The 72,089-nt window shown below is 38.4% G+C and overlaps 1 long non-coding RNA gene and 2 pseudogenes across 1 annotated transcript; 1 reads left to right on the plus strand and 2 right to left on the minus strand.

Moving 5' to 3' along the window:
• Window positions 1–7,501: 7,501 nt before the first annotated feature.
• Window positions 7,502–10,391, minus strand: LOC141578493 (uncharacterized). Its single transcript, XR_012508878.1, has 2 exons — window positions 10,005–10,391; window positions 7,502–8,180 (listed from the first exon to the last, which is right to left on the minus strand). It is a non-coding gene; the product is annotated as an uncharacterized LOC141578493 (long non-coding RNA).
• A 13,322-nt stretch (window positions 10,392–23,713) lies between these two features.
• Window positions 23,714–26,131, minus strand: LOC141578283 (diphosphoinositol polyphosphate phosphohydrolase 2 pseudogene; annotated as a pseudogene).
• Window positions 26,130–47,447, plus strand: LOC141578284 (actin-related protein 3B-like; annotated as a pseudogene).
• The last annotated feature ends 24,642 nt before the right edge of the window (window positions 47,448–72,089 follow it).

The following is a 72,089-nucleotide window of genomic DNA, read 5'->3' on the forward strand; positions in this document are numbered from 1 at the left end:
ACAAACATGTGGACCACAAGATACCAAGGATCCTGGGCTGCTGGAGGGTCTGGATGAGGCCTCCCTGGGCCAAGTCTGATGGCAGGAGATAAAATTGGAGAGGCAATAAGATATTCTTTTCTGATATAAATTTAAAACTCTCAAAAAAAAACACTCATGACATTTTCTTTTATTGTACCATATGTCTCCCCCCTTATAACTGTTAACCTAAGATATGAAATTTTTTTAGTGATATGTACTAATGATTTCCTAGAAAGGCATTATAATATATTCAGTCTAGAAACCCATTAGAATTGCTCTTTTAAGATTTATAGTCATGACTTTTTACTGTATGATTTTTCATGATTTTAGAAATGTGTCTAAATTTTCCAAATTGTGAAAATAGCTTGATTTCCAGTTATTCTTTTCCTTCCTATTTTTATCTGAATGTGAAGCTATCATCTGAACAATGAAGCTGTCTGATCCCTCACAGCCAAAATGAAAGAGACCCTTAGAAAAGTAGTCCTTCCCTGAGAAAGCAAGAATATGCAGCTTCACTTATAAGGGAAACTAGAACATCTTAAATTTACCAACCTCACAAATAATACAGGGATGTGATATTGGAATGAATGGCTAGAAGTAATTATAAAACTTTCATCCTTACAACCCTAACAGGTTTACTCCCATTTAGAAATCTCCAGTGCATGAGAAATCAAATATGTCAATTTATGAACATTTAATTCCTTATCATTAAGAGAATATGCTTCACGTTTCATTGTAATTTACTAAGTTCTTTCTGAAACTGCATTTCATGTTCTCCTTACACCTATCTGTGAGATAAAGTGAGCAAATGCTTTAATTCCAATTTTGTACATATGGAAATCAAAACAGAGAGAAAGGAAATAATTTTCTCCAATTTCTTGAAACCAGTCAGTGACCAAATTGGGTTTCAAATCTAAGTCTTCATTTTTCAAACACTTAATGGCCTAAATAAATAATTGGATCTGAAGGGCTGTAAAGTTAACCCAAGCAACAATAGATTTTCTCTAAGAAGCTTAATTTTCATGGGAAAATTATTGCACACATGTGGGTAGATAATATCATCCAATGTAGCTCAAAGAAGCGAAAGGATAGGTCAAAAGATAAAACATTTAGAGATGATAAATAATCATCATCCAAGAATACTGTAAGTATCTTCTTAGCTATATAAGCAAACATAAAATTGGAGAGTTGAAATTATTTAAGATTAGAAGTAGAATAAGAATCAGATGGCTTTTTTCAGGTCCTCAACATCAATTATATCTTTTTCTTTGTGATTAGTTAAAAGGAAACTATTTCTTCCCATTCAACTTCTGAAAGGAGAGTTAGGCAGTCTTTGCCTTTGACTCATAGTAGCTGGTAAAGATGAGGTGCTCAATAAACATTTCTCAAAAATATAGTATTACAGAATGTATTTAGTGCTCTTCATTTTTAAAATTCTTGTTTATTCTTGTCTCCAAAACAGACAGACAGTTTAAAAGTAATAAAAAAAAAAAAGAGTCATTGTTTTGGAATATAATGTATGTTTTAGCTGTGGTGTGTGCAATTAGCAGAGCAACGCTCCCCATTCTCTCTTGACTCATGAATCACAGCTGAGCCCAACACATGGCATCATCAAGTGACACACATACAAATTTTCATAAAATATAGTAATACATTTCTCACATAAATTATATTTATTGGCTATTCGTCAAGTCACAGGTTCTTTCCCTGAGTTTTCACAATGATTCAGGACTTAGGACAGTTTGGTTTTGGCAGCTGTTCTCATAATTGCCTGATTGTCAGTCATTAAATTTGCCCTGTTTTTTTAATAACCTATGGGTTCACACACACTTGGTGTAACAATGATTAAGCCTACACTTATTCAATTATCACTTTTTTATTGTAAAATATTTCTAAATAATTTTGAAAAGAAATTCACTTAACTCATGCAACATCTGTTAATGAGGGAATCAGATCACCAGTATTGTCTTTTTGGTTTTATTTTTGTTTGCTTGTTTTTGTTTTGCCAATGACCAGCACCAAGAGGTTGTTGGCTTTATTTTATTTTTTTAAATTAAAGTATAGTTGATTTACAATGTTGTGTTAATTTCAGCTGTACAGCATAGTGATTTAGTATATATATATTATTTTTCAGACTCCTTCCCATTATTGGTTATTACAAGAGATTGAATATAGTTCCCTGTGCTATACCTTGTGCGTCTGTTGATCCCAGACTCCTAATTTATCCCTCCACTGCCTTTTCCCCTTTTGTAACCATAGTTTGTTTTCTATGTCTGTAAGTCTGGTTTAGTTTTGTAAATATGTCCATTTGTATCATTTTTAGATTCAGCATGTAAGTAATATGATATTTGATTTTCTCTGACTTCAGATAATATGATAATCTCTAGATCCAAAAATAATTAATAAAAACCATTCTTAGTTTCTAATCAATTCTCTCATTTGGTGGACTCAACACTTGTAGATTTTAACTTTAAACTTTTAACTCTTCCCAAGGAACCCTACAAGTTCATAGCATGTAATATTTTGTATCTTAGTTATAGTGAAATTTAGATTCACAATTTCTCTTGCTGGGATGAAGAAAAATGTTTTTGAACTATAATAAATTCACATGACCATCTCATATAAGAATATCAGTGCTTTTTCTGGTTCTTAATTCCTTGTCAATGCATAAAACTCGAGAGGAGTGCTATGAATAATATTTCCTAAGGAACAAAAACATTGTTTTTAAATTTTAAAACATTGAGTGAGAGAGAAAACTTCTGCCAGAAGTGAAAAGTTTTGCTATGTAGATATTTTCCCATGACATATCAAAATATAGTGACTTAAAATCACATCTACCTGTTATTTTTTGCAAGGTTTTGACTCAGTTTGGAGGTCTTGCTAATCTGAATTGAGTTGGACTGACATTGCTGAAGGTTCTTTCTCCTGTATAATAAACTTATCAGTCAGTAGTGAACTGACCAGACTTGGCTGGCTTCAGCTGGGGTGACTTAACCCAGCTTGATGGGGTCTCTTAGCTGCCAGGAAGCTAGTCTCAGCTCATTCTCAGGTTGATGGTGAGGATTCAAGAGAGAGTAGGTCATGTCATGAACAGGACAATCAAAAGTGCACTCTTCTATCTTCAATTAATTTTCAGCTTATATCACAATTGTTAACATTGCTTTGACCAGAGCTTGCAACGTAGAAAAGTCCATTGTCAAAGGGAAGAGCAGAAAATTACAAAGTAAATAACAGGATTTAGAAAAGAATTAATGAGACCATGAATGAAATTAGCCTACCACAAAAGGTGATTCACTTGTTAATAACACTGTTGAAGACCTGTCTTCTAAGACAGGGACTGATTCTCCATTGAAGGGTGAAGACAGTAGTAGTAGTAGTAGTAGTACTACTACTACTACTACTACTACTACTAATAATAATAATTAATAATAATAATAATAATAAATAATAATTAGAACAGATATAGCAAAGCAGAAACAGACTCACAGATACAGAGAATGGACTGTTGGTTGTCAGGAGAGAGGGGTGTGGGGTGGGGCAAAGCTATTATAGAGGATTATGGAATACAAGCTACTATGCATAAAACAAGATACAAAAAGACCTAATGGATAGCACAAGGAAAATAGTCACTATTTTATAATAGCTTTGTATGCAGTATAATGTATAAAAATATAAAATTTCCATGCTGTACACCAGAACTAATATATTGTAAGTCAAAAATACTTCAGTTTAAAATAAAAGAACTTAGTGAATGAAATGAGGGTCATTTGGTTTTTTACTATAAAATAATTACCATACAATAATTACTAGCTTCCTGATGGCATTTATAATGACTATAACTTTCAGTTAGAGGCAAACTAGGAACCTCTAAGAAGTCAAAGAAAACACATATTTTGCATGATTGACAAGTCTTTCCTTCCAAAATACACTCATACTTCAATTTAAAAAAAAAATCTTTATTGAGAGCCTGGAAATACCGTTATGTTCAATTCAGAGTCCTTGCAGTTGAATTGGCAATTGAAATATAAAGAAATCCATGTGCCAATAGAGCTAAATACATGAATTCTATGGAGTGCTACATAATCAAAAACTAAACTTTGCCACATATATGCTTTACTCTAAAAGTCTTTATTGAAATATATAAATGATAAGACAAGTGCATAAAACTTAACTTTAAAGCTTGATGAGATTTCACAAATTGAAAACACTGACATAACCAGCTCTGGGATGCTTTTGAATGTTTTCTCTGTGTTGTCTCTTTCTTTCCCCTTATTATTGGCAAATACTTAGAATAGCAAGTGCGTGTAGTGCAAAATTTGTGGTTCAAACTAGACCAGATAGCTGACCATGTTTTTTTTTTCCAGATGCATTTTTCTTGAGAGACATTAAACTGTAATATACTTGTTATCAGTGCATTGCCTCTCTGCTGCAAACCACCCTTAAATGACTGCTCTGAAATAATATATTTGGACCCTGTAGATGTTTCTCCTGTGGCAGATGGCATGCTTTGTTAGTAGAGAGTACCAGAGAGACACTAGAGTAAGAAAGGGGTTTCTCTTCCAAGTCTGCTGTGTTTTCCTAGGCAGGCTCCTGCACCATGTCAACTTCCAAGCTCAGCAGAGGGCATAGCTCCTCCAGTCCCTTGACTCCAGAAGTACATGACTTATAAGCAGCTCAGGATATTCCTGGGGGGTAGATTTCTCCACCAACTCCACAGTGGCTTCTTAGTGGGGATTTTCCAGCAGGGTACCTCCTATTAAAAATTTCTTCCTGTACTCCCTGGGAGGCTTGTGGCCTCGGTGAACTTCTCCACTCTCTCATGAGCCATAGATATACACACCCTCTAAAAAGAGGTCTGGGTGTTCTCCACACTTCAGGAAATGAGTCTCTCCCTGTGGTTCATGATCTTATCTCTAGGAGATCTGGTTGTTATTTTATCTGTTATTTCTAGATTTTCTATAGGACCCTTTACATTCTAGTAGATGTTTCCCTGTTATAGTTAATACTTTTAATTAAAATGTCCACATTCAAGGTACCACATGGTTCCTGCCTCTGGATTAGTGCTTGACTGATGTGCTTGCTTTCTTCAGGGTCCCAGAGCTCTTCTGATTCAAGACATGATTCACAGTAGTAAAGTTGGGTGCATTTTGCATAGTATTATTTGTCTGTTGAATCTATGAAATTTAAAATATCTGTCAATGAATATTAAGCTCAACTTAGTAGAATATTAAAATCAAACTGAGATATTGGAAAGGTAATTATTGAAATTACATTGAAAGAAAGAAGCAAATGTTATTGAAAAGCAAATCAAAAGGGAGTGGGAAGGAATAAATTGGGAGTTTGAGATTTGCTGACACTACTATGTATAAGATAGATAAACAACAAGCTTATACTCTTTAGCACAGGGAACTATGTTCAATATTTTTCAGTGACCTGTAATAAAGAATATGAAAAGGGATATATGTATGTATATGTCTGATTGAAATATTATGCTGTACACCAGAAATTGATACATTGTAAACTGAATATACTTATATTAAAAAAAAATCAGAAATGTATATTATTTGAGTACAAATACCGAGACATATTTTGTTTTATCATTTGAATATATAATAGCATCAGAATATAATTTTAAATTGTCTTTATTAGTTATTTATATATGTTCATACAGTTAATTAATTGATTCATTGATTTGTACACTATATATGACTGGGTGATCCAACTTCTAGCCAGGAAAAGCATACTTTACACGGGATTACTGACCTTGTTACCTCCCTTCTCTGATTTCTCTTAACCCTTTGGCGGATCATTCACTCCTCTAAATTATACATCATTTTTTTAGGCATGTTGATAAATTTATTCTGGTTCCACCTGGTCTCAAACACCTGGGAGACACCCCATTTCCTAAAGATGATCATGTAATTTTCTCTGACAGAGTTTAATGCTTCCCTTCATCTTTGGCCTTTAGCAGTATGAATTTATTTCTAGGTTGTTTTTTAATTCATTATTTGTTGAAAATTCTTGACCATTCATTTTGCAATTTTTTCCCTCATTCTTTTACTTTCTTTTTCCTTCTGGGACTTCAATTAAATATATTTCAGACTGATTGGCCTACATCTCTTGGATACTCTGTTCTTTTAAATTTAAATTATTAAAATTTTCCAAAAATTTCCTCTTCTGTTTTCATTTGAGTAATGTCTGTTGACATATATTCAAGTCCACCAAGGCTTTCCTTGAATATGTCAGGCCTACTGATGAGCCTGTCAAAGACATTCTTCATTCCCTTTGCTGGGCATGTGTTTAAATTTATTCCTAGCCTGCTCTTTGACATTTTCTTATTGTTTCCATTTCTCTGCTGAAATGACCCATCTATTCATGAATGTCTTCAAGTCTTTTCACTGGAGCGTGTGATGTATTAATCATAGTGATTTTATATTCCCTGTCTGATTTTCATTCTGTTATTTGATTTATCTTTCAACAGTGGATTCTTTTTTCTTTCCATTTCATAGGTCTCATAACTTTTAGTTGAAATCTACATATTCCATGTAGGGGGTCAGAAGCCTAAGTAAATAATGTTTAAGGCTGGAAATAGGCACGCCTCTTTTCCTGCTAGGCTTTCATTGAGGAGCTGAGCTGTGTTTCTGTTTTGCTGGTAGTTTCAATTACCTGCCATGCATGGCCAACCTCAGGTTCCTTCAGTGTCACCTTGTGGTTAGGGCGGGAGCTAGACTGATAGACTATCTGAGTTTTATTCTGGAATGTGCTTGGTCCACCTTCAGTTGTAGATGTTCCCTGTGACCCTGCATCTTGGTCCCTGTGTGCTCTTATCCCTCTGCTGGGGGTTGGTCTGCTGTTGCTTGTTTCTTGGTCTTGGTTACTCCAGGTGGTGAGGAACAAAGAGGCTTTCCACATTTTCCTCATTTAGCATCAGTCTTAGGTAGCTCACGTGTCTCTGAGCCAAGTTTCCTTGGTGATCCTGCCCTGTCCTCCATGGTAAAAAGAAATCTTTAATTTTCTGAAACTAGGAGGATGTCTGCCTGTCTCCATTAACCAAACTCTGAGTTTTCCACCCCCTGAAAGTGACAGGATTTACTGCCCTTTATTTTCAGCATCTTAAGACATTATTCCACTGGGGAAAGCATCCAGGTAAGAATTGTTTTCTCCCTCAGCAGTGCCATCCCAGGGCAACAGGAACACACCAAATGTGGGAGGCTTTCTCCACTCTTTCCTGCCCCCAGGCTTTTTCACAAGCAAACAGTGAGGTCCATGGAGAAGGGGCTGTGACCATCTGTGCTCCCAGGACTCCATACTCTCCCAACTGGGAGTGCTCAGCTTTGAGCAGTTCATTAAGGAGTTAGTTGATACTTTTGTATCTGTTTGCATAGCCACCTTGTCTCCCTCTGTTACCCTAAAAGGGGGAAGGAAAAGGCCCCAGTTCTTGACTTACTCAAAAGATAAGAATTCACAAGGGAGATGAAAGCATTGTGCAGTGAAAGATTTTATTAGGAAAGGTGAAGTACCCCTCCAAGAACAGGAGGCAGGCTGATCCAAGTGCAGACAGCAATGGTCTTTGCTCCTTCCTCTTGTACCCTCACTTAGAGGTGGTCTTTTGATTGATTGATGGCTCTTGCCCCTGGAGTGCTCAGTCATGTTTGTCCCCTTTTGTGAATGCCCTTATCCATGATAAACACAGAAAAACCCATGGAGGGGCCAGAACCTCAATGCTAATTATATTACAATGAGAACTGGGTCATGTCCGGTTAGGTCCTTGTCACTACCATGAAGTTCCAGCCTTTTAGTTCTAACTGGTTTCTTGCTGGCACTCACTTAAAAGAAGTAAATCCCCTTTATGCTGGAGGCAGGCATGCCACCATCATCCAGACCATCCTCTCTCTCCTCCACCTGTCTGCCTGGTACCCCCACTTATCTAACTACCTAACACTTCCAGTGCTCTGGGACAGGTGAGGGATTGCCAGTGTCTTGTCTGTCTGGAGGCTCATGCCAGCGTTCCTCAAATTTTACCCTGATGGTAGCCGTTCAAAGTCAGCACTCTGATGGGATCAGCAGCAGTGTGATTTTGCAGATTTCCCAGCTTCTTCTTATGGTTTGATAAGTATGACACTCTTTCCATGTGTCTATCCTTAGATGGAATCAGGTCTCTGTAATACATGTGATTAAATCACTAATTATTCATGGTTACCAAGATTCCAGGTATTTTTGGTTATTATGTTATTAATATTTCATGATGAAACCAAAATAAAGTTGTGTTCTCCTTTGAAATATGCCAAAATATAGCTTAAAATCTAAATGTTTTATTTTTATTCCATTAAATTAAAAAATACAGTTCCTGTCTATTTAAAGCAATAAGAAAGAGATGTGGGATTTTCTATGTATACTTAGGGGAACCTATGTACTTTGAAATATGTGACAATTTTTATTGAATTTTTTATACGTATTGCACACATGAGGGTATCTATAAGCTACATACGACTTAAAGTAAAATAATACTCTGATAAATGTAGAATTAATAATCATTTAAAAATATACAATGGCAAAGACACTTGAAGCCCTTGGAGGCTCCTCCCCACTAAATTCTCCTTTTTCTCTAGAGGTAACTCCTACCATGAGTCCTATGTTAACCAGTTCTTTGCTAGTCTTTGTATTTTTACTGTAAATGTATATATCTGTATAACATGCCATTTATTTTTGCCTGTTTGGAATTTTACATAAATTAAGCCATACCTCATACATGTATGACAGAGTCTGGAGTTCCATCTGTGTTAATATCTATGTCTATAAGTGTGGACTTTCAGAACAGGGATTCAAGAGCCAGAAGGCCTTGTTTTGAATATTATATCATTAACTTAACAGCCTTCATATAGAAGTTCCTTAATTTTCCTGTCCTGTTTCTTTGTGTGTAAAGCATATTGTCATATTAATTAAACAAATTAATGCAGTCGATTCATATAGCTAACTAATACAGCTCAAGGCTATATGACCCTTTAACTTTTAAAGCCCCTCCATTTTGAAGCGGCTCTATTTAAGAAATAGAAGACAAATTATAAATAACTATCAGTCACAAAATAAAATATTAATTACAATAAGAAAAAAATCACAATTATAAATATATTTCTAAATGTAACAAAAATAACTGACCATATAAACACATTCTAGGACTGTTTTCAGGTCCCTGGAACGGTTTGTACAAATGAGGTGCTCGGAAACAAATTCCATCAGCTTCATGGCAAGTCTGACTCCGCATATGTAAAACACTTTGAATAATAGTTCTTTAAAAGTGACTGATATTTTTACGTATTTTCATTATGCATGTTAATAGAAATTTTTTACAGTATTGTTTCCTTAAGTGAAATAAAATTAATCTAACTAATTACATGTACCATCAAATAATATTTTCACATAGAATTTTCATACTTTTGGTTTTAGTTTTCTTTTGTTGTTGTTCTCAAAGTTTATTGTTGCAGGGATTAAAAAGAAATTGAAACTAATGCTGTTATTCACTCGTGCAGTTAAATACCTTCAGGCACATATGAGACACGGAGTGAAAATTTGAAGCTTATCTTTCTGCAGTCAGGGGTTGGGGACGAGGGAGGGAAGCACGCTCCAGTTCCGGGGGAGGGGGCTGTTTGCGAGTGTATGCGGTGCGCGGTCCAGATCCGGGGATGCCCGCGGGCAGCGGGGTTCCCGAGGGGCGATCACGTCTCCCAGGTGCCCCCCTGGGGCTCTAGATCCCGCGCGCTTGGCACGACCAGCAGCGCTCCAGCCCCTCCCGCTCCAATTCGGACTCGCGGTTGGGGGGCAGAGGACGCACATCTGTCCCGCTGGAGACCTTTTCTCTCTCTGACTTGGACACCAAGCTGGGCCCAGTCAGCCCAAAGTCCCAGCTCCGGGAGCCAGTCTCTGACCCCGGATACTCGCCGGCCCTGCACTGAGGCCTGCGTGCCAGGACCTGACCCCCAACCTACCTGGAGAGGTTCTACCCGGGGCCAGGGCTGGCCACGCGGGCAGTCCCCTCTTCCACACCAGGCCTTGACGCTGGATGTCCCCCCTCCGCGTGTCCCGCCGCCCCTGCCCATGTCCGAATCCCGGCTGGGCGACTTTCTGGGCGTCGCAGCCACGTTAGGGACAGGGGTGCGCATCGCTGAACGTTGGCGCCCGCGCCGAGCTTACGTTGGATCGGGAGCGGCGGCACAGGCTCGGGCGCAGCCACGCCGCCTGTGCCCGCGGCGCGGGGCGCTCCGGTCTCGTCCTGGAGTTACTTTCTCTCTCGGTCCCAACCCTGCCAGCACCCCCCGGCCTGGACCCAGCTCCGCGCGGCCCCTCCCCTCCCCTTACCGCCTCCTCGCCCTGCTCTCCGGCTGTCCTCCCGCCGCTCCCACCCCCTGTCCTCCCTCCCCTCTCTCCAGCGGCCTTCCCCGATGGCCTGCGAGAAAACCAGCCCCCACCCCAGCCGGTAGCTGGCGCCCCACGGCGGCCAGCCCAGGCGCGAAGGGCAGCGGTCCGGCTCCCAGTCACCCAGCGCGGCGCGCGCGAGCGGGAGCGCGCGGCCACTCCTGGCTTGGGGCTCAGCTGCGCCGCCTGGTGATAGCTTTTCTACCAGATAACGCATTTGCTTCACTTTTTGTTTGCTACCAATTTGAAATAAGAATTTTAATTCTTGTACATTTCGTTTTCTGCTGTGTTTCTTTGAATTGATACATGAAATTTTTTTTACTTTAGGAAAGAAAGTTGTTAAGAGTAATGTATCTATCAAATTCAATTTATATATTTAATTTATATTTCACTGTGCTATTTATTGATGAAAGATTAAATATCTAAGTAAATAGGCCAGTAAGAAATTGCCATAATTTTTAGAAAATCACATAAATTTTTAGATAATAGTATTTCTGTGACCTTCAATAATTAGAAGCTTGCCTAAATTACTTTTATTGCTATTTTATAAACATATATTTTGCGCACATTAAAAGCTAGGAAAATAGTTTTCACAATATTACAAAGTAAAAAGCATACTGACATAATCAAACTTAGAAAGGAAACGACTTTAATGTCACTGTATATGAAAGCAATGCATGTTACATAGAAAACTGCATTTAAAGTGTACTAATATGTGGAGACCATGTAATTTAGAACCGTGAGTACAAACTAATATGAAATGGGAAAATAAACTTAAATTTACAATTGACCACATTGTAACAGACAGAATTTATCTTTTACATCGTAACAAACGCCTAGGGTTAAATACAGGTCTGAAATTCAGCTGCTGGAGTCCGGTGTAATCACACCTGATGTTCACTGCCTTGTACATTCTGACTGAAAAGTGCTCATCACCTACAGGTTGTCAAACCTTGTGATTATTATTCTCACACAATATATTACAGTCAATTAGCACTAGCCATACAATTTTCAAAATTTTAGAAATGTACTACAAATTTTCTCCCCCCCACCAGTTCCCTTCTGTGCTGTCTTGAAAATAAAATTAGCAATCAACTCAGTATAATACATTATTTTAGGTATTTCCTATTGACTTTCCAGATATTAGCACCCTGAGGCAACTGTTTAATAGTGTTGAGGCCTATAAAGATTTAATCACTGAGAAAATATTTATGGAGTGTCTATTAGCAGCAAGACTATAGAGACGTAATAAGGGTTCTGAATAAGTCAAGATTTTGTCCCTGAATATAAGAAGTGTCGGTTCTAAGGCCATAGCTCTCCCTGGTGACTAAACATCACAATCACACATTTGACTTCATCTGTTTAAGATTGGGAGAATGCTGAGAAAATCAAAGAGTAAAAGATCAGAAATGCTGAATCAGGATGGAGGTAAAGAGTAGAACTGATGTATCTGTGTTAAAGAAAAACTCAACAGATGATTTTGGTGTTTCGCTAAATTAGTGGAGAATTGGGAAAGAGGAAGATGGGTTAGTAATTGTGATATCAGAAGAGCAGGTCAGTTCTAGAGTCTGACTGGTTGGATGCCAATCTTAGACCATTGCTTTGACTTATGTCTTATTCTGCTAGGCTGCTGTGACAAAATCCTACCACATTAGTGACATAAACAACAAAAATGTCTTTCTCACAGATCTGAGGCTAAGTCCAAGATCAAGGTATGAGCACGTTAATGTCCTGGGTGAGGGCCTCACCTTATGGCTCATAGCCAGTATTCTCCTGTGTTCTCAAATGATGGAATGGGAGAGAGATCTCTGTGGGGTCTCTTTTCTAAGGGCACTGACCCATTCCTGGGGGCTTCACCCTCACAACCTAATCACCTCCCACAGGCACCAGGATTTCAACAGATGAACTGTGGGGTGGGGCACACATTCAGCCCATAGCGGTCGATGACCCCCAAACTTAATTTAACATAAGTATATTTCAGTTTTCTTGTATATAACATGGGGCTAATAGTAGTGAATTTTAAAAAGATAGTTTAAAGGATGAAGTTTAATTATTTATTTAAATTCTTAATCACAGTGCCTGACATATTTAAGTGATCAATAAATATTTATCGAGTTTTACTTTAAATGTAGTGAAAAGATCCATGCTTTATTCAAAGTGGGGAGGCAATATTAAAATATGACTTATTCAGAAATGCTGTCTGGAATGGTGATTGTAAAGTTGAGTCTGGAAGATTCTGCTTCCACTTAGAAGAAAGAGAAAAAAACATGGAAAGATATATAAGTTAGAAGTGATCACACAATATTCTGATTGAGACAATATCTAAATTAAAGGGATTTCCTGTTGCAGAATGACACAGATAGCAAATTAAGATACTTTAATAAACATTCTCAAGGTTATATTCTTGGATAATTTTCACTTCACTGAGTGAAGGGATCTTGATTATAGCAGATAGCGAAGGGCTGTGCTTTCTAGATAGCCATATAGGAAAACGGTGGAAAACTTGTTTATTTCAGGTTTTAAGGGTTATTATTAAAAGATTATTTGAAAATAGACTTTAAAAACATGTATGCAGTTTGGGATAAAAGAATATATAAATGTAATTACAAATATCAGGTATACTTTGTGTTTGGATGATCGTTTCCAGTTATTCTCATCCAGCAAAGGGGCTCATCTTTGTTCTGATGTGGTCCCCTGAGCTGTTCTGCTTGTGAAAAAGCTTTCTCATACTTGCATCCCTGTGTGCTTGTCTATCTTACACACACTGGTTATCTTACTGTTACACTTCAGGTCATCGAGAATTCTTTTTGGCTTGTGAGATTTTTCAAAATATTTTTAACTTGAATCATCCTGAATTGGTATCTGCAGAAGTTTGACCTCTTCCTTATGATACCCGGCCATGTGTCCACTACCTGTCTTGGTGTTAACTGGAGGGATGGCTCTGGCCTTTCTGTTTGGAATCTCTGTTCTACTGCCTAAGTGCTCGCCCAGGAACCCTGTTTTTCATGATAGCCTACGGTGGTGTTGGGGGTGTTATCACACAGTAGTGTTACACGGTTATGTCTTTGTTAGGGTCTAAGCCCCAGATCTTCTCCCATTGTCCAGGTCATGAGGCTTTTCCTGTAAGTCCACAAAAGCTCCCCCTGGGAGCTGCAGAAACATGATATGCATAATCTTCTATAATATGACATTGAGAAATTTTATTTTGTTTGATAGTTATTAAGAATGTATTCTTCTTGAGCTAAATAATACGGAAGCCAGAACACACAGGATGTTTCCCTTTCTCTTCAGCCCCTCCTCCTCTTCACCCTCTCTTTGACTTTCTTGATGGAGAGAATATTTTCATCATTCGAGACCTAGATTCAACAGCCCCATAATAATTTTTTTCCTTGATTGCCATCAATCTGTGTCTATCAGTTGGAGGGAAGCCATTTTTAACAGAAATGCACATGTTGTGAATACAGGTAAATTCAGAAACACAATAGAGAAGATTTTTGGAGCCATGCTTTGTGGATATTGCTAAGTCCCTGAATACTACAATATTTTAAAGATACAGGGATAAAAATAACAGATGAGGGAAAGTTTTCTTAAACAAATGATGCTGACACAATTAGTTAAAGTTTAGAAAAAGAAGTAAAGATGGATACTTAATTCCTTAAAATAAATTTGAAAGGAAATGTTAAAAGGTTTGATGGAATTGTTACAACAATAAGGGAATGAGTGAAATGTATTGGGAAATGTATTAAATTAGAATGAAAAAGGGTTTTCTAATCATAAAGTTGACATAAAGAATGAAAAAAATCCCAATCAAAAATGTTCTACACAAAAATTAAAAGATGAGGAATACATTAAAAGTAAAATTGAAGAACAAACATGAAAAATAGTAAATTCAATACTTAAAAACTGGAAAAGATAATAAACAATTCTTAGAGGGTACATCCTAATCATTACCAAATATATGAACAAAAACCTTTAAATAACACCTATATTAAGAGATACTGAAAATGTGCAAATCACAGCTTAAGAAGACAGGTGCACCATCCCCTCCTGGTCATCCTCATTCTCTGCTGCTGAGACAGTGAAGACACCACTTTTGACTCTAGTTTACAGGCTGTTGTTTCCTGACCTCAGGAGATCTGTCAACTTTTCTCCCCTTTACCCATTCATTTCCACTGTATTTCTAGCCTCTTGTCTTCAGCCCTATCAGGATATTTGACCTCCTTTGATTTGGGCATTTTTCTCTCTGCTTGCTTCTTTGTTCTCCTTTCCTGTCTTTATTCCTATTTCAGTTCATGATTGACAAGGTCAGCAGTGTGTGTAGGGGCTTAAAGCCCGGCCTCTGGAGGAAACCTACTGGTGTCTGAGCCTAGCTCTGCTAACTAGGGGCCAAGTGAATCTAAGAAGATGACTTGACTTCTCAGTATCCCCCACTCTAAAATGGGAGGATTGTAGTAGTCTCTTGTCATTGGTTTGTTATAAGATCAAATATGTCAATATGTATGGATTACTTAGATTAAGTATCTGGCATATAATAGCTGCTATGTAAGTAGGATTCAAATTCACTGATGATCTGTTTTTTCATTTTGCATACATAGTTTGGGTTATTATATTTCAAGCTTACAGTGTTTTGTAATTCAGTGTTTCTTCTTTAGAGAAACATATTGATCATTCTTTCTAGATTTCTAATTTTTTAAAATTCATAAAGATTCCATTAGCCAAAGTGATATATGGCTTTATTTTAATAAACTTAATTTTTCATTTTTATGGACTCCATACATAATTTATTTTTAATAACAACTTTATTGAAATATAATTCTCATATGATAAAATTAACCCCCATAAATGTGCAATTTAGTGGTTCCTAGTATATTCCCAACATTATTCAGTCATGAAAGCTATTAAACTTTAGAATAATAGGATTCCATAGCTATTAGTGGTTATTTCTAGCACCCCACCCCCTCAGCTCCTGGTAAGACTAACATATTTTCTGTCTCAATAGATTAGGCCATTCTGGTCGTTTTCATATAAACTGACCCCTACAATTGGAGGCTGTTTTCATTATCATAATGTTTTCAAGGTTCATTTATATTGTAGTATATATCAGTACTCTATTCCTTTTAATTGGTAAAAAAAAATTCTATTGTATATAGGTATTCAATTTTGCTTTTGCCCATTCATCAACTGATAGCTTTTTGAGTTGTTTTCACTTTTGGTTACTATAAACATTCGTGTATAGTGTGTGTGTAGACATATGTCTTTATTCTTTTGGATATATGCCTAGGAATGCAATTGTTACACACAGAATAACTCTTTGTTTACATTTTGAGGAACTATCAAGCTGTTATTTAGAGTGGGTACACCATTTAATATTCACACCAGCAAAGCTGAAGGTTCCAACTTTTCCACATCCTTCCAAAAGTTGTTATTGCCCTTTTTTTTTTCATTTTAGCCATCCTAGCAGGTGTGAAGTTGTATCTCATAGTGATTTTTATTTTCATTTCCCTAATGACTAATGAGGCTGGACATTTTTTACTGTACTTATTTTTTATGTGCTCTCTGTAAATTTTGTTTGAACAATATCTATTAAAATCATCCAAGATGTACTGCAGATAATGGTTATCGTGTCTCTTTTCATGCCAATACTTTTTTTTTTTTTTTTTTTGCCTTGGGGCACTTGCTAGAACTTGGGAGTAGCAGGCACTTTTGTATTTCTGACTTAAAAAATAATGATTTTAGTGTTTCACTGGTGATTACTATAGGTTTTTGTAGAAATGCTTTTTCAGGTTAATACAGTGCCTTTGCATTCCTAGTTTACCAAGAGGTTTTTTTAAAAAAAAATTTATTATGAATAGATGTTGACATTTAAGGCTTTTTGTATATCGGCAAAGATGATTATATAGCTTTTATAATTAAGCTCCTAACACGGTGAGTTACATTGATACATTTTCAAATATTGAACAGTCTTTTATTTCATTCTTGAGGTAAACCCTAATTGGTTATGAAATATCAAGTACATGCTAAATTGTATTTGCATATATTTGGCATTTTTGTATCAATATTCAAAAGTGAGATAATTTTCCTTTCTTGTACTAGTTTAATCCAGTTTGTATATCAGAATTTTACTGGCTTTGTAAAATTAATTTTTTAGCTTTCTTTTTCTATTCTTTGAAACAGTTTATATAAGATAGGAATTATTTATTCTGTAAAGGTTTAGTAAAATATATGACATTATTTTGGGAAACATATTGGATATTTTTATTTTAAAAATTACTATTGTCAACTGCTGTAGCAGGTGTTCTTAAGATCCAGAATTTATATCTAAATCTTTAGATGAAATCTTCCTTAGATACATGGTCCCTAATAATCTTCCTTAGATTGCCCTCAGATGACTTTTTAGCACTTGGAGAATAGCATGTCTTTTCTGGTTACACACATTCTATTTAAAAAAAAAAATCTTCAAAATGTTTACATTGTTCTTTATTGAGTTTAATCTCATTAGTTTTGATTCATCATTACAGCTAACTGAGGTGTTTTAATTTTTAATTTGTTTAAATCATTTAAAACTATTTTTTGTCTTTAAAATATTTTATTTTGAAACAACTTTAGAGCCACAGGGAGTTGTAAAGAGAGTTTAGAAAGTTCTATTTACTCTTCTTTCTGTTTCCTCCAAAGGTTACATCTTACACAACTATAGTACAACATCATAACCAAAGGTTTGACATTGGTACAATGTAAGTGCAGTTCTCCGTTATTTCATCCCATGTGTGGATTTCTGTAATCACCACTACAGTCAAGATACAGAACTGTCTCATAATCGCAAAGATCTTTCCTACGCTATTTCTTTATAATTACACACTCCCCCTCCCCTCCACCATTCCTGACCTCTGACAACCACTCATCTGTTTCCATCTCTCTAATTTTGTTATTTTGAGGATTCTTGGTATATACTAGATATGAGTCCTTTGTCAGATGTGTGTAATTTCTCCTATCACATAGCTTGCCTTTTCACCTTCTTCCCAGGGTCATTTGCTGAGCAAAAGTTTTAACTTTTGATGAATTGTCTTCTTGATTCATTGATTTTTCTCTATTTTTTGTTTTGCATTTCATTAATTTCCTCTTTTTATTTCCTTTCATTTGCTTGCTTTGGGTTTACTTTTATCTTCTTCTAGGTTATTAAGGTGAGAACATAGATTATTGATTTGAGACTTTTTCTCTTTTCTAAAATTTTTCCTTTTGGCACTGCTTTAGTTATGTTCCACAAATTTTAATATTTTGTATTTTCTATTTTCATCCTGTTCATATAGTTTTTAGTTTCCCTGAGCCTTCCTCTTTGATCCATAGATTATTTAGAACCATGTTGTTTAGTTTCCAAGTGTTTGGGGGTATTTTCTCATTACCCATCTCTTGCTGATTTCTGGTTTAATTCCATTATAGTCAGAAAGCATTGTCTGTATGGTTTCAGTTCTTTTAAATTTTTGAGGTTTGTATTATGATCAGTATTAAGTTTACTTTGGTCCCCTGTGCACTTGAAAACAATGTGCGTTCTGCTCCTGCTGGGCGGAGTACTCTCTTCGTGTTGGTTAGACCCTGCAGGTTGATAGTATTGTTGAGTCCTGTATCCTTGCTGAGTTCCCCTCTACTTGTGCCATCAGTTGCTGAGAGAAGGGATTGAAGTCTGCAGCTGTAACTGTGCACTCTTCTACTTCTCCTTTCGGTTTTTGCTTCATGTATCGTGCAGCACACTTCTTTGGTACATGCACATTTAGAATTGCTATGTCTTCTTGATGGATTGACTTTTGATCATTATTTAGTATCCCTCTCTGTTAGTGGTAATTTTCTTTGCTATAAATTTTACTTTTTCTGATAGCAATGTGTCCACTCATACTTTCTTTGATTAATGTTTATGTGGAATATCTTTTTTCATCTGTCTAGTTTTAACCTACATATAGGCATACCTTGGAGATGTGGTGGTTTTGGTTCCAGACCACTGTAATAAAGCAAATATCACAAAAAAAGCCAGTCATATGAAATTTTGGTTTCCCAGTCCATTTGAAAGTTATGTGTATACTGTGCTGTAGTCTGTTAAGTGTGCAATAGCATTATGTCTAAAACAACAATGTATGTACCTTAATTTAAAAATATTTTATTGCTAAAAAATGCTAACCATCACCTGAGCCTTCAGTGAGTCATGGTAGTTACATCAAAGATCTCTGATCACAGATCTCCATAAACAAATTAATAATAATAAAGCAGCTTGAAGTGGTGTGAGAATTACCAAATGGTGACACAGAGACACAAAGTGAGCAAATGCTGTTGGAAAAGTGATGCTGATAGACTTGCTTGATTCTGAATTGCCACTAACCTTCAATTTGTAAAACTCAATAAACTGAAGTGTAGTAAAACAAGTATGTTTGTATACTGTTAAATTGAAGTGTTTCTTATAGACAACATAGAGCTCAGTCATTTTTTTTTTTAAATTGACTGTTATTTAACTGGTGTGTTTAGACCACTTAGATTTATTGTGGTTATTGATTGGTCCTTTTTCTGTTTGTTCTGCTTTTCACTTCTCTGTTTTGCTTTACGTGACTTCTTGTGGATTACCTGAAAATGTTTTAGAACTTAATTTTGACTTATCTGTGGTGTTTTTGAGTGCTTCTCTTTGTGTATCATTTTTTTTTTAAATTGAAGTTGAGTCAGTTTACAATGTTGTGTCAGTTTCTGGTGTACAGCATAGTAGTTCAGTCATACAGATTTATTCATTTTCATATTCTTTTTCATTATAGGCTACTACAAGATATTGAATATAGTTCCCTGTGCTACAGCTTTTTGTGTATCTTTTTAAGTGGTTACTGTAACCATTACATCATATACACATAACTTTTCTTAGTCTGCTGGTGTCAACACTTACCAGTTTGTTATGATAGTCTTGTATGTTTCCTCTTCACACACTGAGAAGTGCATCAGCACTATAATTATTGCTTCAACTACCAAACAAAATTTAGCAAACACAAAGGAGTAAGAAAGTGTAATTCTCCATATTTGTACTATTTTTATTGTTCTTTCTTCCTTCCTGATGTTCCAGGATTCCTTCTTTTATCATTTTCTCTTTGTTTTGTCCATTCTTTTAGAGTAGATATGTTGGTTGACAAATTCTGTTAGTTTTGTTCATCTGAGAATGCCTTATTTTGCTATTTAAAAAGTTTTTTTTTATTAACACAACATTGTAAGCTGACTATACTTCAGTTAAAAATACATACTTAAAGTAAAAACATTTTCTTTTATTGAAGTACAGTCCATCTACAATGTTGTTACTTTCTGGTGTACCACAGAGTGATTCAACTTTATATATATAGGCCATTATGAGGTACTGAATTCCCATGCTGTACAGGAGGACCTTGTTGTTTATCTATTTTATAGATAATATTTAGTTGATTTGCTCTTCATTTTTGAAGGATATTTTTGCTGAATATAGAATTCTGAGTGGGCAGTTCTCTCAACACTTGAAAAATGTAACTTCCTTTTGGGCTCCCTGATTTCTGATGAGAAATTTGCTGGAGGCATTCAGAATTTTTTCTTTGGTCTTTAGTTTTTAAGTGTTTAACTATAATATGTCAGAGTGGATTTCTTTGGGTTAAGATCCTGTTTGGAATTTGTTCAGTCTTAAATATTTAGGTTTGATTATTTATTTATATTTATTTATTTATTTATTCATTCATTCATTCATGACAAATTTGGCAAAATTTTAGCCATTATTTCTTTGAATACTTTTCTAGCCCTACTGCTTTATCCTCTCTGGGACTCAGAATGCATAAATGTCATATTCATTGATATTGCGCCCATCTGTCCCTGAGGCCCTGTTCATTTTTCAGTCTATTTTCTCTTTGTTTTTCAGTTTGGGTAATTTCTATTGTCGTGTCTTCAAGTTCAGTGATTCATCTGTTCTTTTCTGCTGTTGAGTCCATGTATTGAGATTTTTATTTCAGGTATTAGGTTATTTGGTTCTAAAATTTCCATGTGGCCTTTTACATTTGCTGTGATTTTGTGTTTCTTTGCTGACTTTTTTGTTTGTTTGTTTGTCTTTCATTTGTTTCAGGTGTGTTTGTAGTTGCTCACTGAAGCATTCTGTGATGGCTTTTAAAGTCTTGTTTGGTAACTGTTACCTGTGTCATGCCAGTGTTCTTATCTATTGATTATCTTTTCTCCTTTCACTTGAGATGTTCCTGGTTCTTTCTATGTTGAGAGAATTTTTGTTATTCAGTGCTGGACATTTTGGTTATTATATTATGAGGTTCCAGATCTTATTTAAATATTATGTTTTAGTAAGTCATTTCTGTTAATGCTCCAGCAGGGAGAAGGGGATAATGCCAGTTAGGATTTGAAGCTCAGATTTTAATCTTGGCCTTTGCTGACACTCATCAGGGGAGGGGCTCCATGTTACTGCTGATTGTGGACCAGAGTTCGGGCTTCCCCCCAAGGCCTCTGCAGGTACCTTCTGGCTGGGATGGCAAGGGGTGCCCTACTGTCATTGGTGGAATTCCTGATGTTCCACTGGGCCTCCTGTCATAACCCCAACATGGAGGCAGTGAGGGGGATGGAGGTCCTCGTTCCGCATGTGGTGTCTACATTGCAGGTGGGGGCTTGTTTCCCTGTAATGTTTGGCTGGAGTCAGGCAGTAACTGTGTAAGTTTTCTGTGTTTCCACTGTCCCTTCATCTCCTTTGGCTGGAGAGAGCAGGCTTTCTGAGGACATTTTTTATTTGCTTCCATTGGCGTTTCTGGGTTGTTGGCTTCCCTGGCACCTAGTGTGGGATGCATGAGACAAAAAGAAAACTCAGGAAGTCACCACTGTGTAGTTCCTCAGGTCCTGATCCCTGGCCAGTCTGCCACATTCTCTTCACCTCTCAGCGTGTTTTTGTTTCTTTCAAACATAAAGCCTAGGGAGTCTAGCCATGCTTAGTGGGAAGAACAGGGAAAAGTATGTTTATCCATCTTTCCAGAAGCAGAAGTCCAAATTTAATTAACTTTGAATGGGTAATACATTCATGTGACATACAAGTTGAGTGATATAAAAAGAAGTTACAGTGAAATTAACTTTCTCCCACCCACTTCCCCTCTTAGATGGCAACAGTGCTTCTGGTTACTGTGCTTCCTTCTGAGGTAACTTTACAGATACCAGCAAGACATACACAGATGCGTTGTTACCCAGGTGGTGGCATACTGCATACACCATATCCTGTTTTTTTTCTCATAACACTGCATTTTAGTGAACCTTCTGGATTCATAAGAAGAACTTCTTTACCATTTTTCATGGCCTCATGCTGTTGCAGTGCATGGAGATGCCATGTGTATGTAACCACTTGCACTTTTTAGGTGTTGGTCCTGTTACCTGATATATTTATTTTCCCTTCCATCTTAGTGTCTTCTGCACATTTCTTGTGTTTTCTGTGTACACCTGAGTCAGGGTCCTGTGTAAGCTGAAGTGTGTTGGAGACAGCTGCTGGTGACTGAAGTCTTCATTTTATGATAAGTCATATGTATACTCCATAAGTATTTGGAGATACTCATTACAGCTGCTTTCCTAGACTTGGTTCTCCATCATGTTCACAAGGGCTCTTTGGTCCACAGCTTGCTTTTCATAGGTGTCAACAAAAGATTTTGGGTATAAGCTCTATATACCCTTATTCACTTTCATGAGTTTAGGTGCTTCCACATAACAGTTAACAGAATGTATGTGCTTTGTTGTTGTTGTTTCTAAGGGGCATGAAAACACAGGTCTACTATGATTTGGGGTCAGACTACTTGTATCTACCTTTTGGGAAAGATGAGATTTACATTGTTATCATTTAAATTTTTGAGCATGGTAGTTTCATTCTCACTAAATTAGCACTTTTTCTTTAGGGTGGTGATTTTTTTCTTTTGAGTAGAAATATTGCCCTCAAATTCTTGGTGAACTTGAGTAAAGTCATGAATTGAAGAACCTTTTTGCCTTTGTCTCTTGATAGTCTTTCATGTTCTCTTGGCAGTTTAATGCTAAATCCATGCATAATTAAGTTTGATCTTGCGCAGAGGATGAAGTCTGGAACTTGCACTGATAGACTGGAACTTGCACTGACAGACTGTGTGAGGATTTTTGTTTTAATTTCAATTTTTTAATTTGATATTTCCAAATATATAAAACATCAAGATTCTTACACCAGTTATCTCAAATGAGACCATACAAAGCAATTTTAAAGTGTATACAACAATCATTCCCCCCTTCAGTTTTGCTACTTTATACAACTATGGGATCGACAGAAAATTGAATGGCATGTGCCTAGTTGGAAAATTTCACCTGTTTACAATAAAAAAAGGAAGAAATTAAGAAAACTCAAAATCAAACATGTAGGATACTTGCTACTTTGTGTCTGCAAGTCAATTTACAAACTTTTTTTTAATTTAGTAGGCACATGGGACTGAAAATTTTAGCTGCCCAGTTTTATCCAACTACCCAACAGAAAGCAGCACAAATGAAAGTCCCAACACTCTATAAACTTTGAGGGACTGAGAGAGTAGACACTATTTTTTATCTGTAGTAGATTCAATTGTTGAGCCTGCAAATGTAGGCTTTTTTCTCTTAACAGAAATAAATATCCTCAGGGCCTTTCCTCTAGCTTCAGTGGGCTGAGTACAAGAATAGTGAAGAACCCCTCATGTGAAATTTAAAGTGTGACAACTCTGAAGTATTCTGATGCATTATACAAAATTTTCCTAGTTGCATAGACCAAAGACAGATGTTTTGCTAAATGGCACTGAAGAAAATCCTGACCCAAGTGGCACTACTTGGTCCAAATGTTACTGACCAAAGAAAATGATACAACAATATTTATAGGCTCACCTTTAAGAAATGGTTGACATTAATACTGTACATATTTTACACATCAAATACATAGTCCAAGAGTTTATAAAAGAAATTCATGCATTATTACCTTTAAGAATATCAATGTACAACATACCCAGGCCCCCCAGTACTTGTGACATTTCAGGTGGACACAGTGTTATGTACAAAAACAATCAATTTATCTTCTGTGTTAAGTATATAATTTAAAGAAACTTCAGAGATTACTGAGGAAAAACATAGTCCACTGAAGATTGATAACAAGTGTCAATCTGTGGGATTTTTAAGTATTTCCTTTAAAAATAAACACCCAGAAAACATAACCTCTGTACAAAGAAAAATATAAAAATTCTGGAAGATCATGTCTGATCACACTACATAAATTAGAATGAAATGTCAGTGGATTAAAGTTTTTCTGTCTTATTCCTTTGGAAGCCTTAATTTGTGAACTAATACTCGTATTTAGCTCAGCTGCTTTTATGGCACAAGAGCCCAGTTTTAAAATGGTGGCACTGATTTTCCTTATAACAGCACTATTTTCAGCAGCAATTATATTTTTAAAGGTTAACAATTTGTACAACAAATGTCTAACTATGCTTATTCCTACTTTATACTCAACAGTTATGATCTTTACAAAAAGCTAATATCTACATAGAGAACCATCTTTTACTTGCCCCATCTCATCTCTGACTTGGTTGAGGAAGTACAGGCATTTCAGATTAGGTATTTATGTGTTTTAGATGGGATTCTTGGATTTATGTGAATATAAAAATAAGACAAAATAATTCTTAGGTACATTCCAGTGTCCCAGTAATTAGTTACATGATAAATAGTACCTACCTGCTGACCACCTATAAAAGATGAGACATTCTGAGGCACCCTAAAAACCTAGGTCTGTAACAGGTGAACAAGAAGGCCATTTTACTCAATTCTGATGCAGTCACCACTGACTGCTATTTAAGGTGTTTACTGGTAACCAGCAAGTTTAACTGAAGAGATGTCACTAAATTTAAACTGAAAATATATATTTAAAAGCAGCAATTTACATTGAGGGAAATATGGTTCTTGTGTGTTCTGTGTAAAGAGAGATTATGAATAAAGGGAATTGGCAACTGAGCACCCTAATTCAATTCCATGAATACAGGTTCCATGATAAGATATCTACTACATGCATTTTGCTTACAGTAACTGCCTAAAACTCACCAGCTACATAGAATTAAACTCTGTATTAAAGGACTATTGAGTTACAGGGGAATTGGCCATATCAGGTAGCTAGTGACATAGTACCAGTTGTGAAAATTGAGATAAACGAGTTGACAAATGGATTCATTGAATATGTTAATATTGTGAATGAGAAGACAATTCACCGGGATAATATACCCACAAGTATGTTGATCTGACAAAAACCACAGACTGACATCAAATGGATAAAAAAATACTGGGGAAAAAGTGAAAATGCCAACCAAAATAACAAGGTGGGTGGGCTGGGTGGAAGAGCACATTTAAGGCATCTAAAAAAAAAAAAAATTCCACATGGCTTTGGCTTATTAAAATATTTTACACTATTTTTTTTCTTTTTAAAGAAGATTTGAAAGCACCTAAAAATCAAGCAGATTGTTAAAAAAAATCCCGCATGGCAAATTCAGTTTGTAAGCGTCCTTCAGATATTTGTCAAGGAAAATAAAGAAGCCTCTGCCCATGAGATTGCACATGGTGGAAGAGGTCCTTCCAACCCTGTCTATCTTATGCTGGATGGCAGCCCAGAGGTTCGCTGTGCAGCAGCTACAAACAAGGTGTTACTCTCTGGAAGGGAAGGGACTGTGGAATTTCCACTGGTTGGCGAGCAACCCAGCTTTAATTTTTCCAGATACTCTGCATGTACAGGCTTATGACACTGGAGAACTTGATGGCATCCTTTACTTTGAACCACTCTATCTCCCTTCCTGTATTAACAGAATCTTCCCAGTCTTCTAATATTTCAGTGACAGTAAGGACATAGACATATGTCCTGTGCTTTCTGTCTTGGTTCTCATATATGCCCAGGAGTCTGCCTGACTTTCCTTTGACTCCAGCCTCTTGGTAAGCCTCACTCACGGCAGCACCGGCAGGCTCCTCCTGGGGCTCCAGTCCTCCTCCTGGGCCAGTCCACTGGTCAGGGACCGACGCCTGCCCACCTGCAGCACCTCGTCCTCCTGCTCGCTCCGGAAGCACAGGGACGCCGCCCGCTTCTTGAAGCCCTCGCGGTCCTAGGTCCGCGGCCTAGGGGGGCTTGGACCTCATCCCAGAGGCGGGCTCTCGCTGCCGCGGCCCCTGCGGAGGCCGCCACCCCGCCGGGGCGCGGGGGCGAGGGCAAGTCGGGGCCCAGGGAGACGTGGCCGGTCAGTCCCAGAGCCGGCGGCCGCTCCGACGCGGGGCGAGGAGCGAGCGCCGGTCCCTGCAGCCAGGGCGCCCTGGAGGGAGCGCGGCCTCCGCCCGGGCGTCTGCGGCTTTCCCCGGAGCCCGCCGCCCGCTCGCCCCGGTTCCCGCCGCTGCCGCCGCCGCCCAGGGCGGAGCGGGGCGCGAGGTGCGGGGAGACGGCTGCAGGGGCTCCCGCCGGCCCGGCAGCAGCGCCGCGGCCGCGCGAGGCGTTTGGTGTCGGCTGCGGGCCGTCCCGTCAGGGACCTCTGACGTGCTGCGTGTGCACAGGTGGCTGCGCGGTGCCCGTCAGTGCGCCGCCCGTGGCGGGGTCTGTGTTCGGGAACGGGTGTGTTTGTGGCTGCAGTTGCCGCAGTTCCTCCCGGCCCTCCAGACCTCCCGAACCCCACTCTCGGCCTCGTGGTCCTGGCATGCTCGCTGCTTCTGCCCCGGATGCTTCCTCTGGGCTCCGCCCCCAGCACGTCCACGTCACGCCTGCTGCCTTAGTCCTGCAGAAATCCTGCGCTTTGGATTTGTGCCACCTTCTGTAATTTGAAAGCTTCTGGACCAAGTGCGGCAGTGAGATGGAGTCAGAAGAGGAGGTGAGCAAAGTGATTTCTGTCCTGTACCTCTTTTTTTTTCCTACCTTTTCAAGCTATTATTTCAAGATGCCTTTCTGAGGGCAAGGTTTAAAATTCACTCCCTTAGCTTTGCTGTTATTCTTCATTTCTAATAAATTGGGAACTACAAATACTCTACTTTTAAAAATGGTTGTATATGTTTACTCATTTGTTTTGGAATAAATTTGATGAAGATGAGTTTATGGGAAAGCAAAGTGTGACCAGGGGTTAGGAATTTAAGTGGAAAATTGAATCTTCATGAAGCTTTCCACATTTCATTAGATGTTAAATTCTACAGTGAAGTTTCATATGATTATTAACTATAAGTATATTCCTAAATATCGTGGTTAAACTGTTATTAAAATAATATATCATAAAGCCATTAATATTTTTACATAATACAGTTGTTTGATTATTGAATTTTTCTTGTGAGATATTAGTCAGCAACCTCAGTTTTTTCTTTTAGTGATTTTGTAACAAGAATAAAAATATATTTTAAATCTGTGTGACACAGTTTTATTAAAATGACTTGAGAGTGTATGAGCATTTTTCAGTTTATTTTCTTCTTTCACATTGTATTTTTAATTTTGTGTCCTTCTACATTGTATTCTAAAATTTGGAACCGATTGATATGTGCTTTTCACTTCACTATCATGAGGGATGTTTTTTCAAATGAAACTGAAAAATTTAGTAATTCATCTTTTGTCAGTATTAAAAGCAGACCAGCTAGGCTCCTTTGTGCCGCACTAAAAATAATACCAGAACATAAGAAAGGTTTCTGTATTACTTTATGTGCTCTGTGATAGCGTCTTTTCTGTGAACACTCTCAATTCCAAATAAGACCCTGACATTGAAAATTTACTTGTACATACACAGGGGTTATATTATGCTTCCTTGACCCTTGAAATGAGTATGGATGAAGACAGAAATCTTTGCGTTGTTCTCCCTAAGGTATTGCCATCAGAGAGTCAGCAAAAGTGGTTGACCAAGCCCAAAGGTGGGTGCTGAGGGGAGTTGATGACCTGGACTTTTTCATAGGGGATGAAGCCATAGATAAACCCACGTATGCCACAAAGGTAAACTCCCCACCGGGATTTGCCTCTATAAGTGTATCACCAAGAACAGAGAGTAGGATGAATCATGCAAAATGGTAGATTTCATAGCAATTGTACTTGTCAGCTGTGTATTTTATTCTTGTGTTGGAAAAGAGGTTTTGTTTTTGTTGGTTTTGAATGGGGTATTTTTCAAAATTGAAGTATAGTTGATTTACAGTGTTGTGTTAATTGAACAAGGTATTTTTCATGTGGGGAATCAAGTGAATTTAAGAAACCCCAGAATGCAGGATTGACTCTGGGAATGCTGGGCTTCATGTGAGAGCAAGATCTGCTTCTGTGGAAAATTGCAGGTTGACTCACTGACCTGTCAGATGTAGAAGAGCTGTAGACTGATTAATTAAAAAGAAGCACTAAAATTGTTTAACTAGGTATTTGTTCTAAAAACCTCCAAACTCCAAATGGAACGGTATGGCGGATTAGCTGTACTTTTGCATCTATTACTCCACTGTTAAGATGATACTTTGTACTTAGAGATGTGAAGTAGAATATAAATGATAATATAACTTAATATTTCTGGTAAAGTGCCTGTTATTTCTTTACATAAATTAACATTCACCCAGTGCAAAGGACCTGTTTTCTCTAATAACTCAGTCTCTTCTGGGCCAGTGTTTTTAAATCTGTTGCTCTTACTGACATGGACTGAAGCTTGACATAGTTTGATTTCTCTTGCTTTAGTGGCCAATAAGACACGGAATAATTGAAGACTGAGATCTAATGGAGAGGTTCATGGAACAAGTTATTTTTAATTTTCCCTGAGCTGAACCTGAGGGCCATCACTTTTTGATGGTGAGTAACTGGGACTGAGAGAAGAGCCCTGTGGATTCTTGGTTGCTTAGATTTTAAACCCAGGATATTCTTCCCTGGGGAGTTTTTAATTCCCACTAAAGCTCTTTGTATGAGTTGGAGTGCTTTTTGGGCAAATAACAGAAGGCTCAACCAAAATGTCCAAAACCAAAGAAGGCTTATTATCCCACAAAACAGGATGCCAGTGTCAGGCCACTCAGGACTGGTTACTTGAGCAGCTCAGAGATGGAGGTGAGAACCCAGCCTAATTCATCTGTTTGGCCTCTTATGCTGGTTCCCCTCAGGCCCCAGGGTGGCTGCCCGAGTTCCTGTACTGACTTTTGGTGTATTTACTTTCAGAGTTTTAGAATTAAGACTCTCATCCTCAGAAACCTTCCTAGCAGATTTGCCCTGTCTGTCCGTGCCCAGTGTGGGCCCTAGAGGGGAACAAAATTACTTTGGTACATTTTGATGGGTCAAGATTCTCTCCTGTTCCTGGTGAGGGGACCACATCTCATCACCTGGCCCCAAGAGGTAAGTACCTAAACCGGCCTCCAGCAGCAAGGAATGAGGAGGGAGGAATGGGTTTGGGTAGGAAACCACCTGTGTAGTTAGGTGTCCTCCTGAAATAACTGGTTGGCTCTGACCTTTGCTTCTTACAGCAGAGGGAGCTGAGTCAAGGTGCTGTTTTGCCAAGGTTAAATCTCACACTAACACTGAGCTGAGTTACAGGCCCTGATATTGTGGATGTAATTGATCTTGTTCAGATGAAATAAAACAATACAGAGAAATGAAGAGAAGTGTATCTTGGTTGTGGAGCCTGTTTTCATTGTTTTATGTTCTTTTTAAGTTAAAATTAATTACATGTATAAAACACTTTAAGGAGAGCAATTGCATGTAACATAAGCTGCACATTAAAACCTACATAATTTAGCTTTGCGTATTTTCCATGCTAGTGCATTGTCAAATGGTCCCTGATCCAATTATATAATTCTTCCTAATGTTAAATATGGAATATTCTTTAGAATTATCTGGCTTAAAATATGTTAAGTACAAGGCTGTTATGGTAGTTAGTGGAATCTATATATTTTGTGTCTATTAAATCAAGTCCTTGAAAGTGCTCTAAGCTTTTTCCTGGCTGTATCTTTACAACTAGGAATTGCCACGTCCAAGTACTGTGTTTTACAGGCCACTGTGTATTTTCTCTCCTGTGTATCTACGATGGTTTATGTAAAATACTTGGAGCCAGGAAACTGACAGTATGTCTGAGTGGCTTTGTCTTTACAGCCAAAACAGATTACAGACTCCCACCTGCCATGCTTGGCATGTTCCCTTCTCTCATACGTCACATAACTACCTGTTGATAGGACTCCAGGCATGGGCCTGGGGCCCAGCTTCCTCTCCCTGCCTGCCCCATCCCGCTCTGCTCAGAGGGAGTCTGGGTCTTAGGCCCGTGGAGCAAATGCAATCACCAGGACACAGCCCACAGGAAATTTTTCCTACCAGGAATTTTTCTGCTCTAGCTGGCATATACACCGCAGTACAATAAAACCAATTGCTGGGAACGAACTGGAGGTGTTTGGTATGAATATGGAAAAGCTTAAGTCCTTTGCCAAAAATGAGTATCTGAAAAGAATTTTCAAAAATAATTGTTTATTACATTAAACGTAAGAAAATATTGTGTTACATTTATTGTACTTTGAAGTTAGGAGGTGTGTTTGCTGCATGATGTGACAGAGGAAGTTATGAGAAGGGTGGTTTTATCTCAGGCTTATGTCCTTCCTCATCAGTTAATGGGATAATTGAAGGGGAGTGAAGCAGGTACAGGGATTTGTGGCCATGTCCAGAAATTCATTGAAAACATTTACTGAATCACTACATCAGCTAATGGCTTCTTGGTGTAAAAGAGTCTAAAAGTTTTAAATTAAAGTTCCCTCAGTAGCCTATGAAATTGTCCCTTCTGACTGCCATGACAGACATCTGCACATCCATGGTGGGAATGAGCTCAGTAGGGCTCATGTTTTTCAAGAAGTTTCAGAGACTCAACTCATGTTGGTCACGTGGACTAAACAGATAGCAAATGGGAACCACACTCTTTTCTCTAATACTGAATTTCCCAGAGTTCAAGACAGAATCATATATTCTAAAGAACTGCAGTGCTCTTGAAGGGAAATTGAATTGTAACTGTAGAGGAGATTTGCAAACCTTTTTGAATATGAATCAGGGGAGGAAGAGCAAGCAGCAGTGCTGCCCAAGGATGCTGGGAAACAGGAGCTCTGCCATCCACCTGAGAGCAGGAAAGATGTGTGTCCCAGCTCAGGGATGGAGGATCACCCTTCCTTCATCCTTTTGTTCCAATCAAGTCCTCAGTAGCCTGTGTGCTGCCAACCCACATTGGCAAGGGCAAGCCTCCTTACTCAGTCTGCTGCATGCTAAGCTCTTCCAGAGACACCCTCTCAGGCACACCCCAGAAAGAATGGTTTACCATCTCTCGGAGTACCCCTTAGCCCAGTCAAGCTGACACATAATAATCACCATGACATGTGGCTTGTCCTGGCTTACCGCAGTAACTCCCTTCCTGGTTCATGAGGGTGGCTCAGACCTGCTCTGTCCTGTACACTAGCACTGGCCGGTGTGGAGCTGGACATCCTTGGCGCTGCTGAGTCTGTTACTGCTGGCCCGTGTTCTTCCCATTTTCAGTATATTGTCATCTCCACTCCTACTTGCCCTTCCTTGAGGATTTATGTTTTTAAAAATGTTTCTTTACTGCAGTTATGGAGAGTTTTGGGACTGGAGCAATATTAGTTGCATGTGTTCAGCTTGCTTTCTTTATCCAGAAATATGGATTGATTTTTATAGTACTAATTATTCATTTTTGAATTAATACTTGATGACATTTTATCATTATTATGAATAAAATGCTTATGTAACTTGCATTCATGTGAAGTTTTAATCATATACTTCAGTATTTAAAAAATAAGAAAAACTTGATATCTCCAATTTAGATCTCGTTATATATAAATAATGGTTTTTGGAAGGTTTTATTTAAATTAGTCCTCTAAAGGAACAATCACTGGTGGTAAACATAGGAGAAAAGGAGGATTGAGGAAAACATAGATTTATGATTATGGTTCTGAGAACCCAGAAGAATGTGTCTTTAATAATGCTGAATTTGATTCAGGAGCCAGGAGAACCTAATTTTATTGTAAACATTCTCTTAATGGAAGTGTATAAATTTTAATGTTAGTTCTTCACAGATGGTGAATTGTTTGGCAGCAAGTACTAAAGTGTAAAAATCAGTGATTTAAGCAAGTTAAAGGTTTTATTTTTCTTAAAGTCATTTGTAGCAGGGAGGGCAGTGCTGGTATGTCAGGTTTCTGGTGTCATTAGGAATCTGTGTGCTCTAGTATATTTAGCATATGGCTTCCATTCTAAGATTGCCTTAGATCACAAGTTAGCTGCTGCAGCTCCAGTCATCACCTCCATATTCCAGGAAAGAAGGGGTTAAGAGCAGAAGTGGGCCTACTACATGAGTCTACCTTCAACCTTGTAAGGAGCTTTCCCAGAAGACACATCCAATAACTTTTGCTTCTTATTGGCCAGAACTTACTTAGCCATCCCTGTACACCAGGAAGTCTGGGAAATGCTGTTTTCTGGGCCTGTGATTGATCAGTGGTCTGTCATTAAGGCAGAAGGCAGAATAGATACTGGGTAGGGAAATTGCAGTGCCTGCCATAATGATGTGACTACAGGTATGAAGACAGTGGCAGATCAAGAATTCAGCTGTCTTCACAACTGTGGTTGGATATGGAAAGTGTTTTCCACGTTACAGAGCCAACAGGCTAGGGAAAAGCCACACCAGGATGTGCTGTGGCTTCTGCCCTGGGGTGAAGTCTTTCTTCTGTTAGCTTCTCCGCCTGTGGAGAAATAAACCAGGAAGTTGTATTTGGAGTTTCTGTGGCCTTCGCACACAGGCTGTAACTCAGGGTTTCACAACTCTTGTAATGAATTTTTTTTTCTTATTATAGAACTATAAGTGCGATTTAGAAAATTTGGAAGATTCTTGTGGGGCTTTTCACACTCCTATCCCATTATCATAAATATTAACATTTAGTATAGCTATACTTAATCTTTTCACTCATGTTTTTATATGATTTTGCATTCAATATTGTGTCCTCCATCCCTCTCCCCCATTTTCTTGCACGGTTTTCATAATCCTCGCTTTAATGGTCATGCAATCATGTATCCAGTGGTTGTTTCCTGTCTGTTTAGCAGCCCCACTATTTTTAGATGTTTACTTTTGTTTCCAGTTTCTTGGTTTTGTAAGACATAACATAAATTAATATTTGCACATTTTTTTCTATATTTAGAGAATTTTTATATTAAGAATATAAAAATTATATATATATATATATATAATTTGGAGGTCCAGATGTGTTAATAATTTTGAATCTCTGGTATACCATTTCACACTGAAATCTTCAATGTACAAGAAGCCACATTATTTGAACTCTTAGGATTGATTAATATCATTTTTGATTATTTGACTTTTTAATTTGCAGTTTGAATACCTTTGATCTTAAACAGTTTTTCATGTATTTATTAGTTGTATTTTCTCCTTTGTGAATTGCATATTCATGTCCTGGGTTTTGTATATATCAGTGTTTTATTGCTTTTATTGTTGCTATGATTTCTTTGAACTTTATTCTACTTAAATTTTTCTTTTGTGATAAAATGCACATACCATAAAATTTATCATTTTAACCATTTCTGAATGTACAGTTTGGTGAGTTGCGTACATTGACATTGTTGTGCAACCATCACCACCATCCATCTCAGGAACTTCTTCATCTTCCAAACTGAAACTCTGTCCACATTAAAGAATAACTCTCTTTCCCCCTCTCCCAGCCCTAGCCCCCACCATCACCCCTCTGTCTCTATGACTGTAACTCTTCTGGGTCCTCATATAAGTGGAATCATCCAGTATTAGTCCTTTCATGACTGGCTTATTTCACTTCGTATAAGGTCTTCAGGGTTCAGCCACATTGTAGCATGTGTCAGAATTTCCTTCCTTTTTTAGGGCTGAATAATATTCTGTTGTATGTATGGCCACAATCTGTTTATGGTGTGAACTCTTTCATATAACAGATAAGAATTTTTTGTCATAAGCAGATACTTTTTCTCACTTGATTTTTTGTAGGTTATGTTTTTGAACATCTATAATTGTAAATTTTTATGTAAGTAAACCTACTTTCCTTTGATGTTTTTTATATATTTTTCATTCATCTGGGATTTATTTGGAACATCACTTGACACTGAAATTAAACCCAGGAAGAATCCAGAGCCAGGGTTAATCTACTTCTTGTTGGAATGCCTTCTATAGGCTCACATTTTTTTTAAACCAGGCAGGAAGGAAACATTGCATGACTATGCTCCCACTTTGCATACCTTTCTAGCCTTCCTCTTTTCATCCTATTCCCCCCTCTAATCAGTTTAAATGTTATGTTTATAAAATTAACTTATTAAGGTGCTTGGATTCCTCTTCAAGGTAAGAGAAGACTCTAGGTCTCTGGAGTTAATACATTCAATTTCTTCTGGCCTGAGTTATATTCTTGATATTACAGTTGATTGTTGATATATTCAGCACTTGCTAAAGGCCCAGCCCTCTCCCCACCAAGCATTTGCATGAATTAACTCACTTATTTAATCCCACAGACAATTGTGGGGTAGGTAGTTATTAGGCCTGTTTTTCAGGTTGATAGGAGGTGTCATAAGGAGATATATTGTAACCTAAATATTGGAATCCACAGCTATTCTTCATGTGCTTTAAATGAAAGAAAACTAAAAAAAAAAAAAATCTGATATAGTAATCACTAACACAGTGCTAAATGTGTACTGGGAACATTAAGGTATTAACTAATTTGATCTCAGCCCCTTGAGGTAGGCACATTAAAATAAGTAATGTGTTGTTGAATAACGTTTAGATCATTTACTTACAATCTGCTTTTGATGACTTTATTATTTCTTGTCTATGTCTTAAGATTGCTTTCTCTCTCCCATTCAGGGAGTGTGTTGATTCTAATCAGAGTAATTAAAACTTACTTGGGGCATGATGTTTGAGCTTTGTATCAGACAGGAGTATAAACTAAAGCCCCCAGCTAGTTGATAGCCAGATTTGATTATTTGCTTGAAGAGTTAGCATAAACACAGCACAGAATTCAAAAGGTGCAGTACGATTTCCAGTGCAAGAGTGTCTCTTTCCCACTTCTGTGTTGCCTTCCAGATCCCCTTCCTGGAGGAAACCAACTTTACTGGTGCTTAACCAGCAATAATTATGTGCAGGCACATGGATTATACATAAACTTGATTCATAAAATGGTAACAAAATTGACATACTATGGTACATTTTGATTTTTACTTTAAAAATTTTAGAAATTATAATTTGAAATATATGAAATTTACCCACTTAACACAGTTTTAAATGTATCATTTGGTAACGTTACCTACATTGATATTGTGATGTAACAGAACTCTAGAACTTTTCCATCTTGCAAGATCAAAACTTTGTGCCCATAAACAGCTCCTCATTTCTCTCCCTCATACACCTTGCTTTTTAAAAAAAATGTTGTAGATACAGAAGTATATTTAAGAATGTGTATGTATGGAGAGGCCTCTTTTCATGTAGCAAATTTATAGTAGATATTGTTTCATATCTGCAGACACACTGCCCATCCTTTTTAATTGCTGCAAAGTGTTACATTTTATGGATGTGACCTAATCTGTGTAATCAGTTCCTTGTTATGTGCAGTTATGTTTTTTCTGATCTTGGAAGCTGTGACAACTGTGCACCTCTCTGAGGCACCTTGTTTTAGATGTCCCTTGGCTTGACAATGGAATTTGATTTTGTCTCATAGTCTGTGTTCAGAGACTTTCTCTTCAGTAGGTGAGTTTTTCACTGGTACATGCTGATGATTTTAGTGATAATAATGCACTTTCACTGAGTACGTTCCCCATGCCAGGTGCTGCCATGAGCACTTTGTTTAGACTCCTGTGAAGTCAGTGCTAATTATGCATGGAGAGAGGAAATCACTTTCCAAACTTGGTAAAATCGAAGGTGGGGTGTAGCTGGGCTGATTGGAGTTGGAGCTCTCCCGTTGCCCGTGCTGAAATGGCCTGGGCTGTGTGGCAGGTGTGTGTGGTCACAACTGCTTTTCTGGTGCTGTGCTTTCTGGTTTTAGTGTGTTTTATTTATGTATGGATATTTTAAAACTCAGGCTTGGCTTTCTCTTTGGTTTCTATTGGGTGCATATTCGTTCTGATAATTGGTAAAACATATTTTAACATAACTGTACTTTTGTATAAGATATTTACCTGTATTTGTTTAGGGATGATTACTTCCTACTGTGCTTAGTGACCACGTTGGTACATGGCCACATTTCTTACCTCCTCCTCCTTTCTTCTATCACCTGCTTTTGATTGTTTATGTTAGTGAATTTACTCTGAGATTTATGTTTGTGACTTTATGTTTACTGGTGTTTCTGCTGCTCTACCAAGAAAACAATATCTTTTGATTCCATGACACAAGGGCATCAGTGTCTTTATATTTTCCTCCTTTCCATCTGTGCCTGTCAACTTGATACTACTCCTGTTGTTTTAATTTATAATATTTACATTCTATTCTATAGCTATAGATTCTCCCAGAAAAGAAAAACATTTATCCCTACATCTTAAATGGACTACTTGCTCACTGTAAGTCTTTGGCTGTACTTTGGGCATTCTTATTATTTGGCTAAAGCTTATTGTCTGATGGTTAATTCATGAAGGGTTCATAGAAACCAAATTCTCTCAAGTTGTTGTATGTTTAAAGATATTTTGTTTTTGCAACAGACTTGATTGGCAGTGTGGCCAGATATAGAATTCTGGGGTCATATTTTCCTGCCAGAAAAGTCTGTAAATGTGGCCCTGTGTGTCCCAGTGTCCTGCATGCAGCTGTGCCAATGGCCAAGACAGGCTGCCCTTTTCCTGCTTATAGAGTATGTTCTCTGCTCAATAAGCCTAACAAAACACCATAGGCTGAGTGGCTTCAACAACAGACAGTTGTTTTCTCACAGCTCTGGGGGCTTTAGGTCTGAGATCAAGGTGCCATCATGGTTGGTTTATGATCAAATCTCTCTTCCTGGCTTGCAGATGGCCTCCTTCTCACCAGGTCCTTGTGTGGCTCTTCCTCTGTGTGTGAGTGAGAGAGAGCTCCCTGATCCCTCTGCCTTATCCTGCAGAGATGTTAGTGCTGTCCTGTGACCTCACTGATCCTGGATTACCCCTCTAGGGGCTTCATCTCCAAACACAGTCACCTGAGGGTTGCAGCTTCAGCATAAGAGTTTTGGGACACACAGCTCAGTATATAACAAAGGGTAATGTGGATTTTTATTTATTTATTTTTTTGCCAAAAGGCCTAGATTTTTTTTCCTTTCTTTTTTTTTTTTTTTCTCCTTTTCTCTCTCTTTTTTTCCCTAGCTTAAATATGTGATGTAAATCCATATTTATTAACATGGAAAAATGTTCAACATATTGCTGAATGACAAAAAGCAGTTTTATTTATTTTTATCTTTCTGTAATCCTGTTAATTTCCTCCTATTAGATAATAGTTATTATTTTAAATAGACATTTTAAAAAACTCGGATATCTATGTCATGATATTCATCTGCTTTATTTTTATATTTTTCTGGGTACATGTTTTTTATCTGCCATTTGTTTTTCCCTATTTTCTCTCTCCCTTCTCTTCTTCTTTGAGTGTTTTTATATGGTGTTTGGCTAGTCTCTTTGTGTTCTTTTCTCATCTTTGAGTGAGGGGATCTCTTTCTGAACTGGCTATGTGTCGGGTTTAGGCTGGGTGGTGGGCAGTGTCTGGGTGAAGCAGCTTCTGTCCCAGGCTTGTCTTTCTCACAGCTGATGGTGGAGGTGTAACTTCTCACGTTGCTGCCTGTGCTCTGAGTGGAGCGACCTGGGGAGCGAGGCTCCTGCAGCTGTGCTGCTCAGACTGCTCTGACTCCAAGCAAGGGCTCTCTGCTTTTGCTCTTCTCTGGAGAACTGGATATTGCCTGGTATCTGAAGTCACTGGTGTTCTCTTTCCATGTCCTCACTCATCTGGTCTCAGTGGGGCTGTTATTGCCCTTGGCAGCTCAGTGCACGTCTCTTCAGATTCACGGTGTTTGGGTGTTCTGTTATCCGAGGTGGAGATTCCTTTTCTGTAGCTTGTTCTTGTTTTGGGGTGGATTAGTCAGAGCAGAAGTGTTTAGAGAGGCTTTACTCTCTCAAAGATTTTAAACCTCACAGCCAAAATATGTTTAATCAATCACTCTGGGTGTACTCTGTCTGTCAAATTAAGGAGTTGTACAGCATCTTAATGAACATGCTTTTAGATTAACATTTTGCTGTTCTGATGTAATTACATGAAATTTGGGTGAACACTAAATATAGTGAATATTTCCTTACAGACAGAACCTCCTCTGAATACACCAGAAAATAAAGAATATCTTGCAGAAATTATGTTCAAATTATTTAATGTACCGGGACTCTACATTGCAGTTCAGGTAAGGACAAGTGACTTTCATGATTCCCAAGTGACCTTAGTTGTCTAATGTGGAAGAAATGGTGATTCTAGAGGCCTCTGTAAGATTGTGTGGTGTGGTTTCTTTTCCCATGCACTCAAGTGCACATGAACTCATCCCATTCAGGTCTGAGCTCAAACACTGTACAGAGCAATTTCTGTGATTTATGTTTTTACTGCTGGTGTAGAGTTTGTCCAGCTTTTGTCTGTTTACATTCATTAAAATCTAAGGTATCCTCAGGAAGACAAGATCAAGATGTAGGTGTGGTTCTTTGGCTTTTTTTACTTCTGATCATAAAAAAGAAAATATACTATAGAATCTGTTAAAACAAAACAAAATGAAACAAAATAAATGTCTTTCAAGGGTTTCCCTTTGTGGATCTGAGCTCCTGTGGTTCCATGAGTTTGCAGAACTTCCCCTGAAGCTGCTTGTTCTTCGTGGGGGTGTTTGTTGTTTTTAGGTGTAATGTATCTGCCTCTATATAAGGGAATTGACTGAAATTTGGGGGAATAAATGATAAAATTGTTTTCCAAAATGCTTCCTGCATATTCTATTCCCTTACTTGTAGGAAAAAAGAGGAGGAGTTGCATAGATGTTTAACTTGGAAGATTCCACATGCTGTGTCCTCTGTGTGGTGATTCTCAGTAGACAGTGATGTCTTAAAGGCTCTGAAAATGACTACATTAGAAAACTCTGTTTATTCCACCACTTCCAAATTTAACCAGAAATATTCCCCCACCCCTAAGCTGTTTCTGTTCCATGGAGTAGGAGACAATTCAGGAAACACTGGCCCAGTGGTTCTCAAAGTGATCTATGCAGCAAGGTCTCCTCAAAAGTGTTTTTTTCAAAATACACATTCTCAGAATTTATATCAGACCACGGGTTTCCAGCCTCAAAATTTTGGATCGGGCAGTCCTCAGGGGAGTGGAGGGTACTGAGCTGTGTGTTGTGGGATGTCTAGCAGCATCTCTGGTCTTGACCCACCAGGGGAAGCACCACCACCAGACTCCCCTCCCTCAAGTGTGACAGCGAGAAATGGCACCAGATATTGCCAGGTGCTCCTTGGGGGCAAAATTGCCCCTGGTTGAGAACCACTATCCTGGTTCTGCCAGATGAGAATTTCTGGGTGCCAGGCCCAGTATTTTGTCTTTCTAAAGTCCCCACAAGTAGTCTTATTGCAATCCATCTGTGGACCCACACTGGGAACCAGTGGATTAGAAATTAAAACCTCCTGATTCCACAATAAAATTCCTTTCTCTCTGGCTTTTCTTTCCAAAGCTTTGATTTATCTTACTGAGAAGTTGACACCTCCAGATTAAGTGCACAGAATTTACATGTTAGTTGTCCACTTTGGAATTTGGATTTGGGAGGAAGATGGAAGGTAGGGAAGGGAAAGGTCATTCAGACTCAGTAAGAAAGAAAGGGCTTATTGCTCCAACCTGAAGATATGCTTGTGGAACACTTGAGAAAGTCCCCATGCTGATGGTCTCTGTGGTATTTGTGAAGGCAGTGCTGGCCTTAGCTGTGTACTGGACATCATGACAAGTTGGTGAACACACATTAACAGGAATCATCATTGACAACAGGGATGGGGTCACTCACACTATCCCAATGGTCAGCAGGGCACTGAGTTCTGCTCTGTCTGTGGGCCTAACCTGATTTGAGGTGAAGGAAGCAGTGAAAGAAAAAACCCTTCTGTTAAAGCAACACTTTTGAAGACATACCTGTACTTAGCAAAGGTAACAAGAGCCTTTAAACACAGTTGTGTGAGAAAGTGGAAGATGCCTAGTGTCTGTGGCACTGGCAGTTGGAAATTTGCAGTAGCAGATTTGTGCAGTCTGGTGTCAGAAGTCGTCTGATGTCCCTGGGCTCTGCTTGGCCCCGGTGTCACTTTGCCAGGAGGGTTTTCCTGGCTTTCATTCTGAACTGTAATCTGGATATCAGTGGGTGCGGCACATGAACATTTGGAGGATGATTTTGTGTTCTGTGACAATCCTCTGGAGAGGATTTGTTTCTTGCTTTTTAAAAATTTTTTAAGAGCCAAGAAGGAGAGATTGTTCACCTTGACTTGTAGGATGCTCTGCAATGTCACTTTTTGGTTTTAATTTTCAAAATATAACAGAAGTGATTTCTAATTCAGGCTTCAAGAGACTATGTATATATATATATATATATTTGGTTCAATGGACTATTTAAATGAATTATTTAAAGTTATTTTTTTAATAAATTGAAGCTATCTGGAGGGGGTTACATTGGGAATTCAGACCTGCCTTTCCTTCTCCACGTCCCTTCTTGGAGGCAACCCCTGATACTAATGTTTGTTATTTTGTGTATTACAAGTATCTTTTGTGCAAATATAGGTTTGTGTGTTTATGTGCTAAGCTCCTTTTAAAAATGCAATAAATGAATCACTATGCTATACACTGGAAACTAACAGAATTTTGTAAATCAACTAAGACAAATTAAAAAAATGCAAACTAGTTTTTAAAAAAAAACAATTCATTTATTTCATTTAAAAATAGTCACTGTTTTATTTCAGGACATTGCAGAGATGATGTACTAATATGCTGGTGCTTTAATACCTCAAAGTTCAGAAATCACTGCAGGGGGAGGCTGATGTGTCTACAGTCAGGAGGAAAAAGCCAAATCTTTCCCCTCTGTCATTGCACCCTGCCAGTGTCCCCTTTGCCCGGGGGTGAGGAGAGGCAGGAGTCCTGCAGAGCATGCTCTGTGCTCGCAGCCCCTTCATCCAGTCTCAGAACACTGCTCACTCCTGGGTGTGAGGTGTTTAGGTGCCACTTGCTGTGTGGTCCTGCCTGGCTCCTCTCTGAGGTCACGTCCTCAGAGGTCAGTGCAGGCCAAGGTCAGGGCCTGTGCCTGTGGGTCTGCTTCCTGGCTTCCCCTGTGCATCTGAAACAAGTTTCACACTACGTGCAGGCCCACAGAGAAAGTTGTTGTTCAAATTTTTCTCTGTTACTTAATGCAGTTTTTTCCCCCTATTTATAAAAATTACATTTACTGTACAAAATTTAGGTAAAATGGGGAAATGTAAAGAAGAAAATAGAATGACCCACAAACCTGCCCAGAGGACTGTGCCACACTTTTTTGGTATAGTCTACTGAGCTCTTTTTCTTAGACAAACAACACACATTTTAAGCACAGTTGGGATACCATCCATCTGATTTCATGTTCTAATTGTACAATGTGCTCCTGAGGTTGTATTTTGCATATTGACTTATCCCTGATGTATCTTTATGGTTAAGTACTCTGTGGAAATATATTTAGTAACTACCTGACAGCCCATCATGTGGGTGTAGCACAACTCACTTACTTGTTTTCCTACCATTGGCTGTGGTTTGTTTTAATATATTTAATCTGTGATGAAGCTGATACTCAACATGGGTTGAATTAATTTTAGAAAATGTTATATGTAATGTATTGAGTATAGAAATTGTGAATAGTTTCTGTTTGTGAGAGCTACTGTTCTTATGATTTTTTTATTTTAATAATGTGTACATATCTTTTATCTTGATCTTAAATATTTTACAATTGGCTTGGGCTCCTGAGAAAGGCTACACACTCTCTCACTTCTAGAAGTTGGGCACCTCAGAAGACATAAGAGGAATTCAGTCACCTGTTCTTGCAACTTCAGTGGTAACTGTGCTTGTACATAGTTGAACTGATCCATCTGTCAGATGGATGAGGATTTGCTCCAGCCTTCTGTCTCCATGAGTGTGTGACAAGCAGCCAGTGCCATCAGGGAGCTCAGAGTGCCTCCTCTACCTGGTGCAGGTGGGGACATTGTCCACTCTGCACAGCTACTCCCACCAGCATGAGCTGGACTTTCTCAGCCTGTGGCCTGCATGTTGAGTGGCACCCCAGGGGGCTGGTGAGGACCTGGGACCACACAGCAGCTCCTGGCCCTCTCCTGCTGGTGATGGCTGACAGCCTGGTCACTGGTCCGGGAGGGCAGCTGGGTGAGCGGATCCAAACTCCCCCCAGCATGGATCTCACATAGCATAGGGTTGAGGGGTACCTGCCAGACTGTTCCTTCCTACCAAGTGCAGCTCTTACTAGAGTGAGCAGATCGGTTATTGAGTCTTTAATGCATGCCTAAACCATGCTGTGTACTTGACCTGCTGCCTGTCACTGGGTCTCTTCTGTGCACCCACTCACCGCATATGATGGGTGAAGGTGCCAAGGCTGAAATATATGTGTTAACAGAAGTGGCCATGGTTACTCTGCCCACAGATGTGGAACCAGGATCTGAGTCCAGGTTGTCACACTCTAAGTCCTGCATGCTAACCAGGTGGTTGACTTTTAAATGCAAGCCAATTTGTAGTTGGTTTAAAAATTAATAGTTAAAAAGCAAAAAAAAAAATGTGACAATGAATATATATATGTTCATGTATAACTGAAAAATTGTGCTCTACACTGGAATTTGACAAAACATTGTAAAATGCCTATAACTCAATAAAAATGTTTATAAAATTAATAGTTAAAACTTTTTCCTTTTTGTTAGAGGAACAATAAAATGACCCATTTTTCGGACAGACAGCAGCATTTTGGAAATTAACTGCCTTCTGTGGTTTTCTCTTCACATTCCTAATGGAAAGGCCAATTTGCTTACAGAGCATCTCAGGTTCTCCTAATGGAATTGCATGCATGGTCATTTTATTCCCCCTCCCCCAGTCCTGAGCTTTGCACAGAGTGGAGATTCAGTAAATGCTTGCATTGCCAGGGCAGGTGGGGGCAGAAGTCTAACTTACAGTCCAGGGAGGGCTTTCCTCCTGGAGTTACTCACATGGTGTTTTGCCTCTCTGTCTCCCCAGGTGGAAGGTTAGGTAATTGGAAGCTGCATCAAACACATCCCTATTGCAGGTAGAGATATGTATTTCATTCAACAGCCGCCAAGTGAGAGGGAGGTGGGAATCCCTCCTGAGCAACCACTGGAGTCCACAAAGGCCATTAAGGTAAAAACAGATGGGAAATGGGCCAGTTTGGTTGTGAGAGAGAAATAGTGTTTGCACATTTCCCCTTGTGGCCACCACCCCTGCTCCCACTGTGCCTTCCCTCCCCTCCCCATGAATGTGGGTCTCCATCTGTTTACCACTTGAATTAAGGGGCTGAAAACTTAGCCTCTTCTCTGAACATGGATGCTTGTGGAGTTCTCCAGCTGTAAATGAGAGCAGCTTGATAACTGGTATTGAGCATCCTGCCTAGTACGATGTCATTTAATTGGAGCCTGATTAGACAGAACCTTCAATTAGCCAATGTGTCTTGCACCTCTCCCTCCAGGCTTCATTTCCCGAGTAAGGAGCAGACAGCAGCAGCAGTGACTGTGAGGAATCCTGTGCAGTCAGCCAGAATTCAAACTCATTTCCAGCTCTTGCTGTGTGTGGTTCTGTACCCTGAGAATTACCATTCAGAGTGATGCTGTTCTAGGGTGAATCATTGATCAGAGTCCACCTATGTTTTCTAGACTCCGTTACCATGCTGGAGGAGTTACAGGAAGCTCTAAAATTAAATCAGTAAGATTCGGAGGAAAATGGCTCATTGGTCCTTATTTAAAATGCCCACTTGACTGATCCATCGGTTTGGTCTTTGTGTCACTCTGTAGGTAGCAGTTGACAGACCCCTTTCAAAGCAATTTTCTCTTCAGGTTGCAAAATCAGGACAAATTACTGTTTTGTTTTTGTTTTGTTTTAGTCAAAATGAAGAGATTCTTAGTAATACAAGGATAATTATTATTTAAAGAGCAAAGATTTTGTTTTTGGAGAAAAATTTAAGCATGGAAGTGACATGTGACCTTGAACACACAGTTTCTGAGCTGCAGGGGAGTTTAAGGGAGGTTAGCCTCCCCCATTCCCTCCCACTTTTGCACCCAGTAACAAGCTGGTTGAAGGAAAGCTAGTGCCTGGGGGGAGTCCCACATTTTGCATGACACTCTTGGTGGATGGAGAGGTATTTTTAGGACAGGGTGCACAGGTGCGAGTCAGGGCCCGTGTGAGTAGGGTGGCTGGGTGCCCGGGTGTGCCCAGGACTAGAGTTTCCAGGGATGGGTCACTTCACAGCTTGGGTGTGTGGTCCTGGGCAGCCCATGGGAGTCAATCCTTTCCCCCTGGGGGAAGGTTTACAGAAGTAGCATAAGACTTTCTTTTTATGTTAAAATATTTCCTAGAACTTCCCCTAGTCCTTTCCTTGTGTTTCTTCAAGGAAATAAATTTGGATAGTTGACCCAAGTTCCCTCACCTCCCCATTCCTGTTACCAATATGTCTCACAGCCTCTGGCTCCTGACTGTCGGGGTGGCCATGCAGGTGAGAAGGGCCCTGAGTATGCTGACTGTGACAGAGGCTGCTCTCCTAGTCCTCGTGGTGGGCTTTACCTTCCTCACTGGCTCTCTGGGGTCCATCTCTGACCCTGAACCAGTTTTGGCCCATTTGGGCAGTGACAATGTATCACTCAGCCATGAAGGTAGGCAGTGGAAGAGCTCCTTGTGTTCCCTGCAGGTCAGCCACCCCATCCCTGCTGTCAGTTAGTTCTTGCCCCACTTCCCTCTGTGGGAGTGGGTCAGAGTTACCCTGTGTCTTGTTGCCCCTGTGGGCAGGAGTGGGCCTGTGGATGCGTGGATTCTGTTGGTGGGGACAGTGGTGGTCCAGGACTTGGGGCTGACACACTGCACACCATCAACACTGTGGAGGCACTTCCTGCCTTCAGTTAAGCCTCTGAGTTGCTGCGAGACATTGACCTGGTGTCTTAGGACAACTTACTGTTTCTGCCCTCAGCCTGGTAGATTTGAAGTTGTATGGGGTGACCCACTCACTCAGTTATCAGTGAGAACAGGGGTGTGTAGAAAGTCTGGCCCATCAGTCTTACAGTTGTGCAGAGTATACCAAGGATGGTATTAGGTTTCATTTCAGGGATTCTAAGAAATTTTGAACTTAGTATCATGAAAATGACTTCAGAAGTCCTCCCGAGCACCAGCTTTGGGCCTGACAAAGTGCAGGCATTTAACAAAGCCCACCTGGCCCACAGGAAGCTGACTTTCAGAATCCGGTACCCAGGGGCCAACTGCTGTTCTTGTGAGGTTAGCTCTAAGGACAGATGATCAACCCAGAGACCCCCAGTCAGGCATCACCAGCTGAGGAAACACTTTGCACAGCACAGGCTGGGGCTGGCACTGAGCGGGTTCTCATGCCCCAATGTGTGGCAGCTCCATCCTGTCAAAGTCGGGCTTTCCTTTGGTTCATGGTCCCAGCACCTTATAAAGTGCTCTGCCATTTACTTATTTATCACTGTCACTTGTTACTCTGACTCTCAGCCAGTGTATGGGCCAGTGGGCAGGGGTCTGTGTGTGTTTTATTCACTTGTGCATCCCACGTGCCTAGGCACTCACTAACTCTCTGTCATGGAGCCACTGAGTGTGCTGTGTCAGACCGCAGAGCAGGTTAACCACCTGCCAATCGGATGTGGTGACCACAGGGCCAGATCTGCTGCCTTCAGATATGGGTTGGGCTGCGATGTGGGTCTGCTTGTCCCAGTGGGTGGCAGCGAGTGCCTGGGCAGGTGCCACGTGGGGGCATACAAGGAGTAAGAAGAGAGGAGATGGAGACTAGGAACTTGATAGGCACCGTCAGACATCATCTCAGATAGTAGGCAGCAACATGTGACACAGTGAGGCTGGGACTAATAGCAGAGCTGGAAAGAAAGCAGAGTACGTGGCCAGAGCATAGCTGTTAGGCATCACTGAGCCCAGAAAGTGTCCCTTGGAGCTGTGGCATTGGGCAGGACTGATGTCGGGGGTTTGTGGTGCTGGAGTTACTGGGTGTTTGCCGGAGGGCAGACTGGGTGGCCGCTAATGCCTGGTGACATCTCTGTGTGTGTGTCTGCAGGAGAAGTACTGTCACATTTGCCCCAATATAGTCAAGAAGTTTGCCAAGTATGACGTGGATCAGCGGAAGTGGATGAAACAGCAAACAGGGAACAATGCCATAAGCCAGAAGAAATTCATTATCGATGTTGGCTAGGAAAGTTTCCCAGGCCCTGAAATTTTCTTTCACCCAGAGGTAAGACGTTTGCTTTCTGAGTGTGCAGAGAATGACGTGTGTGGAGCAATGCTGTCACCTCGTGTGTGCAAGAGTGGCTCCCCGTTGGGCTCCCAAGTGAGGTGGCCACCTTTCAGGGAGGACCTTGGGAGTGTAGGCTGCAGCTTCAGTGGCTGCTCTGGCTCCTGCATGGTCCACGCACTTGACTGGGTGTTTCATCATGCTCCTCTTTGGGTCTGGCTATCTGTTAAACAGTTAATGGTTGGTTAAACCAAGAGTGGTTAGGAAGAAGCTTTAAGAGCAATAGAAGAGAATGGATTTGAAATTCATCTCCTACTGATAAGAAAACTAGTTAATCTCGAGGATTGATTGGAATTTGCCTCTGTATAAGAGTACGATAGCGTACATATAACCTTCCCATCACACATGACGATCCATCCCCAGTCCAACATTTAACCCAGTACAGCTGGTCCTGCTGTGTTCCCTGCTGCAAGTTAGATAAAGCTTCTGTCTGAGGACAGCCTTGGAAAGAAGAATTAAAGATATCATCAGTTTAGCAAGTAGTCACAAAGAATTATTACTGCGTTTGTAAAAGCAGTAACTAAGAGGCAATATTTTAAGGTTTAAGTAAAATGGACTTTATTTGTATTTTGGTATATTTTTCTGCCTCATTCAGTTTACATTTAATAGGTAAATACAAACCACTGCCTGTTCTTCGATGTGTATGACTGTTCAGGGAAATGGCACACAATGTATGTCTGACAGTACCTGATATCACGGCACTCATTCGCTCGTGATAGACTTCAGTTAAAATAGACATAAACCAGCAAAGTCCAGTGAACAGCTTCATGGCACCTTCTTCTTCCCTCGAGCACATTGACACTTTTCATGATTTTTAAAGCATTTTTAAGAATTTTGTAATTGAATTACTTATACTTTAGCTTATTTCACTTATGGAATTGAATGTAAGATTTTTTAGTTAATAACATGGTTATTACCATATTGATTGTTTCACCTAGAAGCCACCACCATTCCCCATTCCCAGTCTTCTAGCTCAGATTTACAGTGTGAGTCAATGACTAGGTTTTTTCTTATATCCTGGCTAACTTTTTCATGACATTAGTGTCTATACATCACATGCTCATTATCTACAATATTTTTCATTACATGCCACATACACTGAGCACTTGCTTTTTACAATCTCATATAAAGTTTGAGTCACTGTGTATTCTAATGCAGGGCTGGTCTGTCTTTGTTACTGTTTGATTTCTTTTCCCTCTCTAAACCCACACATTTCATCTCTTGAAGGGACATGTCACCATCACTCCATGCACAGAGTCACTTGGATTAATTTGACACATTCATTCCAATGTGATGGTTTAAAAGGCATAGTGAATTCTGTATTTGTTAAAGTTACATTTTAAAAAAGTTGTTGAGAGAAATGTGTATTGTTTCTTTTATATCTGTACAAAATTCTGTTCACCAACCTGGATTTTATGCAATCCATCTCAGATGTTGTTGACAAAGTAACACAGAACTGTCCCATTGATGTCCACCATCTGCTATATAAGGTATAAGCTGCTTGGGTAACATGCTTGGATTTCATTCTGAAATTAAAGGCCCAGCATTCTGAGAATAATAGACCCTTACCATCAGTCTGCAGATAGTCCTATTTGACTTCTGTTTTATAGGATTTGTTAAGGGCCTGATTCCTGGTAAAATATTTTTCTTGGAGTGAGGGTGACTTAAATGCTTGGCAATATAACTCAGTTAGCCAGAAGCATTTGATTTAAATATTCTAGTATCTCTTATTCTTATCTGCCCAGCTGTATTTTTAAATTGGACAATTTTAACCCTCCATGTTGACTGAAAGATCAAGGGGGTCCTTCCCCTCTTGCTTTCTGTGAGTTTGCTGGTCTTGCTTCATGAGTATTTAGATTAGTGCCAGATGTGTTGTTGTCAGAGAGAAGGAGGAATCTGAAATGAACAATCAGAAAATGCTCATGTAATGTTTCTCCAAAATTCTTTGAGTGCAGGGAATTTTGAAACTTGAAAGGAGAAAAAGGCAGTTCATGTAACTGTAGGATGAAGGAAGTGTTGCTGAAAGCCAGAGGGGAGGGGCAGAAAGTGGCAGTCAGCTGGCCCTGCTTCCCTGCCTGCTCACCTCTGTCTGCACATCCTGCTCTTCCCCCAAGACCACGTCTCCCCTTCACAGATGCAGGGGCCTGCACCTTAGGGGGGAGAGGACCAGGCTCAGTAGGGAGGGCTTAATACAGTTTATTTCATCTGGACAGTAGAATACTAGTCAGCCTTTAAAAAGAATGAGGTAAAGCAATGTAAATTCAAATGAAAAGATGTCTACAGTATATATTGTCAAATGAAAAAGCAAGTTGTAAAATTTACACATAGTATTATTTCATTTTATTTAAAATATACTTTATGTATATATATATATAAGAAAAGGTATTGAATGATATGTGTTAAACTCCTTAAAGGAAATAAAATATATCTGGGCAAGAGATGGATAACTCTTACTTTCTACTCTTTGTGTTTTAAAATTATTTGAAATTTTATGGTTAATACATGTTATTTTTATTATTGGAAAACATTTTCTATATAGACAAATTTGATGGGTAAAAGCAAATAATAATTTGGTTTTTATTGGTATATAACCTTAATTAAACACATCTCACCTCCAGTAAATGTGCAAGGAAGGGAAAGCAAAGGCAGATGAGAGTATTAAGTTTAGTGCAGTATGTGGCTTGTTCTCCCTACTTCTTAAATCTCACATAACATCAGCTGTGTCTTCCTGTCCATGAAAGCAAGGAACAAGTGTGCACTATCTAGTCCTCATTTCATCATGGTGGAGATGGAAATTCTGCCAGCAGTAAGGATTGCTCATGCTGGGGTTGAGTTTTCTCATTTGATCATTTAGTTTGCTTTCAATAGATTTACAGGATTCTTGAAGTAGAGCTGGCCTTCTAGCCTGAGTACCTTATTTAACAGATGATGACACTGAGCCCTACAGATAGGAAAAGGAGGCAAAACTGGAGGGACCTGGGTCACATGGGGCAAACTGGTCTTCGACGTTTTTCTAATTGAGGTAGGGTTGATGTACAATATTATATAAGTTCCAGGTTGCAGTTTTTAGAGGTTATACTCCATTTAGAGTTATTATAAGATATCAGCTATATTCCCTGTGCTGTATAACATATCCTTGTAGCTTATTTATTGTATAAGTAGTAGTTTGTACCTCTTAATTCCCTATCCCAGTCTTGCCCTCCCCTCTTCCCTGTCTCCATGGATACCCATTAGTTTGTTCTCCATACCTGTGAGTCTGTTTTTTGTTGTTGTTGTTGTTGTTGTTATGTTCACTAGTTTTCTTTTTCAGAGTTCATATATAAGTGATATTCTACAGTATTTGTTTTTTCTGTCTGACTTATTTCACTCAGCATAATACTCCCCAAGTCCATCTATATTGTTGCAGATGGCAACATTTCATTCTTTTCTATGGCTCAGTAATATTCCATTTTATATATACCACAACTTCTTTATCCAGTCATCTGTTGATGGACACTTAGTTTGCTTCCATATCTTGGCAATTGTAAATAAGGTTACCATGAACATTGGGGTTCATATATATTTTTAGGTTAATGTTTTCATTTTCTTTGGATGAATACCCAGAAGTGGAATTGCTAGATCATATATTAGTTCTATTTTTAGTTTTTTGAGAAGCCACCGTCCTGTTTTCCATTGTGGTTGTAATAGTTTGCATTTCTATTGTTCCTTCTTTTCCTAGTTTGGGTGTATAAATTATACTGACTAAACCCAGAGTGAACTAGTTGCTCACAGTGTCTCTCAATGTGACTACACATTGAATCATGTGGGAAGCTTTTCAAATCAGGATGCCTGGGCCAAATATATCAGAAACTCTGGGTGGGGGTTTGTGATTTTGGGGGACTCAGCTCCTGAGGAGACTGATGCACATGGACAGCCAGGGCTGAAAACTGGCTTCAAGCAGCACATGCTGCCTGCAATGACTTGACCTCCTGGATAAATCACAGGCCTCTAGGACTCAGCTCTCACACACTAGTCTCTGTATAAACTATACACCAACAGTGTATATGGGTTCAATTTTCTCCACATTGTTGCTGAATGTTTGTGGTTTTGTGGTCTTTTTGATGATAGCCATCCTGGTAGACACGAGGTAATATCTCACTGTGGTTTTAATTTGCATTTCTCTGATGATTAACAACACTGAATATCTTTTCACTGCCTGTTTTCTTGGCTCAGTGGCAGGAACTATAGGTCGATTTTCTTTTGATGAAGCAAGTAGGAGGAGGCTTGCTTTAGGTCCTGCTGACAACACCTGAGATCTTCTTGGTCACTGAGTGAACACCTTACTCAGGCTCATTGACAAGAAAAAGGTGGTGGAGAATATAAAATGTGGCTTTGAAAATTTAGACATTTTAGAAAACTAAAACTTTTTTTTTAAGAAGTAGTCATAATCTAATTTTTATTTCAGTCTGTTCTGTAGATAAGGGTGTTCACATGCTGCCTTTTTTTAATTTATTTTTTGTTCAGTTTCCAAGTGTGTTGGAGGTTGGGTCTGGGAATGGTTCTTCTTTTTCATTTTATTATAGCTCTCTATCTTTATGGGTTAAAGATTGTCAGTTATCTGTTGTAGACTTGAAGGGCTTTTTTTAAGTGGAAGATTTCCTATGTTGGCTGCGCACATTTCCATGATATTGCTGTGAGATCTGTTTTTGGTATGGTGTGGTGCCATGTCATTCTTGTGAGTGCATTGCCTGTTATTTCTATGATTGCCAATGTGGTTTTTGTTGTGGTGAACACAATCTACTTTTGTTGTTTAACAGAGCCTCATTTTGATTAGGTGTTTATCACAGATTGGAGAGTGGCTAGGGCTTCTCCTTTTATTGGAATTGAGACTTCCAAACCATTTCTGGGGTGCAGGCTGTGGTATGTGGTGTTGGAATGTTTCCAATACACACTCATAACAGTTCCTTTGCCCTTTCTATTGCCATGGGAATGTCCAAATTCTACACAGAAACACCAGTGGAAACAAATCTAAAGATTTCATGCACTAGGGCCTCCTGTAATGATCCTTCAGTCCCGCAGCTGGGTCCTCAGTGCAGTATCAGGTCAGTGCCATCCCTATTGTCACATTTTCACGTAGTAGACAAGGCTGATGGAAAGGCTTCCACTTCCCGTTCTGTGCACCCAGATCTCTGCTCTTGGCTCTCTCTTCCTTGTGGCATGGGACCACCAAGACAACCACAGAGCATATCCACACCCTCTGCCTTGGACCCAATAAAAATCACAGTTGTGCCTATGAAATATGCAGGTTCTTTGGCCATGGATTCTGATTTCAACCCGAACTTCCCCTGGGTCTCTCAGACCAAAATTATGATGATTCTGATAGAACCGTTCTTCTCTTCTATTGCAAAAATGCCAAATTGGGCCCTGGACCTGCAGAGATAGTGAATATGTCCATGAGATACCTAGATAATCCACACCATGTGCATCAGCAATGTTGCTTTTTGAATTCAGGTCCCAGGCAGTTCTGTTCCATAGACACTACCAATCACAGAAAACAACACACTCCAACCCCATGAGACTCAGTCTGTGTCATCAGCCTCAGCCCTCTCCCTCAGCTTCAGCAGACATTCCTAGCTCAGCATCAACAGCTCAAGTCAAGGTCTGGGGATTGATTACAGGGATATTTTGTGCTGGTTTCTTTCAGTTCTGTCAGCCAGGCATCTGCTGTGCACTCCTCTCACCCTCATTGGATCTCCTTCAATCCCAACTGATCTCTCTGTGTGTGTCCCAGTAAAAGAGTGTTTTCCCCTTTTTGGCTCTCTCACCAAAAGTCAGATCCTGCACTGATTTCCTTTTCTACTTTTCTTTTTCCTCCTTCCCAATTTTGTGAGGACCTTTTCTGTCTCTTGAAGTAAGAGACAGAAAAGGTGAAATTGATGTTCAACCAATGTCCAGCAGGTGTCCTGAGCCAAGGTGTGGGTGTACATGGATGAGAGTGAGCTAAGAATGCACTTGTAATCAAGAAAATATATCAAACACAAGAATGTTTTATGGGGATTAAGTTTTATAGGAGAAGAGGAATGAAATAAGTTCTGCAAGGGAAACAACTATGTAAAATTCCTGGCTTTTCTAGAACAGTTTGTTTATAATGTGTGTTTTTTTTTTTTTTATATGGATGACATGGTAGATACAAAATCACTTTGGTATTTAATTTAGCTTCCATTGTGTACATTAAAAAGAGTGGTTTTTGTAAATCAATATTTATAATGTAAGAAGCACCATCTTTTATAATGATTTAAAGTCAAGATAAAATTTTTACATATTATCTTTTTAAATGGATGAGGAAAGGACACAGTGTTTCAAAATCCTTTAAGAGGGTAGTGGATGAAAAAACATTCAGGCACTATGTTCTAAACTGCCTGGAAGCTTAGAACCTGTGCTGACCATTTAACATTTTGACCCAGTGAAATGATAAAGCCAGAGTCATTTCAGAAATGTCCAAAAGCTATTTCAAGCATCCCCTGCAATTGGCCACATCCAGAACTCTGAACACAGTAAATGTTCAGTTAACACTAGCTCATTGACAAAATATTTTGGCCATTCGACTGATATCTATTAACAGCATAAATACAATATCCCTTCTTCCTAACTCTAACCTTCAAGGAGATCTTTCAATTTTTCAAATATCAGTCAAAAGTATGTTATTGAATGAAGCCCTCTACTAGATAATAAGTACACTGAATTTGTTTGTTTTGTTCTTTTCCAGATACTGATTAACATGCCAAGTATAATGCCTGGCCCAGGAAGCTCAGGAGATGAATCAAATAACTTGACCATGAAGGAGCACTGAGGAGGAGGCAGAGATGATCTCTGGCATGGGTATTATAATAGGCATACTACAAGGCTCAGAGGCAGTGCAGAGGAAGAAATGAGGAGCTCTTGGAAGTGGTGGGCAGAGGGCAAGTGTTTGGAATGTTCTTTAAGAATAGGTACACTTGAACTGACTCTTAAAAGATGGGCAGGTGTTTGACAAGGCAATGTGAACACCACAGATAGAGGGGAGTGAAGCCACCTGGAATCCTTCCTCTCTGCACTGCAAACAGTTTGGATGGTTGGTGCATATGGCACGTGACTGTGCACATTCTGTCCATGTTGTGTGCACTGATGATTTAGAAATGACAGAAGGGCAAGTGGTGAAGCTGGAGAGTTGCAGAAGCACACAGAGGAAGACTGCCTTACATGGTTCTTCAAGGTATTTGTACATGATCCTGTGGCAAAGCAAGTCATTACATGATTATTAAACTAAGCAGTATTGGTGTGGAATTTGCCTTCCACAACAATTATTTTCCTGCAGTGTGGATGACAAATTTGGGAGGTGGAAGAGGGGAAAGAATACAAACTGAACTGCTGGTTGGAAGACAATTATCAGTGGTCCTGGAAAGACTCAAGGCAATCAAGGAGCTGTGAAGGAAGGGTGCTGAAGGGAGGGACCTTAAGGATATGGCCTCTGGACAAACTGATTACTATTGTTTAAGGAGTAGTTTAGTGGGGAGCAAAGCAAAGACAAGCACAAAATGTGTTCTAAGACTTTTGGGGTTATGTAATTGGGTAAATGGTATTGATATTTGCAATATATATATATATATATGGAATCAAAAAATTGGTCACAAGTTTCTGGGAGAGAAAGTATCTTCTTCACCCTAACTCCAGGTCCTCAGTTTTTCTATGAGGCAGGAAGCACAGGTGATGTTATCCCTATTTTATGTCCAAAGGGGTAAACTTTTTGCCTACTATCACATGCAGCAGGTTGGGAAGTTTACTCTCTACCAAGCTTAAGAACAGGTAAACAAGGGAGACAAGAACCATGCTTTCACAGAACTTATATTCTTGTGTTTGTGTTGGGGGGAACAGAATATGAACAAGTCAGCAAGCAATGAACCCAGGTCTGAAGGACTATGATGGTAGCAGGCAGTGGTACTTTATCTAGATATTAGGGAAAGTATCCCTGAGGTCACTCTGGAGCTGACCTTCCATTGAGAAGGAAGCAGTCATTCAGATTCTTAGGGGAAGAATTTTCTAGGCAGAGAACAGCAATTGAGAAGTCCCTGAGGTCGAAACAAGTTTGCTGCATCCTGAGGGAGGAATTCCAATTACAGAGCAATTGAAGAGCTGGGGAAATTCCTAGTTCCAGTGGCATTCCTGGGAAGGTGAAAGTGAAAGGCTTGTGATGCCTTAGGGTAAATACCTAGCACAAATACTCTTGGGGAGGGCTGGGAACCTGCCCACCGTGCACAACACTATGCCTCTAGAAACTGCATCATGACTCACAAATGCTTTTGGAAGACAAGCCCTTGCTCAGTTGCCTATTTTGGTACCTCATTTAACTAAAACTCATTTAGGTTTGCCTACAGAGATGAACTTAAAAATCTTTAGATGAATGGAATTCATCTTAAATTTATCAGCTCAGAACAAGAAACCACCTACAGTCCAATGGCAGGCAGCTCTTCCCCCGAGGCTCAGTCATGCCCTAACATGTTACATGGGAACAGAGCCTCCCAGCCAACTTCCAAACCCCTAAAAGAGACCAGAGAGGCAACATTTTCCCCAAAGGATGCCCCGTTAGCTCAGCTGGACAGGACAAGGAGAAATGGTACCCCACTGCCAAGGTGCCAAGCTGGGTTCTTGTCTATGTGAACCTGGAATGCCTTGGAGAGATGGGACATTGGGGCTACCTGCTGGCTCTGAGATGGGCCATCAAAAGCACAGTCCTGCCTGCTCTCTGGAACACTCTGCTCACACCTCTCATCCTGTGGTCATCCTCCACTGCTACTTTGTGGGCTACCTATTCTTCTGCCAACAGTGTTTCTTATGCCACCCCATTCAGCCAAATGGCTTCAAATTCAAATTCTCACTACAGGTAATGCAGATCAACACTCTGACCCTCTCTGAAAAGATCCTACTTTACAGCCAATTTTCTCAGATATCTCTGCTTGGTGTATCAAAAAAAAAAAGTATGTGAATTTAATATTTATCAATATAGCATGAATACATTATGAAATAATTAGATTATTCCTAAGTTATGTAGCCCCTTTCAGAGTATCACATTGAGAAGTTATATATCACGGGCACTTATTTTAAATACAGCCCCAAACCATGAAATGCATTCTTTGGAGTGGTGCTGGAGACTGTGGCATGTTTTGGTCCATGCCAAGGGTAGGCTCACCTTGTGTCTGAGCTCATTTCAAACCATATGCTCATAACATCTCTTTACTTCAACTGACTGGTTAATTTTTTGTTCCTAAAATCACCATTCAACCTTGGATCATAAGATGTTCACACATACTTTCACAGCACCGGTATGTCTCCTTCCTAACAACTTTAAAAATGGCAATTTTTCATTTATTTTCAGTGATTGATTCACCTGTCTCCCTCAGTAACTGCGACTTCCACAGCAGCAGGGACCATGTGCATTTCTGCTTACCAATATGTCCCCAGAAACTAGCACAGCTTCTGGAACACAGTAGGGGCTTAACAACTAGCCACTGGGGGAAAGATGCTATGAAATATACTCATTGGTGGAAATGTTTCTGCTTCTAAGAGTGGATCTGCCAAAAATCATTCAAATCAAGGCTAAATAAGGTTAAGGCTCAGCTATGCTGTTTTTTTCTTTAAAAAAAATACAAGAAAGACTTTGCTGCTATTTGGGTTTAAACTGATTTTGGAGACAATTTTCAAAAGGTTTGACTAACAATTTAACAACACTCATTTGTATATGTATGGAGATGACCAATTTTAAAACTTTTTTTTTTTAATGGAATAAGAGTTCATTTTCAAAAAGGTTCACCCAGATTAGGCCAAATTTAAAAAGATAAGAAAAACTACCACTTACTTTGTCAGGCGCTCTCTCTCTATTATTTTCATTTAATCCTCATATCTGAATCTTACCCCAGGTTACAGATGAGGAAATGGAGGGAGCAAGAGGCTGGGGTTAGACACTGACTAAGTGGCAGAGCCAGGATTCACATCTAGGTCTATTTGATTCCAAGAGCTATGTCTTAAATCTAAGCCAAACTTTAAGCTAAAAAATTAATGCTGACATTGAATAATAATGTATTTGTTGCTCCCTCTTATGAAAAGGTACAAGACTACAGCTTAGTACCATCAACTGGGGCAAGTATTTAAAATAGAATTTGGATGCCAATGATGGGGTATCAGGGAAATGAGAAAATTCACAAAAAAGGAATAAGGAGGGATATTAACTAACATTAACCGAAAGCTTGTTTTATGCTAGATACTGTATTAGATGCTTTCATAGTAACATTTATTTTATTCCTAAGACTCCTGTGAGATGGGTAATAACAGTCAAGAAAAAAGTGGTATAGAGTAACTGGTATTTGGCTACACCGATGCTCCTTTCCCCCTTTCTTTCTAAGGATGTGAACCGCCCACATTTCAGCTGAGTATTGTCTGGAATAAGGACAACATTCCCCAGTCTCTATTCCAGGTTAGTGAGGTCACAATACTAAATTCTGGTCAATGAAATGTAACAGGAAGTGTATGACAGCCTCTGGGAAATTTCCTTAAGAGATCATAGATGCTTGCTTTTCTCTGTCTCCTTCCCTTCCTTCCTTCCTCCTTTCTACATTGCATGTGATGGATAAAGATCCATCTAGGGCTATGAGATTGAGGACCTCATCTGATGTTTAGCAAACCTAAAAAGTGGAACCAGCCTAAGCCTCAGGAGATTTGTGAAATCATAATACCAGTTCTGGATTGTCTCTCTAGAAATTTTTTTAATGTGAAAGAGAAACAAACATCACTTTGTTTATGCCACTGTTCTTTGCAGTCTCTGTAACTGGCAGCTAATTTTAACTAATCCAGAAACTTATCCAAAGTGATCATGTAAGGTTCAAACCCAGGCCCACCAGTCTGCAAAGTCCACCCTCTTAGGCAGAAGCCTGAAGAACTCCTGATTATAATCTGCAAAAGATTGGTGGTGCGGGAAGAGTGTGTGTGTGTGTAAAACTGCTGACAAGAATTTGACCGAAGGAAAGAAGGAAAGTTCGAATATGCTCGCAATTCTGCATACCTAAGAGACAATCAAAGGGAATATGCTACTGGACAGTAAAGAATATAGTCTCCATCAGAGGTGGACAGAGAAAGATCTGTCACCTGCATGGATCTGGAAAGAGAAAGGAAAGAGAAGCGGTGTCTCTGAAAGATGCGGCTGTATTTTATTTCCCATCTATATTTTATAAATTTCCTATATACATTTATTATTCTGTTCATAGAAAATTCTAAAAGACTCAGTCACTATTTCCACAGCCAAATTTTTCAAAGTGTAAAATTGTGTTTAGAAGTCTCATCATAATTATTAAGCACTCATTCTGTGCCCATCAGTATGCTAGATATCAAGAACAATATCAAAAAGCATCAATATTGGTTTCTGACCTCAAGCAGCTCAGAACTTAGGTGAACACATAGAAAACAACCAAGTACTACTTACATGAAGAGATGGATCAGTGCAGGTGATAATAATCAGAAAGAGACTCATGAAAGAGAAGTAAAATTTAGAAAGACCTAAATTCTATATGTTTCCCTTATCTGCCCCAAATATTGTCTTAAAATGACCAATCCACCCTCAGGGCTCAGTCAATCTCTTTCTGGTAACCTGAGAAAATCCAGAAGAAAAAGACATAGAAATACTCTGTTTTCTACAGCATCCCATTGGTTTGGGGACATATCTAGTGGTAGGCTCCTCACATTCATATGATAAAGGAGATGACTGTGAGCAGCAATGTGGCCGGTTCCTCTGCCCAATGGCACAAGCAGAGTCACAAATAACAGAAATGAAAGGATCACTACAAATTGTGTTATTGAACTGCATGACCTACATGGAGCAATCAACTCACTCCTAGGTTTGGCAGGGCCTTTCTGCATTGATTCCCTGAAAAACAAAGCAGAACAATAAAACTCAAACCAAACCAAAAATTAAAAAAAAAAATTAAAAAAAGAGAGACTCTGAGTGTCATCATCTCTACTCCATGTGGCTGCCTTGATAAGAGTTCAGATTTCTCTGTGTCATGAGAAAATTTTTATGATTAATGGAAGACAGAATATTATCCAGTATTAACAGTTATTTTCCAATTCTGTATTATAAAATTATTTCTGATAATGGAAAATTCTCCATTTCTTTCAATTAATTAAAACATTGAAATTCTACAGTGTATAAAAGAAAGCACTGGAGTTCTGGAGAGGTGAGGCAGAATACGAAGGTAAACAGGAATCATTATTCCTTTTCTCAGAGGTATGTAATCTACAGGGGAAGCAGGCAGCACCTGAAAGGGGAGGAGAGGTTGGTGGGCCACGCAGGGTTGAAGGAGGAGCATAGGAAAATGGGTCTGGGAAAGTTTGGCTAGCTTTACAGTGCTCAATTGAAATACTACTTTGCAATATTTTCTCAACACCAGGGTTCAAGTTTGTTAGTCCTACTGAGACATCAGGTCAGAAGAAATGAACAAAAGTGAGAAGGCATTCATGGCTTTGCATTCTCAGAAAGTCATCCTGCTGGTTCAACTCTGTATGATTGAGCATATTGTCATTGATGAAGAATTTTTATTTATTTTTGATCAAAGACTTCACCATGTTTTCCTGAACTTTTCAATCTCCTGGTTGCAGAGTTTTAACGTGAGCTCTCCTCGGGCCTGGGAGAAATTCTGAGAATGACCCCTGAGAATGAGCTCAGTGGTGAGAAGTCCAAGGACAGGATGAGGTCGACATTGCAAGTGTTTTTGGAATAAGGTAGGTTGACTAGAAACTGTAATTGTGCAAGGCCAGCTGTGCACTTCTGTGTGAGCTGATCCCTTATCATGGTCCCAGTCTTAAATATTCACGACCAATTACTCTGTGTTCTCAGCCCACTATGCTGATTGACCCTCTGCCTTAACTATATGACATCCCTTCCTTTTATGACAAGTGTTAGGAAGGTGATCTTCCAGGCTCTCCTTCAAGGGAAAAACACGATTTCCTGCAGCAGGATGCCCGCCATCTCCAGCTAATCTGTCTTCTTGGAAGATGTCCAAATATTTCTTTGAAAGTTTCCCATGCATCCCATTTAAAGAATAGGTACTGTCATCTGGGTCCCATATTGGAATCTGCCACACAGGAGCCAGCCAGTTATTGACTATTGTCTCTTTCCCATCCATAAAATGAAGACTTCTAAGAAAATATTTGCAAGTGAAGCCAGGCTGAAAGCTTAGAATTAAAGCAGAGTTAGTGCCCCTTAGCTCCTGTGAAGTGATATAAAAAAAGCCCTGATGGGTTCTGCTGGTGACTGAGACAGTGCTTGCTGGGATCCCTGTAAGAATTCAATCTGTGTTCCCTGGAACATGTTGAAATCTGGGCAAAAGTTTTCCTGATACTGTGAAAACAGCTGGTTTCTGAGGTTCCTCATAGTCAACTTTTTCATTTCTTTGATTTGAAGTATTCCAGGTCTAATACCAGCTAGGCCTTGATTCCATGCCCCTCCCATCTTTTTTTCCTCAATGACTGTGTGTGTATGTATTTGTGCATATGTGTTTCTTGGCCTAATATTAGGCTATCTGTTAATTGTAATACACATTTAATACTGAACTTCAATTCTAATCTTAACTGATTCTCTAAGACTAGGACATAATATGTATGCATATGTATGTGTGTGTGTGTGTGTGTATGTATGTATGTATACACACATATATATAGTTTGTTAAGAATTTTTAAGAATCAATATAAATTGTAAAAGAACAAGATTCAGAACATTTTAGAAATAGAGGAAAAGAGATATGAGTCAGAAAGTGTATGAGAATTGGTATCTTGGCTTCTGCTGGTGGCTCTTCTGGCAGTGAGATCTGGGGCAAGCCACTAACAGTCTAGGCAGGAGTTTCTGTTTTCTATGTGTTTAATGTAACTATCCTGGACTATATCAGAAAAGAAGATAGGAATATTTCATGTTCCAGATATCTCAGACTTCGTTTCATCTTACCACTCATTTATCATCCAACAAATGTTTATTCTATGCCTACTGTGTGCAAAACACTGGACTGGTTTCTGAGGATACTTTGGTCCATTTGATGGATGTGGCCTTTGCCCTCCTGGGGTCCACAAGTCTCCAAGCATTCCTCCAGGGACCGTTAGGCTGAACATGATAAATCAGTGGGGACTAACTAACCAAACCCCAGTGTGTCCCCACACCACAGTTCTCTTTGTATTTGTCTCCTGAATCCTATGTATCCAAATGCAGGCACACCTTCCAATTATCCACTTATTCTACTAATTTATCTCTGCTAACTTCTTTATCTCCAATTCAGTCTCTCCACCAAATTGTTTTTGGAGGATTTAAAAACAAATAAACATGTGCCTTCAAGAAACTTATAGTTTAAAAAAAAATAGAGGCAAATATGTAGCTGGATATATGAGCAAATTCAGGGCTGATTAAAATCTCCTAGTACAGGATATTGACATGGTTCAGAGCCTATGACTCAAATATGCTTTATAATAGCTGAATGTAACCAGGTCACCTTATGAAAAAGAGCAGTATGATAATAAATCAGGCGTCCTTTTTCTCATTACAAAATTGAAGGGCAAAAGTAGTTGCTTCTTACATTGGTAGATGAAAGAGTGGGCTAAAGTGGAGAGGACTTCCCAGATTTCTCAGAGAAATTGAGACCTAAAGGGCAAATTAAAAAAAAAGAACAACTTAAGGCTTAAGGAAGCCTTTTGTTTTTGTGAGCAGAATAGCTTTTTGTGTTTGGTAAAGGCCTCTGTGTAACTGGGGGAGTTACAGACAGATTGATTACAAGTAAAAATGAGGGGGGAAGCATACTAAAGGATGAAACAAATATGTAAGTGGGTGTAAATTTTATAATTTTACCTTCTTCTTTGAGTGAACTTGATTATCAAATAAAATGCCTGGATTTGCTTAATTTACTTAACCAATTCAATAATCAGATACAAAATTTTGTTCTTCAGGGTCCTCAAGGACACAAACACACAAAAAAAGATGTGTGCATTCTGACAAAACATAATCATAATGCAAATAATTTCTATTTATAAACTATTTTATAGTTCATGCATATCACTCAAACAGTGTATTACTGTCATTTCAAAATAACATGCTCTCTCCTCTGTAGTCTGCACACCTGAGAGTGACAGCATCTTTTAGCAGTCCCCAGTCTTGCTGAGTCATTCTGTTCATCCTCCTGTAGCTCAGGCATCATTCAGAGGCCCAACAGTTTGAGAATTGACAAGTGCTTAACTATTGATCCCTAACTTACTCTGGAGGAATGCTGTAAGACTGTGAACGTCAGGAGAGTAAAGGTCACATCCATCACATAGACTAGCACATCCCCAGAACCCAGTGCATTGTTGTGCATATGGCAGGCACCCAATAAATATTTGTTAGATAATAAATGAATGGGTGAAGTGAAGTCTGAGGCTTCTGAAATGCACATTTTCTCTATCTTGTATAGTGCAGGGTCCTCTCAAGATTTAATCCCTAGCTCTGTCTACATTAACATGTACTTATTTGATTGAAGAATCAACACACTTAAAGACTGGTATTTGGAAGTGAGAAGGAGTACATGGAAGTGATTCAGGAAGACAAGGAAATGAGACACAAGTGGCAACATTTGTCAAAGTAAGATAAAAGAATACTTATTACAAGATTACTTATTATATTTCTCATGTCTGTGCATGTCTTCACCTTCACCTTCTGGTAACATATACATCCACGTTGAATTGAGCCATTTTCCCCAAATCGAGGATCTTGTGACTTTGAAGTACCATAATATCTTGAGATTTCTTTGATAATTTTTGACCAATGGGTTCTAGAGATGCTGGAAACCCTGAAAGTATAAAATAACAAGACAGTGTAAAAACATGAGTCAGAAAATCATGACTGCCTTTAGACATAGCTACTTAAATATAGCATGGTGACTAAAAGTATGGATTCTGGAGAAAGACTACTTAGATTCAAATCCTGACTTTGCCCTTGTGAGCTGTTTGATTTTTGTTGTTAATTAATTTCTCTGTGCCTTAGTTTTGTATTTCAAAAATGAGTTGTGGTGAGGATTAAATAAACAATACTGTTAGAGCAGTTCTAGGCATATAGGAAGTGCCATATTAATCTTAGCTCTTGTCGTGATAGTGGGTAAGTCACTTATCCACTCTGGGTTTAAAGTTTCCAGGTATAAAATGAGAGACTTTGACTAGATTTTCTCTAAGGCCCTCCTGAACCTACTGTTTTCAAATGCTTACAGCCCATGTGCTTTTCTACATATATGTATGTAGTTTGTGATAGGAAAGTGCATGATTAGTAAATGCTTTCCTTGATTGATGCAAGGAGATGTTATTAGGGGACTGAGACAGTCTTCTTCACTAGGCCAAATTCCTTGATGGTAAGAGTGTATCTTTTCCTCCTCACGATCCCAAGGCCTAATGTGGTGCCTGGGGACAGTGGGTGCTCTGTAAACTGTAAATAGATATGGAATAAATGCCTATGTCTTGTGTACCCAGATATATGGGAATGGGAAATGGTTGTAACTCCTTCCTAGGCCTTATCTCAATTAAAGCTACTTACACCGAATATTCAAAAAACATTAGTGCTCTCTACTGGAGACATTCCTAGTACAGGAATTCAAGTTTGAGTTTTTGATGGCAAATTCTGATTTGAGTTCATAAGTCCTGGATTTGAGAAGTAGGGTATAGCAGATACACATAGTTTACTGTGTTGCAAGCACAGATTTGGTGTTATGGCACTGAGGATGGCATGATCAGCATTAAAATGCCAAGTCTCATTTCTTTGCCATGTATTTATGCATTTTTTCCAGAGCAGCTTTATCTATAGATTTGTACACATGTTGTGTTTGCTCTGATTCATTTTAAGTAAAAAAAAAAAAAAAAGAGAGAGACATAGCATTAATTGAAAAAGTAATGTTAAGAAAATGAAAAGACAACCCACAAAATGGTAGAAAATATTCACAAATATTATGTCTGATAAGGGACTTGTATCCAGAGTTCATAAAAACAAAACTAAGCAAAACAATAGGATTTACATTTCTCATTTAAGTTATTATTTTCTCTACACCACAAGTCTTTTTTTTTGTCATTACTGTTTTCTTTTTCATTAATTGAATATTTTGTAATATTACTTTTTAACTTCTTTAATGATTTTCTTGCTATATATTTTTAGTTATTTACTTAGTGATTGCTTTAGGCCTTACCATATATGTCTTATCTAAAACAGTTTCACAATTACACCAGCAATTTCAGAGAATGTAGAAACAGCATTCCCATATAGCTCTGCTCTGTTTTGTTTCTTACTGTGGTATTCTTGTCATAGGTATTATCTCTATGCATGTTATAAGCCCGACAGTACATCATTATAATTATTATTCCTTTATGTAATTTTATTTCTTTTAAAGAAGCTGAGAGGAGAAAAGAGAGCAAGTTTATACGTATAATTTTTCTTTTTTTTAAATTGAGTTATAGTGAGTTTCCAGTGTTGTGTCAGTTTCCAGTGTAGAACACAATTTTTATGTTATATGTATAATTTTTCTCATATTAGCCTTCTTTCCATTTCAGGTTCTATGCATTTGTTCCTTTGGATTCAAGTGAAACATCTGGAGTCAATTCTTAACCCAATGTTGGTTTGTTCTCACCAACCTCTTTGCCATGCTATTGGAAAATATATTACATTTCTGTATGTTATATGCCCACAGATACAATTAAATGTATACTGCTTTATGATTTTTAAACAAGATAAGAAAGGATAAGAAATAGGCAATTATACTCCTTTATAATTGCATAATTACCTTTATCAGTGTTCTTTGTTTTGTGTGTGTGTGTATTCAAATTACTGTCTTGGGTCACTTGCTTTCAGCCTGAAGAACTAATTTTAGCATGTCTTGTAAGGTAGGTCTACTGGCAGCAGATTCTTTCAGATTTTGTTTTCCAAATGTCTTTTTATTTCATCTTCACTTTTAAATGATAATTTTGCAGGATATATGATTCTTGATTAAGAGCTTTTAAAATTTGAGGGCTGAGAAAATGTTATCCTATTGCCTTCAGCCCTCTATTGTTTCTGATGATAAGTCAACTGTTAATCTTATACGAGTTTTCTTAAGCACGATGTCATTTTCCTCTTGCTGCCTTCAAGATTTTCTTTGGCATTTTTACTATGTGTCTATTCATGGGTCTTTTTGAGTTTATCCTACTTGCAGTTTGTTGAACCTCCTGGATATGGAGATTTAAATTTTTTTGGAAATGGGAATTTTTTAGCCACTAATTTTTCAAATATTTTTCTGCTCCTTTCCTTCTCTGTTCTTCTGGTGCTGCCTTTACATGTCTGTTGGTATACATTAGTGTCCCACATTTCTCTGAGACTTTGCTCATTTTTTCTTCATTCTTTTTTCACTCTGTTCTTGGATTGCATAATTTCTATTGATCTATTCTTAAGTACTTTTACTTTCTGCCCGTTTAAGTGTATTATTGATTCCATCTAGTGAATTTTTAAATTTCAGTTATTGCTCCTTTCAGTTCCAAAATATCCATTTGGTTATTTTTAATAATTTCTGTCTCTTTATTAATGTTCTCTATGTGATGTGACACTGTCATCATGCTTTACTTCTAAAATCATGGTTTTCTTTGTTTCTTTGAACATATTTATAATGGCTTCTTTTCTCACATCTGGTCTCTCCTGCAGGTGGCTTTATTGCCTGCTATTCTTCTGGTATCTAGGCCATAATTTCCTGCTTATTTTGCATGTCTCATATTTTTTTGGAAAATGAACATTTTAGATATTGCAGCAACTTTGGGTACTGGCTTCATCTCTCCCCTCTTTCAGTGCTTGTCATTGTTGTTAGCTTGTTTACTTGTTTAAAGATTAACTGGATTATTTTAGTGTTGTCCATTCCCTTCTCTTCCTCCTCTATCCCCTAAACAGTCACAGGGTAAAGCCTCTGATGTTTTTCCTCAGGGATTCATCCTTGGACATGCCCAGCCACTTTGGGATAACAAGGTTTTAGCAGGACTTAGGCAGTGTTTGTCTAGTTACCTGACCGCACTAACCTATGAAACTCCACTAACTGCTGGTTAAAAGCTCTATTGTTCATAACAATGCCCTGGAGAATAAATTATTTACACCCTAATCCAGTCAAATTCAGGCAGCTATGAAGGGACAGTTCCTGATGGTCAAAGTTTGAAATTTATTCAGACTCTAGTTCTTGCAGCTGGTTTCTTATTTTTCTCCAGCAACTAGTTGGCTTATCATTTAGCCTGTATCTTCAATGAATTTATCAGTCTCCTCCCCATTGCCTCTCACCAACACTTCTACTGTTTTTGAAAGCAAACTTAGATTTAAACTTCATATGCTGTTGCAAATAAAGTTGGCTCCTTTGGGGAGATAATTTGAGCTCTCTGTTCTATGGTCTGCCTTTCCTCCCAGGGAAAATCTCTGAGCCACAACTCTGGTGCTGGAGTAAGGAACAATAGGTCAATTCTAAGTGACAGCCCAGTTTGAAGAAGTAAGTGCTCAGTGGATATATGGGCAAGAGCCCCAGGTGTCCTTGGCTTGTCTCCCTTGGCACAAGCCCATGTCCTATGAGCTGAGTCAATAGCAATTGGGACCTCAATGTCCTACCATGCCCAAGGTAGAACCTTTGTCTCATGAGAGGAAACATGGTGGAAGAATGGGGCCCCCACCTGTTGGCTGCAGTAGTACAGAACTTTGCCTCAGCAACAAGTATCTAGGGGCAGTATGAGAAATGCTAATGTCATGTCCTTCCCAGGAAGACAACCCTCCAACCAGGACCTGGGGGGAGTCAAAAACTTGTGTTCTCGGTTGTACAAGTCTGGGTGGAGTTTCCAGCTCAATGAGTGGAGAGGGGAAAAGTGCGGATCTTCAAATACTAAAGACTCATCATTTTATGGTAGCTTTAGTAAATATTCTTGAGTAAATGTGTCTTCATTTGCTGTATATCTGTAGCGGCATTTCCATTTGTGTATGCTCATAAGGCCAACTATTTTTAAATGTGTTTTAAAAATAGTTTTCATCAGTTTTTTTGAGGAGTGTTTCTGAGTTGCAAACCATCGTGCCAGAAGTGGAGCCAGGAAGGGGAAACTGATACAGTATAGATTAGAATTCTCTTTAACTGAGGGCTTGCTGTATCTTTGGTTGCTAGTGGAAGGCCTAAGATATATTTGTAGTATTAAAAATAAAAATTAAAAAATAATTTTCTAATGTTAGTATGTTAGAAGCAAAGCATAAGATGGCAATTCCTGTAGATGATTTGTTGCTTGAATCCTCTGAGAAGAAATCTTTAGAGAACTGGAGACATAGGAGGATGCAATTTCCCAGGCATTTCTCAAGGGAGATCATGTAAGCATTTCTAGAAGCCAGCACTCAAAGCATCTTGGGATGGATACTCTGCTGTAAAGAGACTAAGAGAGTTCAATATCAGCTATCAAAATCAACCTCATAAAAATAATCATATTAAAGAGTATGTAGAGTAAAGAAACTCAGTGTAGAGTTTACTAACAGCTGCTCCAAGAACCCAAATCAACCACATAAACAAAATTGTAGCAACAGTAATAAAAACAATATAACAGCCACTCTTATTGGACACTTTCTACCTTTAAGGAAGTACACTTACTATGTCTAATCCTCATGATCACACAGTAAATTAGATATTATTCCTACATTTATGCAAGTGAAGAGATTAGACTTAACATATTCTAGGTCACTTAGCTTGGTTCTAGAGCTTAGTCTCAGATGCAAGCTCTCTGACTCCAAGGCCTGTCCTCTGTCCATTACTTACACAAAACTGTCCAAAAAGGGGTGAAGAAATGAGAAAAGAAAGAAAAACAAAGGGTAAAAATAGATAAGAGAATAAAGTGGTAAGGAAAAATGTGTGAAAGTATAGTCATGCATGGGAGTGCCAGGGCAGGATCAACAGGTTCCCCTGTAGCTCTTCATTAGCACAAATACCCTCCAATTTGGTCTAAGCCTTCTGAGGTGAGCTTCATCAAGGCTCAACAATGCTGAACCCACAAATCTTTTCAATGTAGCCCTATTTCTACATTGGGTTTGTCCTGAGAAGTCTGAGGAAAAACTCCCTTAAACTTTCCAGAAGCCCAATTGTTTGAGAGCATCTATGATACATACTGTATCTCCTCAGAGAGTCTTTTTCTGATTATGTCATACTCCAAGGATGCAACCATAATGATTCTGAGGTTTAAGGAAAAGAATCTTCAGTCATGTCCTTCATTTCATATTTGACCCCTCCATCTTTTTTCTTTTCTTTTCTGGCAACACCCTGGATTTGTTCTTTGCTTGGAAACCATTTATGAATTTAATTTTAGGATCATTTCCCTTCCTGGGAACTGATGCTTTGTGTCTTCCTATTCCCCTTCCCAAAATTGAGTTTATGGTCTCCATAAGATTATATATCATGACAAAATATCTTACAAGTCTCCTTCAACTTTCACTGCATTTTGCAAATTTTGATGAGTTGTATTTTTATTTTTATTTCATTGAATACATTTTAAAATCCCTCTTGAGACTTATTTGACCTATTTATAATGTAGAAGTGTGTTGTTTATTATCCAGGTATTTTAGGACTTTCCAGCTATCTTTCCATTGTTGATTTCTAGTTTAATTTCACTCTAGTCTGAGACATACATTATAACATTTCTGTTCCTTTCAATTTTTAAGGTGTGTTTAATGATACATAATGAGGTCTATCTTGGTGAATGTTTCATGTTAGCTTGAGGAACATATGTATTCTGTTGTTTTTGGTATTCTATAAATGTTGATTACATCCTGTAGATTCCAAATAGAAAAATCAATCAATATAATATACCACATTAAGAGAGCAAAGAAAAAAAATGGTCATCCAATTGATTCACAAAAATTCTTTGATCAAATTTAATAATTTTTCTGTTAAAAAAATACTAAAAAATTAGGAATAGAAGAAAACTTCCACAACATGATAAAAACCATGCATGAAAAATCCACAGCTGCATCCTACTCAATGATGAAAGACTGAAATCTTCTCCCCTAAGATAACAAAAAAGACAGTAATGCCCATTTTTCCCTCCTCTATTTAACATAGTATTAGAGGTACTAGCCAGTGTAATAAAACAAGGCAAAGAAATAAAGAGATTTAAATTTGGAAATGAAGAAATAAATTCTCTCAACACACGACAAGATATTAAATATAGAAATATCAAAGATTTCACCAAAAAATAGAAAAAATAAACAAATTCAGCAAATTTGGAGGATACAAAATCAACAATTAAAAATCAGTTGCATTTCTATACACTAACATGACAATTCAAAAAATTAAGAAAGCAATCCCATTTAAAATAGGATCAAAGTGATTAATTAAAAATAAATTTAGCCTAGAAGAAGAATGATTTGCATACTGAAAACATTGCCAAAAGACATTAAATAAGACATAAAGAAATAGACATCCATGATCATAGGTGGGAAGTTTTAATATTGTTAAGCTGTCAGTATTACTCAACAGATTCTACAGATCTCATGCAATTCTTATCAACATTCCAATATTTTTTCCAGAAAATAAAAAGTTCTAAAATTCATAGGGAATTTCAAGAGATCCCAAATAAACAAATAAAAAATCTTGAAACAGAAGAACAAAGCGGGAGATATCATACTTCCTGGTTTCAAAACTTAGTACAAACTATTGTAATCCAAATAGACATATAGACGAATACAGTAAATAAATCTTCTCATATGTGGTCAAATGATTTGGTAAAGGTGTCAAGACCATTCAGTGGGAAAAGCACAATATTTTCAACAAGTGATACTGAGGAAATTCGATATTCACATGCAAAAGGATGAATTTATACCCTTACCTTCCTCCATATTCAAAAATTTACTCAAAATAGAACAAAGATCTAAATGTAAAAGCTAAACAAAATCTCTTAGAAGAAAACGTAGGGGAAACTCTTCATTCTATTGGGTTTGGCAGTGATTTCTTGGATATACACCAAAGGTGTTTGTAGACAACAAATGAAAAAATAGATAAATTGGTTTTTACAAAAATTTAAAACTTTTGTGCATATCAAAGGACAATATCAAAAGAATAAAGGGTAACACACAGGATGGGAGAAAATGTTTACAAATCATACATTTGATAAGAAATTAATATACAGAATATATAAAGAACCCTTTAACTCAGCAACAACAAAAACAAAAACAAAGAGCTCATTTCAAAAATAGTCAAGGACTTGAAGACACCTTCCCCAAATAACAAAGATAATTGGCCAATAAGTACCTGAAAAGGTGCTCATCATCATTATTCATTAAGGAAATGAGATACATTTCACACACATTAATATGGTTGCCATTTCTTTAGAAACAGAAAACAAATTTTGGTAAGGATGTAGAGAAATTGAGAATCCTGTACATCATTGGTAGGAACAAATTGAACAGCTAATGTAGAAAACAGTATAACTATTCCTCAGAAAATTAAACGTAAAATTACCATTTGATTCAACAGTTCAACTTCTAGTTATATATCTCAAAAGAACTGAAAGTAAGAACTCAAATATATAGTTGTACACCAATGTTTATAATAGCATTATTCAAAACAGTACAAAAAAATGGAAACAATCTAGTTATCCACTAACGTATGAATGGGTAAATAAATTGTAGTGTATTTGCTGGTCAGAATGGCTGTCATCAAAAGAACACAAGCAACAAATATTGGCAATGATGTGGATAAAAGAAACCCTTGGTGGGCTCTTGGTAGGAAAGTAAATTCATGCAGCCACTGTGGAAAATAGTATGGAGATTTCTCCAAAAATCTCAAAATATAATTACTATATGACCCAGATTCCACCCCTGGGTATATAAAAGCAAAACCAAAACCAAAACCAATAACACTAATTTCAAAATATACATGCATGTCAATGTTCATAGCATCATTATGTACAATTGCCAAGGTATGGAAGCAACCTAAGTGTCCATGAACAGGTGAATGGATAAAGAAGATATGATATACACACACACACAGATAGATAGATAGATATAGATAGATATAGTATGTATAGATATTTACTGTACACTACACACACACACACACGCACACACACACAATGGAATACTACTCAGCCATAAAAAATGAAATTTTGCCATTAACAGCAACATGGATGGACTTGGATGGCAAAATGCTAAGTGAAATAAGTCAGACAGAGAAAGACAAATACTATATGATATCACTTATATGTAGAATGTATAAAATACAACAAACTATTGAATATAACAAAAACAACAACAAAAAAAGAAGCAGGCTCACAAATATAGAGAACAAACCAGTGGTTACCAGTGGGAAGTGGGGCGGGCAATAAAGGTATGGAGGAGTGGGAGGAGTGGGAGTAACACAATATTGAGTATAAGACAGGCTACAAAGATGTACTGCACAACACAGGGAACATAGCCAGTATTTTGTAATAACTGCAAATTAATTGGAAATGTAAAAGTTCTATAATAATTAAAAATTAAAAAAATAAAATAGAGTGTAGTACATTCTTACCATGGAATGTTATTCAGCCTTAAAAAGAAGGATATTCTAACACATGTTACAGTCTAAATAAACCTGAGGACATTATGCTAACTGAAATAAGACAGTCACAAAAAGAAAAATACTATATGATGTCATTTTTATGAGGTATCCAGGGTAGTTAAATTCATAGAAACAGAAAGTTTACTCACACTTACCAGGAGCTTGGGGAGAGGGAAATGGAGACTTGTTTATTGGATACAGAGTTTCAGCTGAGCATGATGCAATGGGTTGGAGGTAGATAGTGATGATGATTGTAACATCTATGTGAATATACTTAATTCCACTATATTGTACACTTTAAGTAGTTCAAATAGTAAATAGTTGTGCATATTTCATCAAAATAAAATATTTAGGTACTTTAAGTGGGAGGGAAATAGAACTTGATTGTCTGCATTTTCTATATTAATGGACAGTCAGCAGGGGCAGAGAGAGATTGGGGCCTTAGACCAAATATATCAGGGGAGGAATTCATTACTCATGTTTTACCAGGGACTGTTTCCTGGGCTAAGAGTGAGCACCATATTCAATGCAGCCTGGGACCACTGTCCACAGAACAGTGGTTAAGGAATAAGATCACATTATCTGAAATAAAAGGAATTCCATCCAAATAACACTGTTGAGTTGCACAACCACACTTCCATGGAAAAAGAGACACAAGGAAGAATATTCCAGAGTTGTCATATCAGTCCTAGTACAGTCATAGAAACAGAATCCACTTTAGTTTGTTTAAACATAATAATTTGTACAGGTGATAAAGGAATAGAGATCAAAAAACACAAAATTCTAAACCAAAGCCTTTACTTTTTGGCCTATAGGTAATAAGAGGGATATTTATTACCCTTTGAAATAATAAACAAATGTCACACTTATTCATACGTCCAAACATTAATCTATTTATTCATTGTTTCAATCACCATGCACTCTAGGTTTTACCTTACTTTAAAGTTACCATATTTGGTCCTTAGGACTCTATAATACACAATTATATCTCCAGGCAAGATGCACTAGGTTGAAACCAAACTTAAAAAATGACTATTTGGTTGCAACTTAGATTCTTGATCACTACACATAAAATATTTATATATATACACACACACATACACATACATACACATACACATATCTATATACACACACACATCTATATACACAAACACACATATATATATATATACATGTATATAATTACAAGATTTATTTCTGCCTAAATAACATTATGTAAGGCCCTTACAAAGTGTAAGCTGCATGAGAACAAGATCTTTGCTTTTCTCTCTTTACATAATCCAGAACAATGGCAGGGAGGACATAAGAATTTAACAAACAATGTAAATAATTAGAACCAAGCATTCCTTAATGAGGATTAGAATAGATGTGTGAAAAAAATTTTAACTACTTTTTAAAGCCTTTTTATTTTTCTAAGTGACCATTGTCAGTTTTATTATTTTTTATTGAAAGAAAATAGAAACAGTATTTCAAAGAGATATCTGCACTCAAGTTTATTGCAGCATTAACCACAGTAGCCAAGAAATGAAA

This window comes from Camelus bactrianus, chromosome 8 (genome assembly GCF_048773025.1).
Source record: "Camelus bactrianus isolate YW-2024 breed Bactrian camel chromosome 8, ASM4877302v1, whole genome shotgun sequence".
NCBI classification, from domain to species: domain Eukaryota; kingdom Metazoa; phylum Chordata; class Mammalia; order Artiodactyla; family Camelidae; genus Camelus; species Camelus bactrianus.